The following is a 72,089-nucleotide window of genomic DNA, read 5'->3' on the forward strand; positions in this document are numbered from 1 at the left end:
CTGGCACCTCTTTTGTCATGTGGCCTGTACTGAAAACTCAGGACCAGCTGACTCAATTGGTAGCACTGGATTTCTATTTGTTGGGGAACAGCTTCAGTCCACCCAGATAAAAGGGTCACAAAGCCCAATGTCAACTGGTCATCAAATATGTTACCAGATGTTGGGTGTAACATCACTGTTACACCCAACTCACTGCAGCTGCTGCATCTGGATCTGGACACTCAGGAGCAAGCTAGGTAAGTATCAGCCCTGCTGGGCATGTCTTTGCCGCATCCAGAGATGAACTCTGAAGCCAATTTCCCATGGTCTTCACTGGTTCAGGATCCCCTGAACTGCCAAATTTTAGTGTGAGGAGGTAGGAACTCACATTCTCCTTAAAAGATAGAGAGGATGGAGAAAAGGGTGGGGAAACAAGGGGGTAAAGATGGTGGGAGCCCACGGGACACAACATGTCCACTCCTGAGCTGCGTGGGCCACCAGTTGGACAGCTCTGGGGTAGGGGCTTGGGAGCTCGTGTAGGACTTGTGACCCATGGGTTCAACGCCTTGCTCAGCCAAAATCACAAAATCTGAGAAGATAAGGGCTAGAAGGGACCTCAGGAGGTCACATGTAGTCCAACCCCTTGCCCAAAGCAGGACCAGCCCCAAGACAATCTTGTATAATGTCTTGTACCATCCTGGACATGTCTATAAAGGAGGTGTCATGCCTGTCTCAGAGGATGGCATTAGGATGAGGACATTAAGGCTCTTTAGGTGTTTGGGTACAGTGGTAATGGGGGCAAAAAAAACCTCGTAGGTAAATAGACCTGTGCTAAGATTATAGTTGGGGTCGTTGCAAGACATTGTAAGCCCTCCTGCAGTTGGTAAGGACTGCAGACAGCTGGTAGAGTATATTTTCCCCATTTTGCATGGCCAGCAACAGTACAGATCTGTTCTTCGAGGCCACTGCCCTCAAAATAACCAGTGGCTTCAGATCTGCATTGTGAGGATATCGATGTAAGCAGTATCCTCAGCTCAGGGGGATGTGGCTGCTGCTTCAGTTGTGTTGCATCTTTCTGGGAGGCTTCTCCCACTCCCATAGCTGTGGGCTTCTCAGGAAGTCGAAATCAAATGGCTTTCATTTGCAGTTAATTCCCCGATCAGTCCAACTGGCAGATGATTTGGCACAAAAAACGGAAGTTCCCATAAAAACATACATCTTACCGCAAGCATTAATCTTTGAGCCAGTGGATCGCAACCCTATGGCCCTGTAGAGTGGATAGGGTGTAGGGTCCAACATTTCCTCCTCCCTGCCCTGGGTACAAGGGGGTCCAGCACTGCCCCCTCATGCCCCTATGCACCAGGATTGGGTCCTGGGGGGCTGCCCCCCTCACGTGGGGATTGGGTCCCACGGGTCCCAGCACTGCCCCTTTCAACCTCCTTAGGATTGAGTCCTGGGTCTCCAGTGTGGCCCCTACCCAGCCCTGCATGCTGGGATGAAGCACTAGATCCAGTGCACAGAGCCCAGGGCTCCCCATGGATGCACAGATATAGCGATGGGGAGGGAGGGGGGGTATCAAATTTACAGACCTGTGGGAAGCCCCGCCAGCCAGATGACGCAGTCCCATGGGCTTGGTCTGGACCACGGGCAGGAGATTGAGCACTTCTGCTTTAAACAATCCAGTCTCAGGCTAACACATGTACACAGAGCTAAGTATTATTTCTGTCTCTGGGATTTTAGAACATGGCCATTTTAATCTGTTTTAATCTATAGAAAGGTGTAAAAAATTGGATAGAATCTAGTAGAGGGCAACAAAAATTATTGTGGGGCTGGGACACATGATTTGTGATGACCTGGGAGTAACAGTGGACAATGAGCTGAAGAGGAGCCAGCAGTGTGTCCTCATTGCAGAGAAGGCTAACGGCATCCTGGGTTGCACTGGTAGGAGCGTTACCAGCGGGTCCAGAGAAGCAATTATTCCCCTCAATTCAGCACTGAGGAGGCCACATCTGGAGTCCTGTGTCCAGTTATGGGTCCATCACTACAGAAAGGATGTGGATACATAGGGGAGAGTCCAATGGAGGGCAACAAAAATATTTCACGGGCTGGAAGGAATTACTCAGGCCACAGGGGAGGCGCCAGTGGAGGCACACCCAGGCCAAAGGTCAGGGAGGATCTAGTCAGGGAGTGTCTGGAGGGACGGGATGTATTTAAATCAGCTGGTCCGGACGATCTCCACCCCCGAGCGCTGAGGGAATCGGCTGCGGTCATTGCAGGACCCCTGGCACGGCTGTACGAGCACTCATGGTGCTTTGGTGTGGGGCCAGAGGACTGGAAGATGGCCAATGTTGTTCCCATCTTCAAAAAGGGGAGGAAGGAGGACCCGGGAACTATAGGCCACTTAGTCGTACCTCGATCCTAGGCAAGCTTTTTGAGAGAGTTATCCTGGTGCATGTCCACAGGGGGCCGGGGGGGGAGATTATGCTCAGGGGCAACCAACACGGGTTCATTAGTGGCAGGTCCTGTCAGACCGACCTGGTGGCCTTCTACAACCAGGTCACCAAATCCTTAGCCGCAGGGGTAGCAGTGGACATCGTCTTCCTGGACTTTCGGAAGGCCTTCGACACTGTCTCTCGCCCTGTTCTCATTAAGAAACTGGGGGCTGTGGTATCGACACCCCCACAGTCAGATGTGTCGCCGACTGGTGGGAGGGCCGCACCCAGAGAGCAGTGGTGGACGGGTCATGTTCAACCTGGAGGGACGTGGGCAGGGGGGTCCCCCAGGGCTCGGTCCTCAGGCCTGCACTGTTCAACATCTTCATCAATGACTAGGATGAGGGGGTACTAAGCACCCTGTTCAAATTTGGTGATGACACTAAGATGTGGGGGATGTGGGCACGCTAGGAGGGAGGAATAGGCTACAATCAGACCTGGACAGGTTACAGGGGTGGGCGGACGAGAACAGGATGGGATTCAACACTGACAAGTGCAAGGTGCTGCACCTGGGGAAGAAGAACCAGCAGCATACCTACCGGCTGGGGAGCTCCCTTCTTGTCAGGCCAGAGGCAGAAAAGGATCTGGGGGTAATCACTGACTCCAAGATGAACATGGGCCAGCAGTGTGGGGACGCGGTCAGGAAGGCCAACCGCACCTTGTCCTGCATCCACAGATGCATCTCGAGCAGGTCCAGGGAGGTGATCCTCCCCCTCTACGCGGCACTGGTCAGGCCGCAGCTGGAGTACTGCATCCAGTTCTGGGCACCGCACTTCAGGCGGGATGTGGACAGCATGGAGAGGGTCCAGAGGAGGCCACTTGCATGATCAGGGGACAGCAGGGCAGGCCGTACGAGGAGAGGCGACGGGACCTGAACCTGTTCAGCCTCCACAAGAGAAGGCTGAGGGGGATCCAGTGGCCTGTTACAAACTAGTCAGGGGGGATCAGCAGGCACTGGGGGAGTCACTGTTCCCCTGAGCACTGCCAGGAGTGACGGTCACAAGCTGGCAGAGGGGAGATCCAGACTAGACATCAGGAGGCACGACTTCGCAGTGAAGGCGGCTAGGAGCTGGAACCAACTTCCAAGAGAAGTGGTGCAGGCTCCTACCCTGGGGGTTCTTAAGACGAGGCTAGATGAATGCCTTGCTGGGGTCGTTTGACCCCAGTACTGTTTTCCTGCCATGGCAGGGGGTCAGACTTGATGATCTGCTCAGGTCCCTTCCGACCCGACCAACTATGAAACTATAAAACTTGTGAGGAGAAGCTAAAAGAAATGGGCTAATCAAGTCTGGAAAGGAGAAGACCGAGGGGGATTGAATAGCAGTCTTCACCTCCCTGCAAGGGAGCTGCAAAGAGGATGGAGCTGGACTGGTCTCAGTGGGGGCAGATGACAGGACAAGGAGCAATGGGCTCAAGCTGCAGCAAGAGAAGTTGAGGTTGGATATTAGGAAAAACTCTCTCATGAGGAGGGGGCACGCAAGCCAACTCAAGCACTGGAACAGGTTACCCTGAGAGGTGGTGGAGTCTGCATTCATGGAGGTTTTCAAGAGCTGACTAGACAAAGTCATGTATCTGGGGCTGGTCCTGCTTGGAGCAGGGGGTTGGACTAGATGTGACCTGTTGAGCTCCCTTCACACCCTCACTGTTTATGAGTTCATTCTCTTCATTGCAGAACTATTTTGTCAACTTCTAGCCCCCTCAGCGCTGACTAAGAAGATACTCAATAGAGAGTGGATGCACTAATCCATTCTCAGCTACTTCAGTCTTTTAGGCAATTTCCAGTCCTCCTAGGATGTTCATTACATTCTTGTTACTTTTCAGGGTGAGCCTGACCATTAAACAACCTTTAGTGCTGGTGACCCAGCACTTACGACATCATAGGGATAACGGAGACCTGGTGGGACTCCACCCATGACTGGACCATGGGTATAGATGGCTATACCTTGTACAGGAGAGATCAAGTAGACAAAAGGGGTGGGGGTGCAGCTCTCTATACTAAGGAAAGCTACACGTCCCTGCAAACCAATATTGGCACCCAGGGTGGATGACTGGAGACCCTCTGGATGAAAATCCATGTGGGACACAGCAAAGGGGACGCAATGGTAGGAGTCTACTACAGACCTCCTACCCAAAGTCAATAGAGTGACCAGGAGTTCACCAGGGAATTGGCTGAGGCCACATGCTCCCCATCCATGATTGTCATGGGAGACTTCAACTACCTGGACATCTTGTGGGAAGCGCACTTGGCTAAATCCGAGCGGTCACAAAGCTTCCTCTCATGTGTGGATGACCTCTACTGACTCAAGAAGTCTACGGGCCAACGAGAGGTAAAGCACTGCTCGACCTGGTACTGGCAACTGGGGATGATCTAATCAGCAACCTAACAATCAATGGGAAGCTGAGTGACAGCGACCACGAGCTGATCACCTTCACCATCCACCGTAAAACTGGCAAGTCAGTCAGCAACACGGAAGTCCTTGACTTCAGGAAAACTGACTTTGACAAGCTTAGAAGGCTTGTTGGTGAGGCCCTAAGGGACCACGACCCTAAGGCGAGGGGAGTTCAGGGCAAGTGCTCATCAAGGGAGCAATTCTCGATGCATAAGCTCAGGCTATTCTGTCTCAGAGGAAAGGCAGCAAAAGGGCACAGAAGCCCCCTTGGCTCTCCAGGGAAGTAGCAGACCTCCTGCAACTAAAAAGACAGACCAACAAAGGATGGAAGATGGGATCCACCTCCAAGGAGGAATACTCTGCTCTGGTCCAGACCTGCATAGAGCAAATTAGGAAAGCCAAGGAAGCAATGGAACTCAGGCTAGCTACAAGTATCAAGGACAATAAAAAGTCCTTTTTAAGATATGTGGGGAGCTGGAGGAAAAGCAAGGGCAATGTTGGACCCCTGCTAAACCAGATGGGGCAACTGACAACCAATGCCCAGGAAAAAGCCAGCTTATTAAATGGGTACGTTGCGTCAGTCTTTCATCAGTCCCATGGGACACCCATGCCCGCTACGGGACAGGGAGACCCAGATGACCTCCATCAATGCTGACCTCGTGAAGGAACACCTTCAGAGGCTGGACACCTTTAAGTCAGCCAGCCCTGATGGTTTACACCACAGGATACTCAAGAAGCTGGCGAGCATCATAGCCCAGCCCCTGGCACAGATCTTTGAGAGCTCCTGGCGCTCTGGTGAAGTGCCCAAAGACTGGAAGAAGGCCAATGTGGTGCCAATCTTCAAGAAACGGAGGAGAGTGGATCCAGCTAACTATAGGCCCATCAGCCTGACCTCTATCCTAGGGAAGGTCTTAGAAAAGATTATCAAGGAGGCCATCCTTAACAGACTAGCTGATGGCAATATCCTGATGGATAGCCAGCACGGGTTTGTTGCGGGTAGGTCTTGCTTGACCAATCTCATTTCCTTCTATGACCAGGTAACCTATCACCTGGACAAGGGAGAAGAGATTGATGTCATATATCTTGACTACAAAATAGCCTTTGATCTGGTATCCCATGATCATCTCTTGGTGAAACTGGCCAATTGTGGCCTTGGGTCCACCATGATCCGCTGGCTGGGAAATTGGCTCCGTGGTCGGACCCAGAGAGTGGTGGTTGATGGCAGTCACTCATCATGGTGCCCTGTAACCAGTGGGGTCCCCCAAGGCTCTGTCCTTGGACCCATATTGTTCAACATCTTCATTAATGATGTAGACATTGGAGTCAGGAGTGGACTGGCCAAGTTCGCCGATGACACCAAACTCTGGGGCAAAGCATCCACGCCAGAAGATAGGCGGGTGATCCAGGCTGACCTGGACAGGCTCAGCAAATGGGTGGACGAGAACCTGATGGTGTTTAACACCGAAAAATGCAAGGATCTCCACCTTGGGAGGAAAAACCTGCAGCATCCTTATAGGCTCGGCAGTGCTACGCTGGATAGCACCACGGAAGAAAGAGACTTGGGGGTCATCATTGACCACAAGATGAACATGAGTCTGCAATGCGATGCTGCGGCTACTAAAGTGGCCAAAACACTGGCTTGCATCCATAGATGCTTGAGAGAGTCTAGAGAAGAGCCACGCACATGTGGGCAGTGGGGTCCCGCAGGGCTCGGTCCTCGGGCCCGCACTGTTCAACATCTTCATCAGTGACTTGGACGAGGGGGTAGAAAGCACCCTGTTCAAGTTTGCTGATGACACTAAGATGTGGGGGGATGTGGGTGCACTAGAAGGGTGCAATAGGCTACAAGCTGACCTTGACAGGTTGCAACGGTGGGCGGATGAGAATAGGATGGGGTTTAACACTGATAAGTGCAAGGTGTTGCACATGGGGAGGAAGAACCGGCACCACACTTACAGGTTGGGGAACTCCCCTCTTGCCAGCACGGAGACGGAAAAGGATCTTGGAGTCGTCATTGACTCCACGATGAACATGGGCCGGCAGTGTGGGGAGGCAGTCAAGAAGGCCAATCGTACCCTGTCATGCATCCACAGATGCATCTCGAGCAGGTCCAGGGAGGTGATCCTCCCCCTCTATGCGGCACTGGTCAGGCCGCAGCTGGAGTACTGCGTCCAGTTCTGGGCGCCACACTTCAAGAGGGACGTGGACAATATGGAAAGAGTTCAGAGGAGGCCACTCGTATGATCAGGGGTCAGCAGGGCAGGCCTTATGAGGAGAGGCTACGGGACCTGAACCTGTTTAGCCTCCACAAGAGAAGGTTAAGGGGGGATCTTGTGGCCTGCTACAAACTGGTCAGGGGGGATCAGCAGGTATTGGGGGAGTCCCTGTTCCCCCGTGCGCTGCCAGGAGTGACCAGGAATAACGGTCACAAACTGGCGGAGGGTAGGTTTAGATTAGATATTAGGAGGCGCTACTTCACAGTCAGGGTGGCTAGGGCCTGGAACCGGCTTCCAGGGGAAGTGGTGCAGGCTCCTAGCCTGGGGATTTTTAAAAGGAAGTTAGATGAGCACCTTGCCGGGGTCATCTGACCCCGGTGCTCTTTCCTGCTAAGGCAGGGGGTCGGACTAGATGATCTACCTAGGTCCCTTCCGACTCTAGCTACTATGAAACTATGAAACTATGAAACATGATCGGAGGTCAGGAAAACAGATCTTACGATGACAGGCTGAGAGCCATGGGACTCTTTAGCCTGGAAAAGCGCAGGCTCAGGGGTGATCTGATGGCCACCTATAAGTTTATCAGGGGTGACCACCAGGATCTGGGGGAACGTCTGTTCACCAGAGCGCCCCAAGGGATGACGAGGTCGAACGGTCACCAACTCCTGCAAGACCGTTTCAGGCTGGACATAAGGAAGAATTTCTTTACTGTCCGAGCCCCCAAGGTCTGGAGCAGTCTGCCAGTGGGGGTGGTTCAAGCACCTACACTGAACACCTTCAAGGGTAATTTGTATGCTTATTTTGCTGGGATCCTGTGACCCCATCTGACTTCCTGCCCCTGAGGCAATGGGCTTGACTCTATCTTCCAAGGTCCCTTCCAGCCCTAATGTCTATGAAATCTATGACCCTAATAAATTAACCCTGAGGTTTGGTCTCGGCCAACAGATCGGTTCAAGTCCTGGAGGAGAATCTTAAGATATCAACCAAGACATTACACCATATCCCAGGACCACTCCAGTGTTCCCTATCCCAGTGTCTCCTCCCAACCCTGTCTAGAAACCATTGCCAAATTCCAGTTGTTAAATGAGCACTCACCCCAACCGGATAAGAAGAACCCAAAAAGCAGGCAAAAGATACATACTGTTGAGACCCTGGGTCTTAGACACTACTGTGACGAATGTGTCCTTGATAGGCCTAGAGCAGTCAACCAGGATGCCCTGGCACCCCAGGGTGCCTTGAGATCCTTTCAAGGGTGCCACACAATCTAAGCATGGTAAGGTGTGCATACATGATTCACAAAATAGACACAGAGTTTTCAAATAGGAATCCAGAGTGTTCAAACCATTGTGCTCTGTCTGTGGTGGCCTTTATGAGTACTTTGCAGTAGAAGAATTGCTCTGTTATTTTTCTATAGTCAAAAAAAGAGTGAAAGCTAAGAGCTGGTATTTTCCAAGGGGTGCCTTGAGTCTACTGATGGGTTCCTTCAATCTGTTAAGGGCTGTCTTGAGTCTCAAAAGGTTGAGAGCCCCCGGACTACAGATGCATAGAAAGACAGGTGATAAAACAGCAGAGTCTGAAGACGATTATACTGGATCCATTTCCATTCAGTCCCCAAATCTCCAAAAATAGCTAATTCCAGGGGCTTCAAAGAAAGGTAGAAGAATCCTTGCTGTAGTCAGATTGGCTGTGTGTAGAGGGTAATACTCCCAAAAGATCTCAAACTGATCTCTTATAGTTAAGGATTGGCTTTAGCCTTGAAGCGGGACATTTAAACCTCCCAAAAACTCTTGTCATTAATTACAGTACTTCAAGGTACTGCTGTTTTTTGATATCCCTGAAATTATCGACTCCCCTATTGGATCTTGTCCAGTTCTTGGCCTCAGCACCTTCCTGCAGCTAGGAGCTCCGCAGATTAACCACAGATGGTGTGAAAACCATTTCCTTTGAGCAGTTTTGAATTTGAAGCGATGTAGCCTTCTACTTGCTGCACCCGTGGGAAAATCTGAGGGCTTAGCACAATTTGGAAACACAATTGAAACACAGTTGGGGCCTCAAACCACAATGTCGTCAGCAGGTTTCTGTGCTGTAATGATGGTAATGGATGCGGGCTGGATGCAATCAGGGCGTGTGAGCACTACACCCTTCTTAGCTGAGCATCATTGCTTCTCTGTGCCGCTCTTGATGTATGGAAGCTGTAATTAGGATGAGGTCCAGTAATGAGCCATGTATGTATACCTCGTGAAAGAAAATCGCTGCTGGCCGTAGCTTCTAAGAGTCTGTGTGCTGCCCCATAACCTAAGGGCTAAGTGCAGACAGTCAAAAAGCCCAAGACTGAATTGGCTCAATCTTTGCAGGTTAGTCTGAGTTGCACAAATTGAACCGATAAGCAAGTGAACAGACACTTACTCTCATTTGCAGAAATGCAGCCACGTGTCTGCAGTGGTCCAGACCAGAAGCCAGGGGCTGCTATACCATGCCTCCCTGTTCAGCTAAAGCAGACAGTTTGGGCCAATCCTGGCCCACCCACCTTGTGGGGGCGGGGGGGTGGCAGGGGAGGTGCAAAGCATCCTGGGATGCCGGGGGAGTGTGAGTTAACTTGAACCTGGAGGGAATCTGGGACAGAAGTTCAATAAACCAATTTAACCCAAATCAATTACATCTGATACTACATCCATCAAGGTGTATCTTAAATCTGTTTCAGCCATTTTGGAAGTGTTTTATGTGCACTGAACGTCTCTTGTGTTACAATTTTGAACCAGTTTCTGATCCCTTATACCAGTTTATGTGTAATGTCTGTCCCTAGGCAAGGAGATTCCCCTCGTGGTGCAGCAGATTGAAGAACTCAAGGGTTAGAGTCCAAAAGACAACCAAGCCTTGAGCCATTCCAAAGCCGTGTCCTGTCCACTAGACCACACAACCTCTCTGCAGTAGCAAGCCACTATCTTGTTGCTGTGCCAGGGTGCTCAGAACAGGCCTGTTCTCCACCTCCATAGCTGGAAACCTCCACTAATAAGTTGCATTTCATTTAGGCTTCTGGCACCTTTCCACCCTCTTTCTGCTTGGTCCCCCCACCCGCCCTTGTTCTGGCATTGTTGTCTTTTTTCCATGCTACCTTACTTGACTCATGTAGCTGAGACAGCCTCCAGCCCTCTCTCCCTACATGAGAAGCACATCAAATCATTTCCCCTGTGAGGAAGCTGAGAATTTACAGTCATTCCAGCTGAGGAACAAGCAGTGGGAAATGAGTGGTTTTTTTCTTTCCCTTTTGCTGGTTTGTTTCCTCTCTTCAGCTGGTTAGTCCTGTTGACGCAGAAGAAGCTCATGCTTACACGTTGCATGTTTACACCCAATGGGTGGGTTATTCCTCCCAAAAGCCTCTGGGATCAGCTTGCATCAAACTCTGCTGATGTCACGGCTCTCCTTAGTCCTCCCAGCAACAGGTTTGGTTCTACAACTCGTTTAGTCTGATGCTTGATTGCTGCTACGTTCGCCAGCGGGGCCCATTTTCAGAGAACGAAGCTGCCTCACTGGTAAAGCAGCCACTTGGGAGGAGGTACAATGAAATTGAGGGTACAAAAAAGAAAAGAGAAATGAGCTGAAAACTCATGGTAGAGATGATATCTTTTACTAGACCAACTAGATTTTTTGCAAAAAGAGTCTTTAATTGCAAGTTTTAAAAGCAAGATATCCTCTACTATGAGTTCTGAATCCTTTTGCCTCTAGACCAATATGGCTACAACCTGGATACCTGGCACAAGAAAAATGAGACGTATTTGAACTTCTCTCCTTTCTTGAAAATGGTGTATGTAAATGCAATCTGCGCATTTGGAAGTCATAGTTACATAAGTGCATGCTCCGGTTTGAACACACAAAAAAGCATGCCTGGGCTCCTGTTGGGGAAAGAAGCAGGATTAAGTTTCCTGATGAAGGGTGCTCTTTGCAGATAGCCAAAGCAAAAACAGAGCAAGCTTCCTGCATGCTCCTGCCTCAGGCATCCAAGGAGGACTTCCCTTTGGACTCACAAGGGTGGAGTACTTGTCTTCATGACCTATAGCACTCTCAAAGCTCCCGGAGGTCTCATGTGTTTCTCTGCATTCCCCTGGGCATTGACGAAGAGGCAGAGACCTTGGGTGATTGACCCCTTAGACCTAATAAAATTATTTGGCTGGCTCCTGGCTGAATATTTGCTGCTGTAGGAAAGGAGGGTGGGGTTTAATAACATTTGCGACATGACAGATCAATGACAAGCCAAAGGAGTGCTGCTGCTGTCTTGTAACCCAGCTCTCTTGGCTGGGGCAAAATCTCAGCTGTCTGGATGAATGATGGATGGATGGGAAGCCTGTGCAGAATCTTCTGTTTCCAAAATCCTGCCCTTCTACGGAGTCATCCCTGGCGTTTGGGTGGGGAACGGGGCTCTAAAAGATTTCCCACTCTCCCCTCCTTGGTGAAAACCTTTCGTGATCTGTCCTTTAACAAGTACAACAAGTGCAAGCTGTCACCCAGGACTACACCTCGGTGCAAGCTCAGTGATGCTTCTACACAATGGTCCTGGCCATTCTGGTCACTGTAACTTACCCCTAGGTCTTCTACTTCCAGATTGTCTCCAGCACCCTGGAAAATAAGTTTTCCTCGCATTCTTCTACCTAATATATACTCCCTCTTCATTTAAAACCATGTTTCCCATGTTGTGTTTCAGGGTCTAAAATAGGTCACCATGGCCTAGCGTGAATCCTTTGACAACTTCTCTCACAGTTGCCTTATGGTTCGTGCCTAGACTGTGCCTAAAAAAATTGTACCGTGTGGCCAGCATTGTGCAAAATTTGATACAGGAATGGGAACTTTAGAAGTTCTTGCACAGGTTCACCCACATTTTACCATATATGTATGCAGAGAATCACAATACGTATAAGGCAAGAAGTGAAAAATCCTTGTTTCTAATTGATAAGGGAGGACATTCAGTTCAACAGGAGGTCAAGATTTGGCCAGGGAACTGGAATAACAAACCTGGTGATCCCCAACGGGTCCTAATTACAGTCAAAGACAGCTTACATAGTCATGATAGTAGCAATGAGCCATTTAGAAACCCAATACTTAGAAAACCCAGAGGGTCATGGATGGAGAGTTGTTTTATGCTCAGTGTGAAACCCATTGCCAAATTTGGGGTCAGGGAGGAATTTTTTGTTTAGGTTAGATTGACCTGGACTATGCCTTCCTTTGTAGCATGGGGCATGGTCCTTCTCCTAGGGTCTTCTCAGCATCTATGAACCAAGCACTTCCCTATGGCTGCAGTGGCAGGACACTGGGTTGTGCCCATTGACCTATGGCATGTTGCATAGTCATCTTGGGTCTTCAGGTAGTATGCCTTGTAGCATGAGGGTTTGAAGTGGTGATTTGGGGTATTTGTTAGATTAACACCCGCCTGTAAACACAGGAGGCTGAATTCCAAGGCTCAGGAGGCCTCTGGCAGTCTTGTCTTCCTATTTCAATAAAAAGACCAGTTCTTTGTATATGTCCACATTGGCCGTTAATCTGGAAGCTGTGCCTGGCAGGAAAAAGAGCCCAGCAACATAACAAATCCTATTCTCATCATGCATCTCTCTCCCAGGACTGCATCCACTTGTAATCTGCTTCTAATTCATTCCCACGGATGTATTGTTTGATTCTTGCAGAGCAAAATCCTCCTAAGGTTGTTTGCACAAAGGTGAGTCATGTGACAGTAATCCAGATTTCTGCCGCTTAGTTGCTTACAGAAAATGGGTCATATGCCTACCCTTGCCATGTTAACTGACACATTTCCGAGCCTTTCATTCCTATGGACCTCAAGAGTTTACAACCATTACTCAGACACGGCTCTGAGGATGATATTCCAGGTTTACACTTGTGTAGGTAAAATCCAACTCATTCCCTATAGTAAAGAATGAGTACAAACTAAATCATGGAAGATGAGGGTTGGAAGAAACCTCAGGAGGTCACATCGAATCCAGCTCCCTGCTCAAAGCAGCCCCAACTACATCATCCCAGACAAGGTTTTGTCTACCCAGGTCTTAAATAACTCCATGGATGGAGGTACCTCCACCACCTCTCTGGGTAACCTGCTCCAGTGCTTTACTATGCTCCTAGTGAGAAAGTTTTTCCTAATATCCAACCTCAACTTTCCTTGCTGCAGCTTGAGCCTATTGCTCCTTGTCCTGCCATCTCCCCCCACTGAGAACAGTCCAGCTCCATACTCCCTATCAAAGTATTCGATTCAATTTGAGAAGGAAATTGAATATTTAAACAGAAGTTTAAAACAACCATTTCTCACTGAATTTCACAGGGATCTGGGAACTGAAAACCTATAAGTGTCTATAAAAATCTTATCTTGAATGCAGTGCATGAGCTCTGTAGCTCAGACCTTCCAACTGGAGGTGAGCAAAATGCAAAATGTCCATCCTATTGCAAAGTTTGATATTTCAACACATTTTGTCACCCCATGCTGGAGCGAAAGGTTGAAATTTCAGAATTTTTTACAGAATGGAAGTTTTGGAAAAAATTCTCTCTGGGGGTGGCAAAGCATCTTGCTTCAACAGTTCGAAGTGAAATGAGCCATTTTGACATGACTGAAATCAAAACATTTTGTTTCCATGTGTTGAAATGACCTCAACCATTGCACTTCGATGTTAAGCCACATTTTCCCATTGTGGTGCACTGCCTGGTAGAGAATGTAAATCATGAGGGTTGGGTGGGAGGGACCTTGGGAGGTCACATCTAGTCCAACCCCCTGGTCAAAGCAGGACCGTCTCCAACTACATCATCCCAGCCAAGGCTTTGTATAGCCAGGTCTTAAATACTTCCAAGGATTCAAAGATTCATTGATTGTAAGGCCAGAAAGGACCTTGGAAGATCATCGGGTCCAGCCCCCTGCACCAAGCAGGAAAGATAACTGGGGGGTCAGGTGAGCCCAGCAAGGTGACTGTCCAATCTCCTCTTGAAGATTTCCATGGTAGGTGATTGCACCACGTCTGGAGGGAGCTTATTCCATAGTCTGGACACCCTGACCATCAAGAAGTTCTTCTTAATGTTGAACCTGAATCGATCTTCCAGGAGTTCGTGGCCATTCCTCCTGGTTTTCTCCTCGGGTGTCCCTCAAGGTGTCCTCCAGAAGGCCACAAGTTGTATAAGAGTTTTGCCAGGGGTTGTGCAATGACTTTGGCCAGCTCCTTCAGCACTGTCAGATGCAGATCTTCCCGTCCCGCTGACTTGTACACATCTAATTTTATTGACTGGTCATACACTAATCCTACAGCAATGTAAGGGAGGCAATTATTCCTACCATGCTCATCCTCTACTCTACCTGGCGGGGTTTTCCCCTTGGTCTGGTGAAAGACCGAGGCAAAGTAGTCATTCAGGAGTTCAGCTTCCTCCTGGGTGCCAGTAACCAGCTTTCCTGAGTTGTTGAGCAATAGCCCCACACTTCCATTTCTTTTCCTCCTGTTGGATGGAGATGCTACCACCTTCCTCGGTAACGCGTTCCAGGACTTCACCATACTCCTAGTGAGATCTTTTTCCCTAATATCCAACCTCAACTTCCCTTGCTGCAGCTCGAGCCCATTGCTCCTTGTCCTGTCGTCTGCCCCCACTGAGACCAGCCCAGCTCCATCCTCTTTGCAGCCCCCCTGCAGGGAGGTGAAGGCTGCTATCAAATCCTCCTCAGTCTTCTCTTCTGCAGACTCAATCAGCCCATTTCCCTCAGCCTCCCCTCACCAGTCTGAGGGGTTGAGGGCTCCAGCTGCAGCAAGAGAAGTTGAGGTTGGATATTAGGAAAACAACTCTCACTAGGAGGGTGGTGAAGCACTGGAGCAGGTTACCCAGAGAGGTGGTGGCATCTCCATCTTTGGAGGGGTTGAAGACCCCGGTGGACAAAGCCTTGGCTGGGATGATGTAGTTGGGGCTGGTCCTGCTGGGAGCAAGGGGTTGGACTAGACGTGACCCCCTGACATCCCTTCAACCCTCATTTTCTATGTTTCTACATGTCTTCTCCCCACTATTTCTCTCTCTCTCCCCCTCCCTTGTCTTCTGCATTTTAATTTCTCTCTCCCTCTTTTATCTGCTTTCTGCTCATCCTTTCACAGGGTCTGATGAAGTGAACCTCAGTTGTGCAATATGGGCACATCTTCACATTGCCCTACGGTGATGTAGCGACGTGCTATGTCACCATACGGTGTGCTACGGCGAGATGGTAAGCGTGTGGGTTGACACGTGTTTGGCAGCTACGTTGCGCTGTTACTGTGATGTAATGGTGAAATCTAACCGTGCGTGGTGCACATGGCGTAGTAAGGGTGGTTACTGCACTGTTTTAATACTTCCTTTTGGAAGTACTAAAGCACGGTGCCGTAACAATGTTGCCATACGGCGACCTGTCGATGTGCCCTGTCTATCATAGAGAAGTAGGGCTGGAAGGGACCTCCATCCTGCCTGAGATAAGATCATCCCTCTCCAAACCATCCCCTACAAACCATGATCCAAACTCTACATAAGACTACGTCTTGCTTATTTAGTTAGTCCGCAAAGATTCATAGCTAAGATCCTGCCTCCTGACCGACTTCAGACTAACCCAGCGGGCCGCCCCAGACCTCCCCTTGCACAGCAGAACTGCAGAGCTGGAAGTGGACTTTTCGGGGCTATTTATCCCAATGCCTGTAGTAACATACTGGCTCTGTGAAATCATCCGTACAGATGATTCTCCCTTGGAAAGTCCTGACTAAGCGGTTTGAAAATTCAAGGTTTCATTCTGCTTGCAGCTGACATATAATTCTACAAGATAAATACCAGTGCTCAGAGGAACAGGATTAGCACACACTGGCACAGATGCTGTCTACGATCCTAGGCAACTCTGAGCCTTGTTCCAAATCCTGGCAGAGATTTTGCTGCAGATGGGGACAAAGCTGCCAGGAAGGCGACATGGACATAAGAGGTGATGAATACAAGACACAACCCTTCGTGAGACTGCAGTTACTCTCACAAATATTAATTACCAGGAAGCATTTTGGGTGAGAGATCACGTTTTTCCTCTGGCTCCAGTCCTGAGCCAGGGCAGACAAAGCACAAAACAGCCTGTGTATCTAGTGCAAGCTTACCGTTCGGCGCAGAGGACCTGGGCGTTCGCGCCCCGCTGCAGTGGGATTCACACGTACTCCTCCATCGTGCACCCAGATCAGATACAGCCGTCACCCCCTGACTTGCATTATGGCATAAGTGCGATCTGATTTTCACCGGCCTTCGGCTCGGTCTGCAGGGAAATGAAACCGGAGCCCTGGAAAACACCTCATGAGATCATCCTGTCCATGTCGAAGCAGGCTCAACTCTACTGAAACCATTTCTGGCAGATTTGCCTAACCCGCCTTTCAAAACTAAGAGATGATAGAGATCCCTCAACCTCCCTCGGTGATCGATTCCAGCGCTGACCTGTCCTTGCAATTAGAAGTAATTTTCCAATGTCTACCCTAGCTCACCTATTGCTTCTTGCCTTATCCCCACTGGAGATAGCGAACAATTTATTACCTTCCTCTTTGCAGAAAGCTTTTCCATATTTGAAAACTGTTGTTATGTCTCCCATCAGTCTTCTTTTTCCCTAGACTAAACAAATCCTGCTCTTTCCATCTCTCCTCGTGGTTCAGATTTTCTAGACCTCTGATAATTTTTGTTGCTCTCCTCTGGACTCTATTCAATCAGTCCACATCTTTCTTAAAGTGCGGTGCCAAAAACTGGACGCAGTTTTCCATCTGAGGCCGTACCATCGCTGAGTAGCATTACCTCATGTGTCTTGCATACAATGCTCCTCGGTATACACCCCACCATGAAGCTTGCCTTTTTGGCATGTATATGGTATTCCTGATTCATGCTCCATCAGTTTGTCCCTTTTGCCATGTATATGGTATTCCCGATTCATGTTCTGTTGTTAATATGCTATGAACCCCGATCCTTTGCTTTGGGACGGTTGATTCCTATTTTGACTGTTCCTACCTCAGTGTTGTCCTTTGCATTAGTCCTCACTGAACTGCAACTTGTTTCAGACCCTTTCTTCACTTTTTCAAGAGCAATCTGAATTCAGATCCTGTTCTCCACCATACTTACGCCCCCTCCTTGCTTGCTTTTATCTGCACAAGTAATGAGTGCACTCTTTAGTCTACCTTCCAAATCATTAATGAAACTATTGAAAAATATTGGACCCTGGGCAGAGTACTACAGGACCCCGACTGTTACATTCATATACGTTATAAGTGAGCCATTAAGCACTATTTGAGTATGATTTTCCATCCAGGTGTGCACTCACTTTACAGATGTTTCTATAACTTGTGCATAAAAGGGTCAGGTGCGACGCTGGCAGATGAGGTTCTAGTGTCATAATGTACCACATCTACTATTTCTCCGCTATCAACAAGGCCTGTTATCCTGTCCCAGAAGGAAAGGAGGTTGGTTTGACATAATTTGCTCTTGACAAATCCACGTTGGTCCTTATTTGCTCCCTGATTTGCTACCTTCCAGGCAGATTTGTTACCAGGTTGCCTTCAGTAGAATAGCTGCAATATCCACCATCACTTGCTGATGAACAGATGCCATCACCATCACCTTCCAGGTGCTTTGTTCCAGTAGCTTTTGGGGATTGCTCTGTGATTCCTCAGGTCCTCCTTTTAAAAGGTAGCCACCATGTTTGCCCTCTCTCTGCCCTTTCGAAAATGGATCAAGTTCCCAGAGCTAATAAGGAACAGCTCTGACTGCTTCAGCCAGTTCCCTAAGTACTTGAAGGTAACAGAAGTACGATGAGTCCTGAAAAAGGAACTGGTGTTTCACCAAATTTTCACATGCCAGGGTCACAGGGACCTGGAAAGCCCCGCAGAGGATGGAATTGGCTTGGATGTGCATCTTGAAGGTTTCCAGACCTGTAATCTGTACATAGCTGGATGCAAGAACAAGAGGTACTCTGCAATGGCTGATATCATGCAGCAATGCCTAAAAATGGCCACAGTTGAGAAGTCTCCTGAAACATTTCCCTATCCCAAGACAGTTCATAAAGCAAAGCTCTTTTGCTCCCTATTGCAAACCAGGCCCACACCCAGTTCAACCCTGGGAAGCAGTGTTGAGGAACAATCAGATGCCAGTCCAGATAACACCATTACGCCAGTCCGTCTGACATCCTGTCTTCTTCCTCCAGAGAAATGGGAACAGCCTTCGTAATGTACACAGGGTCCTAGTACGCTCCGAACAGCTCTGACCTCAAGGGAAGTTTTGCCCATAGGTGCACACCCTCAGCTGCTGATTGCAGTAAAGGAGGCAGAGGAGGGAAGTCTTTCATGATGGCAGTGCACTCTGGCCCCCAAGATATGACTGCAGCCATTATAGTCAGCACCAAACCTGCTCCCCAGCTTAGCATCTATTAGTACGGACAGATAGGAAATACATGCATAGGGGATGCACTCATCACTGCATGGCTTTACAGGGCATAGCGGGGAAATGAATCAAGGACAGATGAAACCCTGTTGCAATAAACCCTCAGGTTGTCTTAGCCCCGAGTGATACAGCAGGTGGGCAGAGTTGTAGGAAAAAACAAAAATCATCATTCCTGACCCCACAGTGACACCTCAAACCAGGTTTCTCCTGGAGCCCGAACCTCTTTCTTCAGGTCCACTCACTGTCCACGATATCTCTCCCTCCTGAAAAGTGCAGATCACATATAAGTGATTATAAGTAGTTTTCCTGTGACACAAACCCTATCAAATAATCCCACCATGGTCTTTGACCAAGTGGCTGCCCTGCAGATCAGAGGCGAAAGACCAGGGGATGAAGGAACTACAAGTTGGACTCTTCCCCTATGACCAAGGATCACCTCTAATGGGGCAGCACAGTTACAAACAGACATCACATTCATCCCAGAATAAACCATTTTATCTCAAGACAAAGTGCAGCTCTACAGACATCTGTGCTTGGTGTCCAGGACAACTCCTAAAAATGTCTAGGGGATAGTGCTAATGGTTTATCCTGGGACATCCCAAAGTATGTCTGAATGGTTATTTTGGCTTTGCACCATTGGATCAGTAACAGTGCATTTAGCCACTCAGTAAACCTGGACTAGAAAGGTGATGTGCATACATGCTAATCCTGGGATATTTCTATTCTGGAACAAACACAGGCACAACTGGTCCAAAGATCAATGAACCACCTGTTCCTAGCCCAAGGGAGGAATTCTGGATGAATCAGGTTCTTCCCCCACCTCCATACTCTCAGGCATGTCTACACATGCATTTAAGTAGGCCTAAATTTAATGCGCATTAGCTTAATAAGCATTAAGTGGTTTTAGGCTGGCCTCTACATGTGCAGACATTAAAGCGCAGTAACACTGTGTGTGGACTGACTTGGGAGTAAAGTTAGTCCCATGTCAGTCCGCACACACAGCGTGAATGTGCTTTAATGCATCTACACGTGCATTAATGCACTTTAACGATTCACACCTAAATCTGATACCTGCATTTTCACGTATCAAAGTTAGGCCCAAAAAGCCCCAAATCACCATTCTTTAAAGCACATCAAGGGTTCACATGTGTAGATGTGTGCCCTAATGTCCGTTAAATTTAAGCTAAGGCGCCTTAAAGTGTCTCATATAGTGTCTCATAATGCGTCTCATAAAGCGTCTCACCCTCCCAAATTAAGCCCAGAATGTGCATAATTAAGACCAAAATCCCAAATTTGCATGAAGAAAGTTCCAGCAGAAAGAGCATCCTCCTTTGCCCTTTAGCCACTGGTGGCCTGAAGGCCAGCAAGTCCAAGACAGTGTTCCTCCTGCACGATATGCTGTGAAAACCAACATGTTCCCTGCTGCCTTTGGCTCTGCGGTGAGGCAGTGAGTGTGCGAGCAGCTCTGCAGAGGATGCTAGGGGAGGTAGCTGTCATTTCTGGATTCGGGTGGTTGGAAGCTGACTGATGTTGCGGTCACTTTGGTATCACTGGAGGAATTGTTTTACAGAGGGATGAGTCATGTTATTGGTGGAGCAAAACCTGACCCTAGGGCCTGAAAGCAGTGGGAAGAACAGCCATTGCACCACCCTCTAATAACACACAGACCCAGGCCAGAGCTCCGGCCAGCCAAAATAAATGAATTGCATCATCCAGTGGATATTGTCTTATATCAAAGCCTCCTTCTCCCGTTAATAAAGGCAGTAAAAACTCTTTCCATTAACCGTTTGGACTTCAACCGATTGGCTGTTGTCTTCCACCTGGGAGGCTGCTCAGGGTGAGAACAGATGTGCGGAGGACCCAGGAGATGCAGTGCTAACAGGATGAGTCTTTTGCTCAAGGGAGGCACACTGGTTGTATATTTTCTTGGACACAACTGAGTTTGCCTGAGGCTCTCCAAACTCCTGGTTATTCATTTCTGGTCGGCAGCGGTCTCCAACTGCCCACTGCTGTTCAGAAGAGAAAACCTGTGGGTAATGCATCGGGCAGGGCTTGTGTCAGAGACCTGTGGGACAGAGGCGTAGATGGGCATAGTCCAGCACGTGGGCATGGGGTCAGGGAGCTGAAATTGCAGCAAAGCAAATGTAAATTAAATCTCCGGGGGGAGGAGTGAGGACAATGTCTTCACTCTCCAATGTGTCCACATCCTTTCTGTAGCGGGGGGCCCACAGCTGGACACAGGACTCCAGATGTGGCCTCCCCAGTGCTGAACAGAGGGGAATCATTGCCCTTGATCTGCTGCAACGCTCCTCCCAACGCAGCCCAGGATGCCAGTAGCCTTCTGGGCAACAAGGGCACATTGCTGATTCCTGTGTCAACAGGTTACTGCTGCGTCCCTGCGGCAGCTCATTCAGCCCCTCGGCTTCTTGCTCTCCCACCGCCCCCACCACGGTGCCTTTTCCCTTGCTTCACTCCCTGCTGCCTCCGCTCCATCCGACCTGCATCTGCCACCACTGCCTTCCCTTCCTCCCGCTGCCACCCGCCCTGCCGAGTCCCCTGCTCTGACTTCCTTCCTAATTGAATTCAAACCCGTGATGCCCCTTTAATGTCTGGGACACAGCTCATCCTCACCGACATCTTCACTTATTTCCTACCCTCTCTTTGTGGCCTTTTAAGACTGGTGGGTTCAACTTCCTGACTGATCTAGGGGTTTGGACACTCGTCTTCTATTGCAATCCCTTAGAGCTGGGTGACAAAGTCCCTTAGACCAGGGTTTGCCAACCTCTCTGTGTGGCACCAGGCAGATCACAGAGTGGGGGCGATAGAGCAGGGAACAGAGAGCAAGCAGCAGATTGGGGAGGGGGACAGGGAAGGAAACAGAAAGCAAATCCCCAGATCAGGCTGAGAGCACAGGCCTGGGAGCAGAAAGCAGAGCAGCACATCAGGCAAGGGAAGGGGATCCGAGTGGCACTTAAAATCATAGAAATTGAGGGTTGGAAGGGACCTTAGGAAGTGACAACTAGTCCATTCCCCTGCTTCAAGCAGGACCAGCCCCAACTACATCGTCCCAGCCAGGGCTTTGTCTACCCGGGTCTTCAAAACCTCCAAGGATGGAGAGTGCACCGCCTCTCTGGGTAACTCGTCTCAGTGCTTCACCACCCTCCTCATGAAACAGTTGTTCCTAATATCCAACCTCAACATCCCTTGCTGCAGCTTGAGCCCATTCCTCCTTGAGAAAAGTGGGGGCACACCTGGCTAAAAAGACTGGGCCCCGTTGTAGGCAGCTTTGAAAATCTCAGCCTACCGGGATCCTACTCTCCATTTCCTCTTTGCAAATCTTCATATTAACAATATCTTTTTTCTACTGTGTTGGAAACCACCTTTTCCTTCTCTTCTTCTTCCTCAAAGCCTTTTGACACTGACAACTTCAGAGAAGGCTCAGTACCCAACACCGAGCTCACTCTTATGCCTGATTGTACTCCATAGGCCAGGGGTGTGATGATGACCTCCATTAGTGCAATTGCATTAATGAGTCTCTTCTTGCAGTGGGAGATAACGGTTCCCAAGATCCCGTGAAAAACATCAAGGGCACACATTGGCCTGTACAGATGCATGATACAATGCAATCTAGCTGGGACGACAGAATTTGGGCACGAACACATGCACACACTCAGACACACGTGCACGTTCACACACACAAGCTGCTCTCCAAACTGCCAAAGACCCACTGAAGCCAAACCAAACAAATATCATCATCCCATGGGCTTTATCTCCCATCCAAATGCACCTCTCCCTCTTGGGAAAAAAAGCTGTAAAACATATCTCAATTAAACATGTGAGCTCCTAGGTGACTCTTCTGCTTGATTAATGAAACGGCTGGGAAGTGACCTCCAGGCTCACACCCTCCAGGGTCCTGCCCTTGTACAGATAAAAAGAGTCACCCAAGAGAGCTAAGCATTGTCCTTTGCAACCCACTAAAAAAAAAAGAAGATAAATACAGAGGCTTTCCGCTGACACAGAGGAGGAGGTGGGCCGCATGGAGGATGTGGGAGAGGAGATTTTCAGTCCCACGATCTGGGAGTGACATATTCTTATCACGAGAAGAAAAGGGCATGAGCTATGTACACCCCAACCTAGTTTCCACCCAGGTGCATTGCTCTGGAATGAGAGCAGAGAAATAGCTGCTTTTGTTTTCTCCTAAAACCATTACTATCATTGTTGCTCAATAACCTCATTTTTGTTCCTGGGTGTAGAAGCCTGTCTTGTGAACAGTACGGAGGGAACATTTTGCTCACCGTTTCATTCAAAACCAAGGACTGGATGAGCCAGAGAGGATAAACCCTGTCTAGGTGCATGCCCCGTAGAGTCAGAGCACTTCCCAGTGGTGTAAGATTCTCCCTGGACGAAGGTGGTCGTGCATTCACAGCCACGTAGAGAGACATCTATCGTCTCAAGGGCTAGATCGCTTGCTCTGAGGATAAATGGAGAGATTTTATCTCTGCAGCTGTCAGAACCATGTCTTGTTGTGAGCGGTAATTGTGTTTGAAGGATTAAAATGAATCAACAGCATGCATTCAATGCAACAAACCTACCGGAGTTACCTCCTGCGCAGAACAACCGCGTTGCGGCGTCATCCCCTGACCTGTGGGATGGCCTTTCGTTAGGGCTGGGCTCTCTCCAAACGAGAGAGAAGAGCTGGTAAGACACACGTGCACCTTCACTTCCCAAAGAGGCACATGTTTGCATTGACAGCAATGTCAATTTGTGTTTTTATGGTTAGCCACGACAACCACTGACCCCGCCGTGTGATTTTGAGAGGATGTGCGAGCCGGTATTCCCCTCTCCTGCTCTTTATCTGGCTTGTCTATTTAGACTGAAGCCCTTCCATGTATGTATCCAGCTCCCTGAACAACAGTCCTCTGCAATTAATAGTTAGGAAATCCTTTGGATAGAGTATGAATAGCAAGACCTGCACCCTGGCCAAATTCTGATCAGGTCAAAATTAAAGCCATAGATCATAGAAAATGAGGGTTGAAGGGGCCTCAGGAGGTCACAGCTAGTCCAACCCCCTGCTCCAAGCAAGACCAGCCCCAACTCCATCATCCCAGCCAGGGCTTTCCTGGTTTCACAGTTTCTAGGGACAGAAGGGACCTGAGCAGATCAAGTCCGACCCCCTGCCATGGCAGGAAAGAGTATGGGGGTCAAACGACCCCGGCGAGGTGATTGTCTAGCCTTGTCTTAAAGCCCCCCAGGGTAGGAGCCAGCACCACTTCTCTTGGAAGTCGGTCCCAGACCCTAGCCGCCCTGACCGTGAAGTCGCGCCTCCTGATGTCTAGTCTGAATCTCCCTCTGCCAGCTTGTGACCGTTACTCCTGGTCACTCCTGGCCGTGCTCGGGGGAACCGTGACTTCCCCAGTGCCTGCTGGTCCCCCTGACTAGTCTGTAACAGGCCACTAGACCCCCCTCGGCCTTCTCCTGTGGAGGCTGAACAGGTTCAGGTCCCGTCGCCTCTCCTCGTAGGGCCTTCCCTGCTGCCCCCTGACCATGCGAGTGGCCTCCTCTGGACCCTCTCCATGTTGTCCACATCCCTCCTGAAGTGTGGCGCCCAGAACTGGACGCAGGACTCCAGCTGCGGCCTGACCAGTGCCGCACAGAGGGGGAGGATCACCCCCCTGGCCCTGCTCGAGATGCATCTGTGGGTGCAGGACAAGGTGCGGTCGGCCTTCCTGACCGCGTCCCCACACTGCCGGCCCATGTTCATCTTGGCCTCAATGATGACTCCAAGATCCTTTTCTGCCTCTGCCCTGACGAGAAGGGAGTTCCCCAGCCTGTAGGTATGGAGCCAGTTGTTCCTCCCCAGGTGCAGCACCTTGCACTTGTCTGTGTTGAAACCCATCCTGTTCTCATCCGCCCACCCCTGTAACCTGTCTAGGTCCGATTGCAGCCTATTCCTCCCTCCTAGTGTGCCCACAGCCCCCCACATCTTAGTGTCATCAGCAAATTTGAACAGGTGCTTTTTACCCCCTCGTCCAAATCACTGATGAAGATGTTGAACAGTGCGGGCCCGAGGACCGAGCCCTGGGGGACCCCGCTGCCCACGTCCCTCCAGGCTGAGAAGGACCCATCCACCACCGCCCTCTGGGTGTTCCCTCCAGCCAGTCGGCGACACATCTGACTGTGCGGGTGTCGACACCACAGCCCCCAGTTTCTTAATGAGAACGGGGTGAGAGACAGTGTCAAAAGCCTTCCGGAAGTCGAGGAAGACGACGTCCACTGCTACCCCTGTGTCTAATGATCTGGTGATCTGATCATAAAAGGCCGCCAGGTTGGTCTGACAGGACCTGCCACTGATGAACCCGTGTTGGTTGCCCCTGAGCATAATCTCCCCCCGGTCCCTCATGAACATGTGCCAGGATAACTCTCTCAAAAATCTTCCCCAGGATCAAGGTAAGACTGACTGGCCTATAGTCCCCGGGTCCTCCTTCCTCCCCTTTTTGAAGATGGGAACCACGTTGGCCTCGTCCAGTCCTCCAGCCCCACACCAGAGCCCCACGAGTGCTCGTACAGCCGTGCCGGGGTCCCGCAACGACCGCAGCCGATTCCCTCAGCGCTCGGGGGTGGAGATCATCCGGACCCGCTGATTTAAATACATCCCGGTCCCGCCAGACGTCCCTGACTAGATCGTCCCTGACCCTGGGCCTGGGTGCGCCTCCCGGGGGCCTGAGGGGGGTCTAGTGGGGGGGGGGCTGATCCAGTCCCTGCTCAGGAAAATGGAGGCAGAGAAGTCGTTAAACAGGTTAGCTTTGCTGTCCAGTGTGATGACCAAATTTCCCAGCGTGTCCTGCAGGGGCCCCATGTTACCCGGTACCTTCTTTTTGCCCCCGTGTTTTTAAAACAGGACGTCTTGTTGTCCCGGATCCGGGTTGCTAGTCCCAGTCCCATCTCCGCCTTGGCCTTCCTGACCCCCCCTGCAGCCCCGAGCAGCCACAGTGTAGTCCTCCCTGGGGACGGCCCCTCCCTGCCATCGGGGGTGCGCTGCCCTTTTAGCCAGGTCTTCAAAACCTCCAGTGTTGGAGACTGCACCCCCTCTCTGGGTAACCTGTTCCAGTGCTTCACCCCCCTCCTTGTGCGAAAGTTTTTCTTAATATCCAACCTGAATTTTCCTTGCTGCAAATTGTGCTTTGGCCTTCCGGACTTCACCCCTGCATGCCCAAGCAATATTCTTATACTCCTCCCAAGTTGTTTGTCCAACTTTCCCTTCCTGTAAGCTTCCTTTTTGTGTTTATGCTCCCTTGTCCCTAGACAAGTGTCTGTCCAACCTTGCTCTGAAGCCAGTTCCACCTTTGGTGCAACATAGAGCAGCTTCAGGGCTTGCATCTTCCTGCATTGGACTCCAAGAAGTTGTCCTGTCACCTGACCATCCATGGAGCACCATGGTATTTTGGCCACACCACCTTTGACTCTTACACTCTCGTGCCCCTTATAATAGCTCTATATCACTTGGGAATTCCTCTTCTACCGAGTTGTCGGTTCTCTCAGGTTCGCAGCTGCTTTGGGGACCTAACCCTGAGGTTTGCAAGTGCAAGGGAGAAATTTTGGGCAGGACAAGGACATCTGCGCATGTGCGTTTCTACTTCCTACATGCAATTGTGTGAGTTAATCATCTGATTTTCTCTCTTGATTAATGAGAGCACCAGCAGTGTGGCTGTCCCTGCATCGAACCTCCAGCTTCCAGATCACAGCTGGGTCCTTGAGCCGGTGCTCCTTCCACAGCAGACCGACATGCCGATACCTCACCTAACAGCACCCATCCACCCTCCGGCATCCTTAACGGATTGCCAAACTCTGGAAAAAACAACAGCCAAAAAAAAAAAAAAGAAACAGCTGGATGTTGCCTCCATGGGGTGGTAGTGGAGGGGGTCGGACAGGTAATCTCTGTCAGGCCACAACATCTGCAAACTCAAATTCCCGTCGTCTTCCCATCTTGGAGGAGCGGCTCCTGCCAATTTCTGTCTGCTTTGTGCTTCTGCTTCTTTCCCCCCTTCGCTCTGTGAACGTTCACAGTGAGCTTAAGACAAACTCTCGAGATCAGATTTACAGCTGTGCAGAAAACAAGCTTGCTCCTATTTATAGCTATTCAAAACTTGTTTCATCTGCCTACATGATCAATTAACTTCAAGCTCCAGCTAATTTTGTGATGGTCCCAAGAAAAACTTCTTGGAGTTGGCACGAGGATTTGTTTTTCCCCTTCTTTTCCCTCGAGGGATGAAAAACTGCATTCCCCCCCTGAATCCAGTTCTCCACCTGAGCGCAGTATAAGCCAGACCCACCAAAAGCCTCTGCCTTTTGCCTCTGCTAGTTGCTTCTTCCTGGATGACTCGATCAGAGAACATTTACTTTGCATGTTGGAGGCATTTTCCTTTTTGGTGGAGGTTTGGAATGAATAATCCGCCTTCCTGTTTTTTTTTCCCAATCAGTTAATTGCATATATTGAAAGCTGTGGTTGGGGGGAAAAGCCTTATAAATCATCAACACGAGGAACTGAAAAGGTCACCTGAAATACCAAGTGAATATTTCTTAAAGATGGTCAGTGAATAGACATCTGCATATTCCCAGATAAAAACGATGCTGAACTGGATCTAAGGTGGAGAGCACATCAGGAATTTAAAGGGAAAAATAAACTCAGGACAAGGATGTTGTAACCATTAAAAAGCATTAAAAAGTCAGTGAATTCAGAGTAATGATACAATGGCTGTTTTTTAAAGGGAATATTTAAGATGATTGGTTAAGCTGGCTCTCCATTACTTGGAAATTGCTTCTTTACTGGGGATAGGTGAAAGAGTAATGGTCCAGGGAAGAGCCTGTGACGAGCTGCCCTTTTATCTATTTTATCCTTTTATGCCTGCTATCTTCTACTGTACGCCACAGCAGCAATGCAGTAAAGGCCTTTAGCAAAGACTCTCTCTTTCAAACCAGTCACCGTCTCCTACTGGGAGTGATGAGAGCAAAGCTAAGCTGCTGTCAAGGAAGACGGTGCTCCTCCGTCCTTCTCCCAATCTTCTCTTTGTACATACGTCCATGTTTCTCTTGGACCCGGGACTCAGTCACTTGCTTTGGGCACTCGGGATCTGTATTTCTGAACTCCCAGATCCATAGACTTTCAGGGACCTCTAACGCTAACCCTAATGCTAACCTTAACCATAACCTTAACCCCAACCCTCTGTCCCAGAGGTCCCTGAAAGTCCTTGGATCTGGCCCTGAAGGACTCGCCTCTTTTCTCCCAAATCCCACTTTATCTTCTGCAATATGATCCCACTGCAAAGACGAGAGAGAGGGGGGAAACCTGGCTCACTTGTTGCTGAGACTCGCTACGGCGTGATGGCTCCCGAGGGGCTGCTAAGAAGTAAGTTTGGCAAACTCGCCGGCCATCTCTAGGAGAAAACAAGCGCTCGATAGATCATGCGAGCTGATCTCACCGCTCACTCCTAAGGCAGGAATCTGATGCTGATGGGAGAGAGTGGGGGAGGTTTGCAGTTATGTGCCCTGGTGCATGGTGAAAAAGCTCACAGGCTACAGTTTCAGGGCCCTCCGCCAACATACAGTATGTGGCATTCCTTGGCCTACAGCCTCCGCTGACTTAGCAGGGGACGGTGCCCAGCATTGTACATTCATTTCTGTAAGACCTCGTCCACGCAGGGAGTGGAAGAGGTGCCGCATGAGAGCTCTGGCTCCCCAGATCCCTCGGCTCAGACATGCTATCCCTGTGGTTTGCAGTAATTCTACATGGCACAGACAACTTGTTTAGAGAAGCAAAAATATTGTTTGTCCTTGAGGGATAAACTGTTTACTCGGTTCCTTTGAAAACGTCGCATCTATTTAAAAATGCTGATATATAAATTTTTTTTTGTTATTCCTTCCATTGCAGCAAAAGGAATAGCTGGGTGAGCTGGGGGGGGGGGGTTTAAAAAGCGCGCTGATGAAGGGGAGTCTTTTTCCTTAAAGGGGACCCCTGCCTTGGCCCAGTTTGCTTCTCAACAGTCCTGAGTTTTCGGCGGCAGAGGTCAGAGGCGGTAGCTGGGGGCGGGAGCAGACTCGGCAAGCAGGTGAGGAGCAGAGAAGGGAATCCTAGAAAATTCAGGTGGAAGGGAGCTCAGGGGGTCACCCCCTGTCCAACCCGCCGCTCCGAGCAGGACCAGCCCCAGCTGCATCATCCCAGGCGAGGCTTCGTCGAGCTGGGTCTTCAAAACCTCCCAGGATAGAGATTGCACCACCTCTCTGGGGTACCCATTTCAGTGCTTCACCGCTCTCCTAGTGAGGAAGTTTTCTCCTTATATCCAACTTAAACCTCCCTTGCTGCAGCTTGAGCCTGTTGCTCCTTGTCCTGTCAAAAGCAAAGCAGCAAGAATCTTCCTTCATTTCATCCCCACTTGGGCCCAAAGCAGCCATCACTTCCCTGGCTGCTAAACATCCCCTCTCGTATCCACTGAGCCCCCTTCTTATCCCATTTTCTCTCCTCTACATTTCTCCTTGTGGTGAATGACCTGGTTCTTGAAGTCTGTTCAGTGACTTGGAGCCATTTAGATGCGTGCTTCTGTGTATGTGCTTAATGATGTGGTTGGAGCTACTACTGCTATCTCCCCTTCTCTTCTGGCTCTCGGTAGCCAAGAGAAACACACCTTACTCTCCTAGCTCGGCAAGCTCCCTGCTACAGCCATCAATCACCACAAGCATCCACAGCAGCGCTGCCAAATTCTGTCCTCCCCATTGGTGTTGTAGCTGGCAGCTTAAAATATGGCTAGCACTAAAAGCAACAGTGAGATAAGGCAGTAACGCGAGCAAGAATCCCACAGGACCAAGGCCATGTGCAGGTCTGGCACAAGTAAGGCCTGAGGCCTAGCAGGGTTGGGTAATGACTGGTAAGTAACCTTTAATCGTCGGATTTAGGATACGGGATGAATGGCTGGAGTGAGGAAAGCAGACAGGCGCAGAAGTGGTGTCTTGAACTTTTGGGGATAAAACTGCAGAAGTAAAAGAACTGATGGTAGCAGCAACCAGCGGCCATCTTGGCATGGCCTCCAGCTAATGCGGATATGAATATTCACGACGCTAATGTTAGAAGTAGCCTATAGGATTTGAGGCGATTCTCAAGAAGGGGTGATTCCTGGGAAGGGCGAGGGGAGAAGTATATGGTAAAATGGTAGTAACTCTGCATAAGCCATGCTAAGGATGAGCATAATGAAGTGGGTAGGTGGGTACAAGACGGGGAAGGTAAGGCGACTCTCAAGCGTTGGTCATTTTAACTTCCTCTCCACCCATTTCTTCATATTTAGAAGAATAAATGTCGCATGTGCTGCTGACTCAGGCCTACTTCTCCTTCCTAGGTCAACTTCCTGTTGTCTTATGCCACTTCCTGTTCTTAATAAGGGGGGGGTATGTCCTCATAGAGCCTCCAAAAACCTCCCTTCTCCTAGAGCTGATCCAGAAAAACCTACCCGGGTGACAAGGTCGTGATTCTCATTGGGGTGCCGTGAGATCCCTTTTAAGGGTGCCGCACAATATTAGCACCATTAGAGGTGCAGACGCCTGCATGTGATTCCCAGGCTAAACATGGAGATTTCAGCTAGGAACCCATAGTGCCAAACCCTTCTGCCCTGTTGTCTTTCTAAGGTCTTTGCAACGCAAGACTTCCTCTACTATTTTGCTGCAATCAAAATGCGAGTGAAAATGAAGAGTTGGCATTTTCCAAGGTGTTCCTTGAACCTAAACACGAGTCTAAAAAGGTTGAGAAGCACCAGTCTGGGGTGACTGGGAGCTCTGGTGGGTATCCTCATTGTAAGAAACAAAGGGTAGAACCCAAATAGTGAGCGAGCCTGTTCCTAAACCAGATAACCAAATGATAAATAATCCCTGAATCCTGGAAAAGTTCAGGTTATGCAATCATAGGACATGAGGGAGGTCACGTCTAGTCCACCCCCCTGCTCAAGCAGGACCAGCCCCAGCTACATCCTTTAGGTTATGATAAAGTTCTGTATCTAAACTCGTGTCTTGAACTTACTTCTGACTTTCACACTATCATTTTCTTGCTGTGGGCTGCTATTGGGTCTCTGAGCTCATCACAGCCGGCGTGTGTGGGCAGAGAGGGTGATGATCCTGCTGCCAAGATGTAACGGAGCACGAGGCTAATTTGAGACAGTGGTGGCTTGATGGTGTTAATACAGGAGGACGCTGGGGCAATGGTCAGCAGCCTATTGATTTCTCTCTTAGCATCATTCAGTTAACGAGCTGTTTAGATCACTGCTGCAATAGTCTCGTGCAAGGAGGCCAACCTCTTTGGCAGGCCTCCTGGATCCTCCCCGAGTGCCGTTCTGATCCCCTTCCCTGATCTGCTGCTCAGCTTTCTGTCCCCAGCCCTGTGCTCCCTACCCAATCTCCTGCTCTGCTTTCTGCTTCCTTCCCTATCTGCCATGCTGCTCCCTGCCCAGTCTGCTGCACACCACGAATTGGCCACCCCTGACCCAGCGAGTCATAGTTTCATAGTTTCATAGTAGCTAGAGTCGGAAGGGACCTAGGTAGATCATCTAGTCCGACCCCCTGCACCGCCGTTAGGACTGATACAAATCATTAGGGGATCTGGGAGCGGAGACCGCATCTGACATCAAGACAGCAAGAGCATCTGCTATCTGGTATCTACATGTCACGCCACAAGCCAGCCACAGTCATGTCAGGTGCTGGCAGGAATTGGGCCTGTTTCTCCTCTGCTTCCCCCCTGCATTGCCTTCACGCAAGATGCTTTAAAAATAGTTCTCAATACCTGCTATGCATTTTGCACAGGCATAAGGTGGAAGTCAGTGGTGATGTTAGCTGAGCTACCTGGATGAGTCAGGTCACGGATGGCATGACTCAAGGGTGCTCAGGTGCGGTGGTTGCAAAGACGCTAGCGGTCTTCCAGAGTCAAGCCACCTTTCTGCTCCCACCTAGCACACAGACGAGTGATGCAGCCGCCGTCACGTCCAGCTGACTTGGACTCTCTAGCCTGAATGACCAATATTCATCTGCAGCTGGGCTGAGTGGTGGCAACCTTCAGCAGACGTCTGAATCCAGGCTTGAAGTCAGCCCGCTGAAGCTGTAGCGAGGCCCCCGCACCAGCTACCACAGCCTGGCAGTCTAGCACAGACTCATCCGGGGGTGTCAAACTCATCTGGGGCCGGATCCAGGTCTGTGAGGCCAGTGGCTGAAACAGCAATGGGTGCAGCTGTGGAAGGGGTCCAGGGGAGGGGGAGAAGGTCCGATGGCGGTGGCAGGGGTCTGGTGATGCTGGGGCCAAGGGGCAGCAGGGAGAGCAGGCCTGTATCAGCAAAGCCCTCGCTCACCTCCCTGCCTTTGATGGCCACGTCCAGTGGGGCCCGGGGGCCCTGACTTCTTCAGGGGCCATGCCCCCAACTTCTACCAGCAGCCCCTGGGCCAGATGCAACAGCTCTTCAAGGCTCATGAACCATATATTTGACACCCCTGGCCAGAGCCTTTTATTTGCTCGAGTCAATGGCATTTTGCTCATGCTGTGGCCCACCCAGGAGAGCAAATGACTTCCATTTTCCGTGTTTGCACATTGCCTCGCACGTACCCATAGCGGCGGCTTTGGCTTGTAGGAGTTACCACAATATAAACGCTCCTTAATAGAAATGGGAGTCCTTGAGGCGAAACCCATCGGAGGCCGGTCTAGGATGATGAAAGCTCTCTGTCCTGCTGCATGAGAAGTCCTGTTTTGTTTGCATGCACAATCCTCCTGGAGATTTCCCTTGACTCATCACTGCCTACCCGAGCCTGCGCTAACTCAGTGGAGTCGGTTCACCAAAGACACGACTCGTTAGCCAAGCTCAAGCCACAAGGAGCGTCACTTTTCCTCCACACGCATCACCTGACATCCCCAGCCCTGCCTCTTTCACCTCCTCCCTTCCTCCTAATTAAGGAGTTATTGGAGAAGATGAGACAAGGCATTTTGAAGGAGGGGAAAATGACAATCCCTCTTTCAACCAAGCAGCATTTCATCATGTGTCACAAGCTAAGCAGGACTGGCTGGCATTTGCACTGGAGAACTGCCAGGAAATGAATGATGGTGATTCACTAAATGACCTTTTTTTTATTGTCAGCTGGTGTGGGATTTGGGAGCTGTGCTGCTGGAAGATAAGATGCAAAGCCACAGTATGATATGACAGTGCCAGGTCCCAAAGCACAATTTTTACAAGAGCTGAGGGTTAGCTTTACAACTATGGGGTACCATTCACGTATGCTGTTTCGTAACTAGCTTGTTTAGCAGCTGGCAATTCGGAGAGACTTAGAGAAACTGGAGGTTTGGACTAAAAGAAATCTCCTGAGGTTCAACAAGGACAAGTGAAAAGTCCTGCACTGAGGAGGGAACGATCCCCTGCACCGGGGAAGGCCGGGGGGGGACGGGCTAGGCAGCAGAAAAGGACTTCTGGGGACAGGGGACAACGAACGGAACAGATTACGGTCCTCTCTTCCTCCATGACGGCTGAGCGCACGCATGCCAAACTGGGGCATTTTTAAAAGGCAAGCATGTGCAAAAACCAGATCTGTTGCTGAGACCCCTGCTCACTTGAACCCACCCCATGCCCCTTGATCAGCAAGAGCCAGCGTAGCAACACCCATCTCTGCCGTGACCTTGCCCCCTTGAGAACAAGGTGGCTGCGGGCACCTCTAGTCTTACGTTTCACTTCCCCTCGCTTCAACAGTGACTTCAGACTCCTTGAGACACCTCATAAAAGAAATTTCCACTGAATGGACATCCAAAAAGGAAGCGTGCGCTCAGTCCGGCTGCCCACAGGGGAGGTTACTCATCTCATTCAGTCGCCTGAAGAAGATCTGGGATGGAGCTAGGAGGAAAAACAACAACCCAGTGGCTTCCCTGCTCCGTGTGCGGGGGAGAAAACTTGACTCAGGGGGTCTGCAATCCATCAGGGATTTAATCAGTATTGCTACAGCGGACTGAGCAGGATGAAGGGATAAGGAGGTCAGTTTTCCCAGGAGGGATTTGCAACGTGCTTCTAACATTGCCTTCAAAGACTTCTTTGCTCTACCTGGGGCGGTCTTTGGCCCGGCGTGCCCTAAAATATGTACCAGCCAGGAGCCGGGGGAGAGGTAAGCTGGGATAGAAGCAGAGCTGCCAATTCACAGAGCTGGGCAGCCGGTGTCAGCCCAAATATCAAGGTTTTTCTCTCTCGCACAAGAGGCCTTTTGCCAGCTGGCACTGGCTCCTTTCTCTTGCCTTCAATCATGCATTCCCAGCTCCCCTTCATCCAAGGTATTTCTCTTTTGAAGTCATTTCATTTAGAAATTCTTTCCCTGACAGTATTAATCTTCCCCCTGCCAGGCCATGAATAGACTTCTTTTTGTGTCGGGAGCAGGTTGCCAAAGGAAGGGGAGGGGGTGGCCTAGTAGACATGGCAAAGGGGGTGATGGTTGCCCTCCCCGGTGCAGGCAACAGCTCTGGCAGCTAAGGTGGGGAAAATGCAGGGGAGTCCTGGGTTCACCACCTGCATCCTACAGCCCAAGTCACAATCTTGAGAGAGGTCTCTCTTGGGTCTTGCTAGGACACCCCTTCCATTCGCATCCAGCACCGTTGAGGGGACAGGATTTAGCCCCTGGAAAGACAGGCCTTGCTCTAGGACTTTCATCGAGACAAGCAGAAGGAGGGTAGATTTGTTCCTTGTAGACGAACCGAAGTGTGCATGCACACACGCATACACACGCATAGCGCATGATTTCATGAGATGAAGCTGACTTCATGAGTTCACACACACACACACACACACACACAGAGCACAAGTTTTCATGAGCTGATGCTCATTTCAGGAGCACATGCACACACATGTAGCACACGTTTTCATTTCATGAGATGAAGCTCACTTCATGAGTTCGCACACACACGTATACACACGCACACACACACACATGGCACAAGTTTTCATGAGTTCGCATACACACACACATAGCACATGTAGCACACAGTGTTATTTCATAGATGTATAGATGTTCGGGTCGGAAGGGACCTCAGTAGGTCATTGAGTCCAACCCCCTGCCCGGGCAGAAAAGAGCGCTGGGGTCAGACGACCCCAGCCAGGTGCATGGCCAGTCTCCTCTTGAAGACCCCCGGGGTGGGGGAGAGCACCACCTCCCTTGGGAGCCCATTCCAAATTTTGGCCACCCTTACCATGAAGACGTTCTTCCTGATGTCTGACCTGAATCTGCTGCCCGTCAGTTTGTGGCCGTTGGTCCTGCCCTGGTGAACGCAGCGTCTCCTATTCCTTGCTGTCCCCCCGATGAATTTCTAGGCAACCACAAGACCCCTCAGCCTCCTCCTGCAAAGGCTGAAGAGATCCAGGTCCCCCAATCTCTCCTGGCAAGGCCTTGAAAAAACACACCCCCAGCCCCAATGGATTGGGGTTAAAGCCTGACTGCTGCATTGGGAGGAGGTGGTGATGGCAATGAAGACCTATTAGCCCAGCAGTTAGGACGTGTATCTGGCTGTGAGAAACCAAGGATCAGCCTCCACTTGTGCCCCAGGGGACTTGAACTCATGTCGCCTTCTCCCCAGCGCTCTCCCAACCCCCAGTCTGTAGGGTCTACCAGGGAAGGCCTTTCTCAGTCTTTTCTTCAAAAGTCATTGGGGCAGAGAGGATGTGGATGTCTCAGTGGCCTGGTGGCCAAAGCAATTACCAGGGTTCAGCTCAGGGACTTCAGGCTCGTGGGATGAAGACAAAACGGTGGCTGCCTGTAGCCAACAGCCAACTCCTGGACGTGAGTAACTGTCATGCAAACAGTGCTGCTGGTGACTGAAGGGCAAAGGGCCATTATACTACACCCCATCTGAACAAATAGCTCCAGGAAGCCCACACTCTGGGACTGAAACTACAAAAGAGTTGCCATGACTGGAAAGCACCCTGTAGTACAGAGTACTAGCCATGGTACGCTCACGGCATCTGACCTAAAACACTGAACTAGGCAAAACACTAGAGAAGATATAGCAGGGAATATGAGATTCTGGCTGGAGAAAGGCAGGGCTGAGTGAAGGCAGAAAGGATGTGGACAGGTTGGAGAGAGTCCAACGGAGGGCAATGAAAATGGTTGGGGGCTGGGGGACAGGACTGGTGAGGAGAGGCTGAGGGAAATGGGCTGACTGAGTCTGCAGAAGAGAAGACCGAGGGGGATTGAATAGCAGCCTCCACCTCCCTGCAGGGGGGCTGCAAAGAGGACGGAGCTGGACTGGTCTCAGTGGGGGCAGACGACAGGACAAGGAGCAATGGGCTCGAGCTGCAGCAAGGGAAGTTGAGGTTGGATATTAGGAAAAACTTTCTCTCAAGGAGGGTGGTGAAGCAGTGGGACAGGCTATCCAGAGCTGGTGGAGTCTCCATCCTTGGAGGTTTGTAAGACCCAGGTAGACAAAGCCCTGGCTGGGATGATGCAGTTGGGGCTGGTCCTGCTCGGAGCAGGAGTTGGACTAGATGTGACCTCCCGAGCTCCCTTCCAGCCCTTGTTGTCTGTGATTCTATGTGAGAAAATGTTCGGTTGACTTTAGCATCCATTTTCACTCCTAGTTCAAAGGAACAGTAGCGACTCCTCTCCCAAAGGCACGTCATCCTGGCACGTGCATTTTATCAGTTCACAGCTCAGCAGGAAGAGGGATCTTCTTGAAATGAACTGGAGATTGCACTGAAATCTGGACAACTGGGTGGGACTTGCACAAAAGCCACAGCCTGAAAAGCAAAGCTTGTGTTTAAAAATGAAACAAAACAAACAAATCCCCGCCCCCCAAGTCCTTTGGGGAAATCATGGTCTAGTTTAGCAGGGCATGGAGCGCTCTTGTCTCCCTAGATGGTTTTTCGGTATGTGGGAAGCCGAAAAATAAAATTACATCTAAGAAATGTTTAAGTGCAAAGACTTTTGTATGTGTGTATGCACATGCATGAGTGTGCGTGTGTGTAGTGCTCAGTAGCACCACTAAAGTTAAAGATCTGTCAATATTTTCATTAACACACCCCCAATTTTCAGGGGTTTATTTCTTGGCCATAAAAAAAAATTTGCTTCGTATTTTCAACTTGCCATATGAGTTCTCATTTGCACCTCCTTTCCCCCACCCCCTACCCCAGATCATTGCACCTCAATGTGCGTGAGTCTGATTCTCATCTCACGTCCACTGGTTTTACACCCTCTCAGAACAGCCCCATGTAAAGCAGAGCCGGGATTGAGGCCATTGACCCCAGTGAAATGATTCCCAATTGATACACAATGGAGCTAAACTGGAATTCAGCTCCTTTTAAAATCTTTAACAATTACATAAATTCAGGAGGGTTGGTTTTTAAAAGCTATAGGAATGTAAAATGGACCAGGAGATGTCCTGGGGGGCAGGGGGGAGGGTTGCTTCTTGTCAAGTCATTTGGCTTCACGTCAGGGGCGCGGAGACGAGCGAATGAGACTGATTCTGATATTTTTGTCTATTGCATTATGATCTATAACCTTGTTTTCTTCAAGGTGCTTTGAGCTTTTTCAGCTGCCAGAGATCAGATTTATTCTTCATTAATATTACTTGTGTAATGGGAGCAACTTCAGGCCGCATCAGCGATTGGGGGCCCTGTTGTGCTTAAGAGACCATTCCTACCCTGGAAAGCTCTCAAGCTAAATATATGAAAAGGGAGGGAGATGAAAATCATGCGAGTTACCCAAGGCCACATAATAAGTCAATGGCAAGGGCAAGAATAGCCCTTATGTCCAGGTCACTAGACACTAGGCAATTCTAGACACTGACATTTTAAGAGTAAGGCGATTCCTTGACTTCTAAAATGATGAAAAAGCCAGAATCTAGAAAGTCACAGAAATTAAGTTAATTGCCCTTGTTGGCTTTGAATGCACCATGTCTCAGGTCTCCGGCTGTTATTTCTGAGTCACATGTTGCTCCCACCCAAAGGACCTTGGGTGGCATCAACCTTGGTGATCTCAGTTGACCTAACTGTCTGCACTCTTCCCACCCTTTGCCAAACCCATGTGGGCTGTTTGGGGACCGTGGACATGGTAGTCCATACTGTTGGCAAAAAAATGGGTTGCAGCTCTTTGGAGACTGGCGATGGGGTCCTCGAAGCTGACCGCGTTGCCCATTGAGGGGTAAGTTGTTCTGGTTTAGGATGCATGTCGTTTCTTCTTGGAGGATTTCTTAGGCTGGTATCTTTTATTGGATCAACTGCACTGCTGAAATAGAGTTTGACAATTTTTGCACGCAGGTCTGAGCAGTCGAAACCAGCACTGCATAGTAAAAAAAATAGTTATAAAAGGAGGGAGAAAAATTCCCAAACATTTAGCAGCAGACAGGCAGCTGATTACTGGGAGGTCAAGGCCTATCAAAAAGGAAGAGGGTCATTCTCATCTTTCCTGTGCAGAAGGACTTCAGGAATCAAGTAGGTTATAATTTTTTCTTGGAGACAGTTCCCAAGAAAGTCTATATGGCACATAATAAATGTTTTGCTGACCCCAATAGCGTCAGAACATCTGTCTCAGGAACACGTTCAACAATAGTACTTCTAAAATGATTATGTAGCAGTATTGTTAGATTATGTCCCAGCCACTCCATGTCCAGCACACAGAGCACCGGGCGTTCCCCTGCCCTGTGTTGACAAGTATTTCCTGAGAGATGGATAGGTCAAGAGTTGCCAATCCCAAGCTGGCTGTGGGAAGTTGGGACTGTGAGCAGACAAATACCCCTTGTAAATCCTAAGCCCAGAGCTTTGGGTTGTAACAAGAGCGGTACAAATGCAGCCAGTGGGGAGCCAATGCTGAACGATGACTAGTATCATGACCTACTGCACTAGCTGGAGCTTTCTCATCTTCTCCAGGCTCATTGCCAAAAGTAGTGTGCAGATGGCTAATGGCTAACAGAGATGCTTGGATCGCTGTGGCCAAACCCTCCATCTCGCTGGATGGGCAAGGACTGTTTGAGATTAATCCTGACAGGGACCATAGCAGCCTGAGTGCTGGAAACAGCCACGATCTTGTTCCACACCACCCCCCGCTTGAGAAGACCAACAGGATTTAAACCCTTGCTAATAGCATAGAAAACTTGCTCTGGTTTGCACTCCAGGAGTGACTGTACCTGAGTCCTTGCTTCCTATCGGATAGACTGCTCAGATGCACAGGGTGCGTCTACACAAGACGCTTACTGCACATTGCCCTAATAACACTGTGCAGTAGGGCGTCCTGGCAAAACCCATGTTAATAGCCGACTGCACAGTGTTATTAGGCTAATGCACAGTAAGTGTCACTAAATAACCGTGCACCGGCGCTGCTGTGCAGTAACTTTAGGTACTGCGCATTAAGTTAGTGCTTTATTAAGGAAGTACTAAAGTAAATGCACAGTATCTAAGGTGCATTAATGAATGTGTAGACGCACCCACAGAATCCAGAGCCCAGTCCTCCAGTCCCCAACCATTTTCATTCCCCTCCACTGGACTCTCTCCAACTTATCCACATCCTTTCTGTAGTGGGGCCCACAGCTGGACACAGGACTCCAGATGTGGCCTCCCCAGTGCTTAATAGAGGGGAGGAATCACTGCCCTCGATCTGCTGGCAGCGCTCCTGCCAATGCAGCCCCGGATGCCGGTCGCCTTCTTGGCACCAAGGATGCGCTGCTGGCTCCTGTTCATCTTCTTGACCCCTGTCCCCCCCCCCAGGTCCTTTTCTGCAGAGCTGCTGCCCAGCCCGTCCCCCAGCCTGCACTGGTGCAGGGGATTGCTCCCTCCTAAGTACAGGACTTTGCATTTGTCCTAGTTGGGGGCTACAATATTTGCCTTCTTCTTACAGAAACCACTTTTCCTTTAAGATACACAATTGCCCTCTGCCTCTTCCTTCCATGCATCAAAACCATTTGCTTGCACAGATATCTCCTCTCCCAAAGCAAGGAGCCTAACAAGCAAAACATGTGAGTCTCATAAAGGGAGAAGAGAGTGCAGAGGTAAGTGAGGATATGAGATACACCCAACTGGAACAAGCCAGTGGGAACCCGCGTCTCAGACAATGGCCAATACAAGATGCTCCAGGGAAAGTGCAAACCATTGTGCAACCTGACCCCATTAGGGAAAGTTTTACCCTAAACCAATCAGTTCATGTCTTGAAGCAAAATGGATCATGGGTTGAGGCACATGACTTATGAGATGCTAAGGGAACTCAGTTTATTTAGTCTGAAACAGAGAAGACCGAGGGGGATTGAAGAGCAGCCTTCAGCTCCCTGCAGGGGGGCTGCACAGAGGATGGAGCTGGGCTGTTCCCACGGTGGCAGATGACAGGACAAGGAGCAATGGGCTCCACTTGCAACAGGGGAGGTTTAGGTTAGATATTAGGAAAACTTTCTCACTAGGAGGGTGGTGAAGCACTGGAACAGGTTACCCAGGGAGGTGGTGAAGTCTCCATCCTTGGAGGTGTTTAAGACCCAGGTAGACAAAGCCTTGGCTGGGATGATGGAGTTGGGGCTGGTCCTGCTTGGAGCAGGGGATTAGACAGGGGAGCTCCCTTCCACCCTCATTTTCTATGATTCTATCAAAGGACTAGATGTGACCTCCTTGCGGGGGAGCTCCCTTCCTTCCGACCCTCATTTTCTATGATTCTATGACGGGGTAGAAAGCACCCTGTTCAAGTTTGCAAAGGATGCGTGTCCCTTCAGATTTGGGGAGGCAGTCGAACCTGGTTGGCGAAAGTGTGCACGCAGTTAGTACATAGACATGTCTCTCATGATTTGCTTTCTGAAACTTTGTGTGAAGTTAAACTTAGACCATACTAAGGGCACATTAAACATGAATGTCCTCACACTATAGCTCATTAACTTGCGCTAAGTGCCCTCTGAGTGTCACAAAGTGATGCCACCTCAGGTGAGGGCTAACTATAGGCCATGCTACCTAGCTCATGTTATGGTAACTTCAGCCTGCTCCGCAGAGACAAAATGAGCAATTTGCAATCCTCCAACCTTCCAGGATGCACCACTCCCACCCCTTATCCCCCCCCAGAGCAGGGATAAAGTCCAGGTGTCCTGGGTCCTAGTCACACCCCTGCTCCCCAGCCCTCTAATGGCAAGTCAGGACAGTGTAAAATGGTATTAATCTTTATTAGGTGACTGCTCACAGAAGACTGTAATACCACTTAACCATGCACAGATTTGGTATGGTCTAAGAGTCATGCATAACTTCACCTTTACTAAGAAACATTGCTTCTATATCCATGAACATCCTGCAGGAGTGAGTGGCACAGGTTATCAGTGCATTGCTTTGAAAGTAGGCTCCATCACATCATATCTGCTTTTCCCTTCCCAAAAGCACCCGCGGCAAAGCAGTTTCCATCAGGAGCAGCTGCACTGTGAGAACATTGCATTTGAAATGCCCTAAGAGGCAGTGCCAGATTATGAGGCCCTAGGCTATGTCCATTTTAAGAGGCCCCATATGATAAAAATAATCCACAAAAATGGATTTTCATAGTTTCTTGAAAATTCATGGAATTTTTAAGATGAATTCTTGTTATTAATGCACAAATTTATGAACTCAATATGAGTAATAACTGTGGAGCCATATATAGGGGTTTTTTTTTGTAATATTAGAATGAAAATGTCCAGTTTTTTTTTCCTTATTTAGAGGCCCTCATATTGTGAAGCCCTAAACTGTGGCTTAAGTAGCTAAAGCCTAAATCTGGCACTGATAGGAAGGGTGGTAGGAGAAGCAACAGGCTTAGGGAGAGCAGCCATGGACAGATGTTGGGTGAACTGCTTCATGTGACCACCTCCTCTTGCTCATTTTTGTCATAAACCGAAGAGAACTGGGACTGCTACGCATTAATTCATTCGCGTATGCAAAAGATGCGAATTGAGAGAGAAAACCTATGGTAGATCCTTGTTACTCCTTTCAGAAATATGCCTGAATCTGGGTGTCCAAGAAAAGGAGCTAAATTCTTCTCACGTACCCAACAATTCCCGAATATAGGATTGCATGATGGGTGTGTGTCTGAAACCGAGGTTACCAAGGCACAGAAATCCCTCTTTTGTCACTGCATAATTATCGGTGAGTCCACAGTACGGGCCACGAGATGCTGCAGTAGCTCAGAATAACCCTTGAGCTCGTATCCTGACCCCGCGGGTTGCGGGGTTACCCTTGCTAGCTGGGAAAGTTTCGGCTTGTGCGATCGGGGTCCCGGGCATGCCAACAGGCCCTCATCAGCTTGGTCAAAGCAACCTCTTGCTCTGCTCTCCAAAGAGAGACCGAAATGCAATTAGGCAAATGCCTGGACTCTCGCAGGCTCACACGGGTCACCGTATGGAACAAATCAGCCCGAAGTAATACAGAACACATTGGAGATCTGCAAGTCATTACCCATAATGATTATTCGGAGAGGGAGCTGGCACTAAGTCGACAAAACCTTCTTCGCTCTCCTTCAGCCCGCCCCTTCCCCATTGCCTCCCCGGTGCTTTCAAGTAAAAAAGAGTCACTGGCACTTACTTTGCTTTTATTGTGAGTCATCAGAAATCGGCTCGAGAGCAAGATGGGGAGGTGGAGAATGGCGAAGAGGAGGCAGAGGGGGAGAACGGTCCCCTTGCTCGGGAATCGGACACCTGGGCTGGGAATAATGGCAACCAGAAAGGCTCAGGAAGCCCTGGCCGGAGCAGGCATCGCCTCGTGGCCTTTATCCCTGACCTCATGCACAGGGAAGGGAAATCCTCTGGGAAAACAAGCACTTGTCTATATGCAACGAGCCAGCCGGCAGCATTTCCCTAATGTCCTCAAAGGGCGGGTGGTTACCTTCGGTCTCCGAGCATCACCCCCGCCCCCCGCCACGCCAGGTGGGGAGAAACTGCCTGCCAAAACCCCCGGTTCTTCCCTCCCATTGCAACGGCGAAGAGATTCCTTTTCCACATCGTTAAAGCAGGAATGTGGACGAACGCACTTGGAAACCTTTAATGCCCCTTATTTTATTTTTTCCATGTCACATAAAAGCAAAGATGCACAAAAATCAAAGCAGAGCAAAGCCTTGGGGACATGAGTTTTCTGCTGGCTATTAGCTAGCCTGCAGGCAAGACTGGAGAGAGGTTTGACTCTACTACTAAGACCCTGAAAAACCCCACTCTGGGACTAGTTAGGGCTGTAGCTGTCTAAATTAGAAGAGCAGGGCAAGATTAATATCTTATTAGGGTTTTTCCACAGGGCTGTTACCATTTAGCAAGCAGAAGACATCAGTGATTCATTTTCCCAGTTGCAGGGGCAAGTGAGTTAACAGCTGGAACGAGGGAATTAAAAAACGATGCTCCTCCTCGCGAGAACATGTGTTTCCTGCCCCAGGTATGCTGAAGTTGATGGAGCATGGAGAGGAAAGATGGCTTGGGGAGGAAAGCTCTGGACTGGAGACCAAGGTCCAACACCTGTTCTGGGCACGTGCTATCCATGCTACACATAGATCCCAGTCTACGAGGCTCCAAGATGCAAGACAGTACAAGATAAGCTGCATCTCTCGGCCTGTGTTCATAAGCTGTATTTCAAGAGTCGTCTTTGCTAAGTCATTTCACAGGTTCCCTGGCTCTTTGCTTTGCATTTCTCACGCACCCGTCAGTGTTGCATCTGGGGAGTGACAACAGCCAACAGGATCCAGACCCTTCACCAGTCGTTCCTTCGAGCCGCGGCTACATGCTGAGAGCCCGGACCGAAGCAAAGGCCAAAGCTCACAGATCTTCTAGGGACTCTTTTTGCAGGAAGCACGTCACGGTTGAGTGCTTTAGTCATGAGCCTTGAGAAGGACCCGTCCCAATCTCTCCAGCACCTTTGCAAGCACCTTCCTTCTCATCCGATCTCTCTAAGGCTATTTTGCGGCATCCTTTCTGGCCTAGCTTCTCTTTAATACGGTTTGGAAACCCGACTTGAGCCCCTGAACTCAAAGATGCGGGTCTCCTGCTCTTGGTGATGGGTGTGAGGCTGAAGCCACTTGTAAGGACATGCATGGCTTCGAATGTGCTGGGCATGGTTTAAGGGTGTTGGCTTCATGTCTACGGCGAGCAAATCGGGAACCCCCAACCTGACCTGAGGTCACCCCAGGGGTGCTTACACAGACGCTTTTCCCCTGACTGGGCTGGACCTGTCGGTGCCACCTGTATTTTCATGTCATCACGTCACGTCACGAGGAAGACACCTGCCAAGCTCCATCACTTCATCCAGCCTTGACCTTTCCCCTTGTGTCTTATCTCAACGCCATCATAACTTTGGCCACCCCTCTGCTCCAACAAACACACTGCCGTGCCAATCAGAGCCGTGTTACTCCTCCGGGCCGTGCTTTCTTCGGCGTTTTCCTCATGCTCCCCTTCTTGGAAACTTCCTGAGACCTCTGTGGAGTCTCTCTCTTGGCCCGAACCAAGGTCAGGATTTAAGGATAGACGAGCCAAGAGAAACATTGGCATACACAAGCACTGAGAAGGATTAGAAAGGCAGCCATGCCAGCAGAATTAGACACTTAAAACCCAGGTTTACAGAGCAGCAGAGACAAGATTTGCAAAGAGAAAAATGCTCATGTGGTTTTTCTTGATGTGCCGTGCTGGGCTCCTCTCGCAGTACACAGGAAAAACAGCTAGTATCAGATGAAGCAGGCTGTTGCCTACCAGAGCTCATGCCTGTATGAACCATTTAGTCTCCAAGGTGCCACTCTGCCCTGCCTTCAGCCTGACTTCAGACCAACATAGCTAACCACCCCCCTCTACTCGGTGCACGGGAGAGGAAGGCTTTAGATTCATGTAGGTGTTGGTTAGTACGTGAGGCTAATGAGCATGGAGTGACCCCATGGCTCTTCCTACCTGTTGAGGTCTTCCAGGTAAATGTTCCTCTGGACCAAGCTACGTGTCCAAGAAATGATTGAGGACATGCTGAATGCCCCCTGGGCAAGATGGGAGAAGGAGTTGTGGTTGTTGCTTCACTGTGTTGGATCATTTAGAAAGAAGCATTTCTTGGGATTTGGGGAGTGGGTTGGGGGGTTGGGTTTTCCTTCTTTTATTCAAGGCCATTACTGCTTTTTGCTTCAATGACTCAAATGCTCCCTTCCAGTCTTAGGTCCTCTCTTCCTATCATCAATGCCATTTTCGAGCAAGGCAGAATTGATGCATGGGTAAAACAAGAAGACTGGACACCAGAAGTGTTGGGTATAGGTCCTATCTTGTTATTTATTATGGTATGGTTTGGGGCCAATGAAGAATGGGACCCTAGGGTGCTTGGCACTGTAGAAGTGCTACATTAGGGTGCAGACAGTGGAACTAATTATCCCAAATTAAAAGTGTGGGAGGATTACTGTACAGAAGCTGGTCGGTGGTAATGGTTTCACGTGACTGCTCTTATCCCATGATAAGTCAAAACAAAATGGTCAGACAAGGTGCTTTGGGTTAATCCTATATCTTTTATGAGAACAACTAAATAGTGGGAAAAATTCTTCTTTGCAAGCTTTCGGGTTTAAATACCCTTCTCCAGGCTGAGGAAGCATCTGCAGTTGCTGTGTGCTCTTCATGGTGGCATTTATCCCTGAAAGAAATAGGGCTAAATTACCATAGTTTAGCTTGCATTTATGAAGGGAGAAGAGCTGGCATGCGAAACAGTTACCACAGCGTACCTTTTCATGTATTTTGATGCTTAGAAACCTTTATCATACATAATGTAACCTTGGACAAAACACTTCTCTGTTTTTATGCCTCCATTTCCATATGAAGCAATGCGGGGGAAAAGATGAATCAAGGTTATTGCATGAAAATTGTTTTCAATCAAATAATACTACTACAGCAACAGTTACATCTGTATTTTAAGCAATAGTACTCCAGGGGCTAGTCCCATGGCGTCTGGGTATGTCATGGTGCAACACTTGACGTATGCCCATTTTACAGCTAAGAACGAAGGAAGTGAAGGGTTCGATGCGCAGTAAGGATCTGAGGTGCTTGAAGTGGCCCCTTGGAGGGAGTTCCTATCCAAATCCAACATAGGGATCCTTATCACCCCCAGGCAGCAGTCCTGAAAACACCTCAGAGACCTCTAGGTCCTGGTCTAGATCCCATCCAGGTCTTGACATTGCTGAGAAACTCAGGAATTGACCCAAAACTGAGGCCTGTGGGATTCACAACGAGGCATTTCTCTGCTTCCCTGGCCTGTGGGGCCATAGTAGGCACTTGCAGAGCCCAGCTATTTGTGTCTCCCAGGGCAAGAGGAATAAGAGGTGGGCTCAAGACCCTGAGACAGGAGAGGGATTTCAACCTGGGTACCCCATGAGTGGCTCAGCCATGGAGCTATTAGGGGGAAGGGGCCACCACCTCCTCCTCTGGTTGGGTTTGTGAGAAAGGGCTGGCTTAGACCTGTAACTCCAGGAAGCAGCTCTTGGTTTGAAGACCCACAAGCCACGAGGTGCCTCAGTGATACCATCCTCCTCAGTGTTTCTTGGTGGCCCATTGAGGCAGCTCCCTACTTGCCAGGGGGCTTTTGAGGGCCCACTCCAAGGTATCTTAGCACCCCCATACCCCAACGCGTGAAGCCGAGGCTCCTTCCTTAACCGCGGCTTCTCCAAGGAAGAAAGGTAACCCAGCCCTTGTTGCTGGATCTAGACTGAAGTGATTTGCCCAAGGTCACACAGGAAGTCTGTAGCAGAGCAGGCATTTGAACCTAGGTTTCTCACGCCCACGTCTAGCATCCTAACTGATTTCGTCTCCAGCTGATTATAATGAACGCCACGGTCTACACCAGATGTTCACAAGGACTCCTGGCACTGGAACGCATGCACAGCCCAGCATGACGGCTGGATTCAGTAGCATCCCTCTGAACTTACACAAGGCAAATGAAATTAAAAAATCATTAGTTAATTTGTATTATGAGGAAACTTCCCCTGCCTATTGCAGCATGTTCCTGCATCTCCCTGCAAAGCATCCAGTGACCATCGTCAAGGGTAGGATGCTTGGCTAGATGGATCTCTACTACAAGCATTTAACATGGCAGCTCCTGTTTGTGCCAGGCTGTATACGGCCGGACTGCTAGGAGGATCCATCTCACCAGCTGCAGGGGAAATTGAGGCAGAAGGAGCTAGCAGGAGCCTCTGTGGGCATGGCATACGGCCACAATATAATGACCCATTGGCTTCCGCTGTGCAAAATAATATGCTGAATAGCCAGGGGATTTTTCAAGCTCATCAAAAATTTTCCAGTTAAGGAGGGGTGGAAAAAAAGGCCAGGCATTGGTTCGGGTAATTAGGCACTAGGGAAGTTTCCTCTGCCAAGCCCTCACTCCAAACCATTTGAAATGGCCTCCAAGGCCAGAGTGTAAACTGCTCTGCAGGGAATGGTAGTTTGCTCTGATAATTTGGAAACTCCTTCCATTGTGGCTATGGTCAGAGCAGCCCATAATAATCAAAACCCCAAATATCATCAGTGGCAGCTGGGTGCCTCTTTCTAGGCTTTCCTCAGGCTCCTACCCTGCTCAGCTGGCTTCTCCCAACTGGATCTACTCCTTCTTCCAGCACTGCCTATGCCAAGTGGTCTCCCTGGGCACCGCTCCTTCCAGTCTAGGGTGACCACCCATCCCTATTTGGGGGGGACAGTCCTGGAATGGGAACATCAAGCCCCAATCCCAGGCTGCATGAATCTGGGACAGCATTGCCCAGTGCAGGGATCTGGGTTTCCCCGTGCAGGTGGGCAGCATTGCAGCCTGCAAGGGGCTGGTTGGGGCTGCAGGGAGCGGGATGCAGGGGTGCCAGGTGCATGTGTGTGCCCGTGTACATGCATGTGGTTGGGAATACAGCCAGGCAGCAGGAAGAGCAGCTCCATGCAGGTAAGTCTATGGGGGGGATGGGGAAGATTGAGGCCCCCTATGGTGAGGGAAGGAGTGGGACAGGGGTTGGGGCACAGCCTAGCCTGGGCAGTGCATGGGGCTGAAGTGGGACGGAGTTATGGGTGGCTCATCCCGGGGATGGCTCCCTGCTGTTGTGCACCCCCCAGGGGAGGGCATGGGGGACACATGCCCACCCAGATGTGTACATGAAATGGTGGTCACCCTACTCTAGACATGTGCTCCTGACCAGCCCTAGGTATGGCTTTGCTCAGTGAGCAACCTGTTCTCCTCAACTGCAGCCAGCTGCTCAGATGAGCTGCACCCCTTCTTCTCTTCCTGGAGCTCAGCCCTGTTTACCTACCACCAGACAGAGATCTGGCCTTTCTCCTGCTTGCTTTACTCTAAGGCCCCTGCTACACGTTGCCTCTTTTCATGCAATGAACTGGTAAAGCACATAATATCACTGGTTAATCATTGTACCATTCTTGGTGAGCCACAAGTGCAATGTAAGGATCATGTAATAAAAATGACTATTCTGGTATAAAATGAGCCAACCAGCTATAAAGTTAGTGCTTGAAAATGTGTAGCTGGTTTCTATCCAGTTTTAACATGAAGGTGTACCAGGGCTTTGATGTAGCTGGCCCTAGCTCCGCTGTTCCCAGCAGAATGAAGCTCTACCCCTTTGTTTTCCCCTGTTAAAGTAACAGAGGTCTTGACCCCCGGATACAGGTAGGTCTGGGAGTAATAGTCACTGCTGCCATTGACTCTTCTCTGTCCATAATGGTTCCACCATAGCTACTGCAGCCTGAAAGCAAGACTCCCATGTCACTGAGTGCATTGCCCAAGCTTTCCTTCCCAGAGCAGGTCTCTCAGGAACCTCTAGGTCAAAGTGTCTTCTATATTTGGTCTACAGATCTTTCCCCACTCCATCAGGGCCATAAACTCCCTCAGGGCTCTGCAAATCAAGGTTATAGTGCCAACCATCAATAAATGACCCTTGCATTCAAAGCTTATCTTTCCCTTGTTCTTTCTCCTCTCTCTGTTTTCCCCCTCCCTATTCAGCCTTTAATTGGGGCTGTTTGTATATGTTAGTGGTCCAGCTGGCTGTCCTGCCTTTGCTGCTGCTCTTAATTATTTGCATGACAGAGTGTGTATCTACACACTTATTTAAGCTTGCCTAAATTGAATGTGCATTAAGTGGGCTTAGGCTGGTGTTTACACATGCCAGCATTAAGCACATTAACTCTGTGTGTGGACTGACTTGAGACTAAAGTTAGTTCAAAGTCAGTCCACATGGACAGTGTTAATGAACTTTAATGTGTCTACATGTGCATTAATGTGCTTTAATTATTTGTGCCTAAATTTGATACCTGCATTTGCAGGTATCAAATTTAGGTGTAAAGAGTTTAAATTCACCATTTTAAATGCACATTGAGGGTATGCACATGTAGACCTGTGCCCTTAATGCACATTAACTTAGGCTAATGAACATTAAAGTGTCACGTGTAGGCAAGCCCAGAAACGCTTCAAGATCCTAACTGAGATCAGGCCCTTTTGTGCAAGGTGCTGTACAGATACCGTTAAGAGAGAATCCCTTCCCCTCAGAGGTATTTTGCTGACAAAGTGGGTGAGGCTATGAGGAACGAAAGGGTTGAGAGCTAGAAAAAGAATCAGTATTTACCACAACCACTGACTTCAGTTTGAGTCCGGAGACCTCAACACCCTTGAACACCACCATGTCCTGATTGGCTTACTCCAGATGACAGAGTGAGTTGATTCCTGATCTCTGGAGGCCCGGTGTGTGGTCACCTGATGCAAGAGCACCAGGCTTTGTCTCCTGAATACACACCTCTCTGCTCGTGCAAGGGAGATAACCCCTCTGCTGGTAGCCATAGACACCTCTCTGATACCAATCCCTTCCAGGAAAGCACCTAATAATTAAAAAGAACATACATAGATGCATAATTGTGTATGTTCCCCAGGGACCATGATGGCCTTTTATGTGACCATTTCACTGTGATGAATATTGTTTGACTAGTCAGGCTGGAGATCCAGAGGGACCGGCGAGCCTTCATACTGCCTTATCACAGAGTTTGCCACCACCTCAGTGATGACCCATTTCTGGGTGCGACTCTGGTACTGATGGCCTTTTTAGTAGGCCTCCTTTACTTCCCATCCCCCATCCAGGGAGCTGCATCCTCATTCACAAGTTGAGTGGAATCAACTCTGAGCAAAACGGCTGCAAAGGCGCTGGCAGGATCTGTTTCTAATTAACCTTCCCGACTGGGAACTGACTGAGGCTGCTTGCTCCAGGACCTTGGTTGTCATGGGTGACTTCACTTACCCGGACATCTCGTGGGAGGATCGCTCAGCAAAATCGCAAAGCTTTCTCTCGTGCATGGATGACCTCTACCTGACTCAAGAAGTCTATGGGCCGACGAGAGGCAAAGCGCTGCTCGACCTGGTACTGGCTACGGGGGACGACCTACTCGGCGACCTAGTGATCGATGGGAAGCTGGGTGACAGCGACCACGAGCTGATCACCTTCACCATCCACCGTAAAGCTGGCAAGTCAGTCAGCAACACAGAAGTCCTTGACTTCAGAAAAGCCGACTTTGACAAGCTCAAGAGGCTCGTCGGTCAGGCCCTCAGGGACCATGACCCCAGGGAGATGGGAGTTCAAGAAGAGTGGTTGCTTCTCAAGGAAGCGATCCTCAATGCACAAGGTAAATCTATTCCAACACGGAGGAAAGGCAGCAAGAAGGCACAGCAGCCCCCCTGGCTCTCCAGGGACCTAGCGGACCTCCTGCGGCTAAAAAGGAAAGCCTACCAAGGATGGAGGACGGGATTCACCTCCAAGGAGGATTACTCCGCGCTGGTCCGATCCTGCAGGGAGCAAACCAGGAAAGCCAAGGCTGCAACTGAACTCCAACTAGCTTCAAGCATCAAGGACAACAAAAAGTCCTTTTTCAGATATGTGGGGAGCCGGAGGAAAAGCATGGGCAACGTTGGACCCCTGCTAAACCAGATGGGGCGACTGACAACTGACGCCCAGGAAAAAGCCAACCTATTAAATAGGCACTTTGCGTCGGTCTTTCATCAGTCCCATGGGACGCACATGCCTGCTATGGGACAGGGAAATCTGGGTGAGGGGGATCCCCTTCCCCCCATTAATGCTGACCTCGTGAAGGAACACCTTGAGAAGCCGGATACCTTCAAGTCAGCCGGCCCTGACAACCTGCACCCCAGGGTACTCAAGGAGCTGGCGAGCATCATAGCCCAGCCCCTGGCGCGGGTCTTCGAGAGCTCCTGGCGCTCTGGTGTAGTGCCCCAAGACTGGAAGAAGGCCAATGTGGTGCCGATCTTCAAGAAAGGGAGGAGAGTGGATCCGGCTAACTACAGGCCCGTTAGCCTGACTTCTGTCCTGGGGAAGATCTTAGAAAAGTTTATTAAGGAGGCCTCCTTGAGGGACTGGCCCAGGTTAACATCCTAAGGGAGGGACAGCCAGCACGGGTTTGTTGCGGGTAGGTCTTGTTTGACCAATCTCATTTCCTTCTATGACCAGGTGACCTATCACCTGGACAAGGGAGAAGAGATTGATGTCATATATCTTGACTTCAAAAAAGCTTTTGATCTGGTATCCCATGATCACCTCTTGGCCAAACTGCCCAGTTGCGGCCTTGGCTCCACCACGATCCGCTGGCTGGGAAATTGGCTCCGTGGTCGGACCCAGAGGGTTGTGATTGATGGCAGTCACTCATCGTGGTGCCCTGTGACCAGTGGGGCCCCTCAAGGCTCTGTCCTGGGACCCATCCTGTTCAACATCTTCATTAATGATGTGGACATTGGAGTCAGGAGTGGACTGGCCAAGTTCGCCGATGACAAAAAACTTTGGGGCAAAGCATCCACGCCAGAAGATAGGCGGGTGATCCAGGCTGACCTGGACAAGCTCAGCAAATGGGCAGACGAGAACCTCACGGTGTTTAACACCGAAAAATGCAAGGTTTTCCACCTTGGGAGGAAAAACCTGCAGCATCCTTATAGGCTCGGCAGTGCTACGTTGGATAGCACTACAGAAGAAAGAGACTTGGGGGTCATCATTGACCACAAGATGAACATGAGCCTGCAATGTGATGCTGCGGCTAGTAAAGCGACCAAAACGCTGGCGTGCATCCATAGGTGCTTCTCGAGCAAATCCCGGGACGTCATTCTCCCCTTGTACTCGGCCTTGGTGAGGCCGCAGCTGGAGTCCTGCGTCCAGTTTTGGGCTCCACAATTCAAAAAGGATGTGGAGAAGCTTGAGAGAGTCCAGAGGAGAGCCACGCGCATGATCAGAGGTCAGGAAAACAGATCTTACGATGACAGGCTGAGAGCCATGGGACTCTTTAGCCTGGAAAAGCGCAGGCTCAGGGGTGATCTGATGGCCACCTCTAAGTTTATCAGGGGTGACCACCAGGATCTGGGGGAACGTCTGTTCACCAGAGCGCCCCAAGGGATGACGAGGTCGAACGGTCACAAACTCCTGCAAGACCGTTTCAGGCTGGACATAAGGAAGAATTTCTTTCCTGTCCGAGCCCCCGAGGTCTGGAGCAGTCTGCCAGCGGAGGTGGTTCAAGCACCTACATTGAACACCTTCAAGAGTAAATTGGATGCTTATCTTGCTGGGATCCTATGACCCCAGCTGACTTCCTGCCCTTTGGGGAGGGGGCTGGACTCGATGATCTCCCGAGGTCCCTTCCAGCCCTGATGTCTATGAAATCTATGAAATCACACAGCGTCAACCCACTTAATTTTCTCCCTGTTTTCTCTTATTATGATTATTACAGTGGCACAGCATGGGCGGTAGATGCTTCATCTGAATTTCAGACAGAGACAGGGCAGAAGTGGGAAGAGTCTGGGCTAAAATAGATCATGCTGAAGGAGACATCAGGAGCATACAACACAGCTGTGAATGGAAAGGGAAGCCATCTCTCACAGAAGGCTAACATCAATGAAGAAATCCAACATTGCTTTTTGACTGGCCAGAAATGAAAAAAGGTGGGATTGTTGTTGTTGTTGACTGTCCTGTTTGCACATATAAAACTTTGATGATATTCAGAACATAGCTCAGGCGTTGAATAGCCCAGAGACATGGCTACCGGGGAGTGTGTCTAGACTGGCTCTCATCAGTGCGATTTAACATGCTCTCTGAGCCACATGGCCTCAGTGAGCCCACTTCCAGCCCAGGAGGTAGCACACACGAAGTTGCATGTTGTGTCTGAGGATGCTGCTACTAGTCTGATTGTGGGTTCGGCAGCTCAAACTCAACCTCAAGTCCCCTTATGGCTTTAATTCCTGCTGCTAACCCAAGATGCCTTCTCTTTACTGGTAACTTAACCCAATTTAGTTAACTCGGATTGACCAACTCAATAACATACCCCAATGAGCCCCCAAGGTCTGGAACAGCCTGCCATCGGAGGCGGTTCAAGCGCCTACATTGAACACCTTCAAGAGTAAATTGGATGCTTATCTTGTTGGGATCCTATGACCCCAGCTGACTTGCTGCCCTTTGGGCAGGGGGCTGGACTCGATGATCTCCCGAGGTCCCTTCCAGCCCTGATGTCTATGAAATCTATGAAATCTATGAGGGGGGCACTCTAGGGATTTTTATCTAGGTGTAACAAATGAATAGGCCGACTTACAATGAGTCTTACTTCAGTTCACTACTGGTTGCAGACTCAATGGACAAAGCACTGGAAGAAGGATAGGAGGGACCAAGTTTGCATTGGTCTTGGGATGGGAAGCATATGGTCTAAGAGTCCTCTTGTAGCTCTAGTATCTATGGCTCTGATCCCGAGGGTCTTCTAAGTTCTTTTCATACAGTTTCTAGCTCCTAATTCAGTTACATTTGCACCTGCTTTGCTAGTGGAAATATTGAGTAACAGCAGAGTCAAGTCCTTTAAGGTTAGGGCGTATGACTCTATGTGAGACGCAATACAAAAATAAGCCATGCTGAGTGATGCCACAGGAGCAAAGGAAAGGGAAAACTCCATCACAGGTGCACGCTCCCATCCCCTCTCCCCCCGGTGTTGAAAGCCTGAAGAACCTTTAATCTGTCATAATATTTAGTTTTAATTCTTTTCAAGAAGGGGGATTACTGCTGATCTCTGCTTTGTCTCAGATGTGGATTAAAGAGTGTAATGTTATCCCATTTAATGTGTTAACCGTATGGGCTGCAATTTCATGGGCAATTAGATGACATAGGAAAGGGTCAGTCGGCCAATCAGAGCCCCAAAGACCTTTATTCCCTTATGGTCTAAGCAGAAAGCTTCATTGACCCAGTTGTGTCACATCGCTCTTCTACAGGCCTCCCCTTCAAACCCATCTAACAGCTCCATCGGGGACACGTGGGGGCCCTCATCTAAACCAACAATCTCATTTCCTATTGTTCTTGGAGGAAGAGCAAGAGGATCCGTTTCCAGCAGAGCTTGGAGCCTGAATGGAAACAGTTTGCACAGCCCCTATTGTCCAAACTTCCAGCCCATCCTCAGATGCAGGTGCCAGAAGTGCAGGCTTGCATATGTATCCTGCGGCGCATAACAGCAATGAGTCTATTCAACCCGCTCCCTTCAGCCAGTAGTCCATATTCTTACTGGCTGGTAGGCGGCACATCAGGATGGTCTGCTCCAAATGACTGCCTGCTCAGCAATTGCTTAGTTCCCAAAGCCACACCATCGGTTTCTCTGGTTTGATGGAATATCACAAGCTTCTCTGATGGGTTTTGCAAACAGGGACTCATTCGTCCTTAGTGCCAAGCTCCAGCATTGCTAACCCTAGTGTCTAGGTCTTGTTCCAGCTGGGTAACTCCATGCATCCCTTTCTAATCTTTCAGCTGGAGGTGGTGATCTTCCTTTCCTTTCCTCTCCTACCGTGAAGAGTTGCTCTGGGCTCTTGAACAGCTACTTTGCCCTGTCCTAGATATGAAAGCATTTCATCTCTGGCTAAAAGGATATCTGCATACACCATATATTCTCACATACCATATGGCCCAGAAGATGACGACACCTTGTTTTTGGAAGGCCAAAAGAAGCGGGGGCAGAAAAGGGTGTTACTTTCCTTGAAAATAAGTTGTTTTTTGGTTTTTTTTGGAAGGGGCAGGGAGTGGGGAAGAAGCAAACACCTATGGCTGCATTATTTACCACTTAGCTGAAGAATGTAGTAAAACCTGGTGACTCCTGCAGGATCAGGCCCTCTGCTCCCTGCATTACCTCATTTAAAATACTCCCCCCAATTTCCAGCAGCTGGGAGGAAACGTGCACGTCATATTTGAGAAAATACGGTAAACAGCTTCTCCAGCACTTGGGGATGAAAGGTTTTATAGATAAGCTGTTATAGACAAGCCAAATCTTGGAGCTTCTTATTAAGGCAGACCTCCTGCTCCAGGCAACAGGGATTTGGCCTCTATATGGAATTTAGGATTGGACTCAACAATCAATATGCTTAATTATAACAGCACTACTCGATTCACACAATTCATGCTGCATATAGAGGCCTCTACCACTGCTTAAAGGGAGAACAGAAGATGGCTTGTATAAAAAAATGTTTTTAAAAAAATCCCTTCATATTTAATGGAAAATGAATTGGTATCCACAAGACTCCTGGCTTTACATGTATATAAATAATTGTGAAGTGGAAGATAAGAACCCTTTGATCTATATACCCTGGCACCTGAAGACTCATAAAGCAGCACAGATAAAGTAGCAAGTATGCTGGCTCAGTATTTCAGTTCCTAGCAATTCATAATGATCAAGGCCAAGAAAGGCGAATTGTTCTGGAAAAAAAAATAGAAGCATGATGCAAAGGCAGTGGAAAAAAAATAATTTCAAATTATACCAGGATGGACACTTAATCCCTTTAAATCGGTTGTCTTCTAACAACTCACCAGAGACAGATTGGAGAGAGTCTAGCAGATGGCAGTGAAAATGGTTCAGGGCCTGGGGCACATGACATGTGAGGAGAGGCTGACGGAAATGAGCTGATTTAGTCTGCAGAAGAGAAGACCAAGTGGGGATTTGATAGCAGCCTTCAGCTCCCTGCAGGGGGGCTGAAAAGAGGATGGAGCTGGACTGATCTCGGTGGGGGCAGATGACAAAAGGAGCAATGGGCCCAGCTGCAGCAAGGCAAGTTGAGGTTGGATATTGGGAAAAACTTTCTCACTAGGAAAGTAGTGAAGCACTGGATCAGGTTACCCATGAAGGTGGTGGAGTCTCCATTCCTGGTGGTGTTTAAGACCCAGCTAGACCAAGCCTTGGCTGGGATGATGTAGTTGGGGCTGCTTGGAGCAGGGGGTTGGACTAGATGTGACCTCCTGAGGTCCCTCCCAACCCTCATTTTCTATGAAGTCTATGAAACTCAGGGCTATTCATACATGCGCACATAATATCCTGAACTCCACAAGCATGGAGCCCTGAATCAGAAAACCCAATGGCATGGTTGAGTTTTTGGATAAACAGGGCCAAGCACTTGCAGTTCACAGGAGCAGTTAATTTAGCAAACCTCCTAAAATGTAGTGACAAGTAGTGAATGCCTGGAGCTGTCACCTTGGGAAATGCTTCCCTAGAAATCCAAGGCCGGCATAATTGTTTTCCTAAATTAGCAAAGAAGTGACAAAAAATCTGCTCTTAATGGGAAAAGAGGCTCAGGTAGTCTCAAAATCAATTGCAAGAGAGGTGGGGAATCTCCATCCTTGGAGGTTTTTAAAACCTGGCTAGACAAAGCCTTGGTTGGGATGATGTAGTTGGGGCTGGTCCTGCTTGGAGCAGGGGGTTGGACTTGATGTGACCTCCTGAGGTCCCTTCCGCCCTCACTTTCTATGTTTCTGTCATTTGAACTCAGATGTTAGAGGGAAAGAGAATAATGCAAAAAGACCCCTCCTTGCTTTTAAATGTTAAGCAACAAATATCATAGTATGAAGTTTCTATAATTGAGCTGTATATGTGAGCTAATGATTTCCACATGCTTTGTAAATGTCTAATATATACATCAGTGAACACCATCTAAACATCTGCAAATCATGCTTTGTGTGGCTTTGCACAGGGCGACGTAGAAAAGATAAACTTTGCATTTATTCTAATGTCAATGTTGATACATCCCAATATTAACACCAGTTTATATGACTTTTCTGGCTAACTATACTGCTTTGTACATTAGTTTACCCATGCCTTCTTTATTTGAAAAACTGTTTGAGAACGACATCACAATTCTTTATACGTATATCAAAATGAAGTGCCATTTTCTACGATCGGGACAACCAGAGCAAGTTGACCTCGTTCATTCACAAAAAGGAAGTATGAAATGTAGTGTGATCACAGGACAGATCAATTCATTGCCTGCCCACTGGGACGATCAGTAGGTGTCATTACTGTAAAGTGGTTCTGAAGTCAAGTTCTTCAAGGCAGAGGTTGTGTTTTATTGTGTGTATGGATGGTACCTGGAATAATTTGGGTACTAGTGCATTAATTAACAGTAAGACTAAACGCCCCCTGCTCTTAGGGTGGGAAAAAAACGAGGGCTCTGGGAGTTTGTCCAGTGTTTAAACTAGTTCTGCAAGAGCTTGTTGCATTGCATAATATTGAGCAAAACCTTCAAAAGTCAGGTTTGTCAGGAATGAAGTCCCAACAGGTCAAACTGAGTCTGCTCGCACTTCCAGATACAACTGGGCATAATCTGATTTGCATAGCCCTACCTCCCCAGGTAACTTTTAGCCTACCCTCACAAGTTAGCTTGCAGTTAGGTCACATGCTTGGGAGAGTCAGGCCTTGTGATCTGTTAGGGAGATACCAGTCCAGCCCAAATGCTTTTCATATGCACAAGATGATAGCATTAGAAAACCATAGAGAAGTCAGGCTGGAAGGGACCTTCAGAGGTCATCTAGTCCAACCCCCTACCTGAGGCAGGACCATCCCTATCCAAATCATCCTATACAATCCATTATGTAAAGTCTTTGTAAAACTACCATCAACCCAGACACAGCGCCCGAACCAGCCACAGGAAAAGCAGGGGAACCATGGTGGCCAATGTCCCGCTTCTATAAAAGTTTTTTAATACACGGCCAAGAGATCTCAGGTAGAGGGCCATGCCTCTCATAATAGAGGAAGGCAAAAAACGCCACAGTGACCATGTCTACACAAGACACGGCGCAGTAGCCCATTACTACTGTGCAGCAGAGTTGCCGGGCACGAACCATGATGTGATGCTGCTGCTCAGTAGTAATGAGCTACTGCACAATAGTAATGAGCTACTGCACAGTACGTATCACTGGGCAGCCATGCTGGGATGCTACTGCACAGTAACACCAGTTACTGCACAGTCATTTAGTAGCTGGTTGTACAGGTATTAAATGACAGTAACAACTGCTCAGTGGGCATCTCGTGTAGACATGCCCAGTAGGTACCAATCTGACCAGATGATAACAAAGGGCTCTTTGACCCATCCACAAGAGAAGCCAGTGCTCCCAACCATACGTGCAAACAGCTGTTATCCCCAAAATCTCAATGAGCTGGGAGAGAAGAAGGAGACAATGTTCCTCAAGTGCCCTCCTTTTCCCAACATACCACAACTTCCATCTGTGCTCTGGGTAGTAGAGAGCATTACATTCAGTTTGGGGACCCCTTTACTAGTAACACTCTGACCCTGGAAGGAAATGTGGGAGTTTATGGGTCTGAGGTATGAGGAAGACCAAAGTAATCAGCAGCATCCAGTATGCGAAAGTGTGTCTGACGTGGGACATGGAAGTTTTTAGGGCTTCCAATATCAGCAGGCTGTGTCCTACAACAGTGTTGCGGGAGAGGGTTCATTAAGTGAGCTGGACAAATTTTCTTGTAGGTAAGGAGCGTGAGCACTGAAATTCTTCCTCCATTCCCTGGCAGAAAGGGTCCATTCCTCCATTTCTATCATTCTTTTAATCTCCAAATTTGTGAAACGCCGTGTGTTGGAATTGTTTGACCCACGATAAAGGGAAAGACGGGGCACTGATGTTCCTAAGGATGTACAACAATCAAGATCAGGGATTCTGGCTCCCAAAAGAGGCTGGTTGACTATGAAATCTAGCCATCAATGATCACCCTCATGTTGGATGTGTTGACATCAGCTCCCTTGATGAGCTAAAAAGCACTTCAGATATTCAACTCCCAACATTCAAAGCATCTAATGATCTTGGGAATTGGTTCTACCCAAGGTTTGGGCATGTTTCTGGGGTGTTTCTCCTAGTTTGAGCCTTGGTTAGAAATAGGGCAACAATGGGTATGTTATGATTGGCAGAACCAGAGTAGTTGGGCAGCCAGAAGCAGGTTGGGATCATTGTGTGCCGATCTTCAGTGTTTCAGCTCTTCAAGTGGTTGGATGATAGAGAGGTCTGGTACCAATTAAAGTATTCCCACCTTTCAGTGGTGGCCAAGGTGTTGGTGAAGCAAACAAACTACATATAGGGAAAATACTTCCCAAAGCGTGTCACAGCACTGCCTCACAGAGAGGTTTTCGTATGCTTTCCATAACTGCTCTTGCTATGTCAGTTAATTACCTGGTTGATCTGTGTTTAAACTAGTACTGGGCAAGTCTGACACATGCTTGGGGAATATGTTTGTTTAGACACCTCAATGTTCAGAGGCTTATCCAACGCTTATCTTCGATAAGGCTTCCTCACTTGCACCACGGCCCTCCTAAACGGGACTCAAAGTCTTCTCTCCATTAAATCAGTTCTCTGCTATTAACTTCATTGTGGCCCAGATCTGGCTTACAATACCAGTTATCTTTTTTCTTCAGCAGTTTTTATATGGTGTTTTTACTAGAGAGGGCTTTCCACTCTGGGACCCAAATCTGGATCCAAACTGTGAGAAAGTTTGGAGCTTGGATTTCAGTTTGGCCCATGATAGAGATGAGCCTAAGCAGCAAAGTTCAACTCTAGACATAAACTTTCCCAGAGTTCATGATTGTTCCCATTTGAATTCCTGGCTCCATCTCCTCCACCAACTACTGAACCACACAAACGACTTTTTTTCCCCTCCCCATCTCCTTGGATAACTGATAAAGTCATCAAAATAATGCTTTGCCAAACTTCCTTCATCCTTCAGGTGAGACAGGTCACCTCTTCGTGGACTGCCACCAGTGACCCTAAGAGCAACACCGTCAGGAGTCTTGTACTCCTGGTAGGGTCACCCATGGCAGTAAGGTCAAAGGTGAGGTATCAGATGAAGAGAACTCTAACATAACATGAAGACCTCAATGGTGGAGCAGGCGTACTTCTCAGTGGGTGTGAAGGTGGATGAAGGCCGCAGTTTCGTGTCATCTTGGATCTCTTTGCCACTGGACACAGGTCTGTCCTCCATCAAGATCCGGGCAGTCGCTGATGCGCAGTGGCCTCCTCATGTAAAAACAAGTCACAAGTGGGCTTCTCCCACTGGCTCCAACATCTACCCCAATAACCAATACAACCTGTTACTTGACCCATGGGAGTGATCGTCCTCAACCATGAGGGATTGTCGCCGACAAAAAAAGTCAAGGCATTTCATCTTCAGGAGGCAACTCTTTTTGGAAAGCCATAAATGCTTTGAAAGAGAAATGCAGTTTCATTAGGCTAACTGGGAAGGGATCCAGTAAACTCAAGTGGAAGCAAAAGATAGTGGTGGGAAAGTAGGGGCATATCAACATTGGCTTCTTGGCCTTTATCCCTTCCATCTCAGGGGTGGCATCTGTTCCTAAAACCAGGGGGGCTGGAATAGAAGCAGCAGCATTGCTATGAAGATTCATTACCCTTTGCTTCAGATGTCTCCCGGTTCCAAATTGTTACTGGCTCCAGTTCGCTGTGATATTATCCTATATAGATTAGTGTGAATCCATAAATACATCATAACTTTGGCGGCCTCCCCTGAGGCACTGAAAAAGAAAAAGAAATACAGAAGTATTCAAAAGGAAGCATAAGTACTGGTAGACTTCTTTTTTTTTTTTAACTTTTGGAGTTATTTGACTTGCTGTTAAATTTGGTCTTAAGCTTTTAAGGTCTCCTTCCTGATATGCCTGAGACTGAAAACTGATTTCTCCTTGGAAAATGGGCTGCTGCTTTTTCGCCATCTCTCTAACGATCAGTGGTTTAGAGCTGTTTGTTTTTCAAATACCTTAATTGTATGGTCTACCCAGAAGTGATCAGGACTGAAAATTATATCTCAGGAATAAATGCAACCAGATGGAGGGAAAACAGCAAGCCATTTTTGAAGTGTTGGGGTTTGTTTTTTTTTAAATTAAAAAGAAAAAAGGAAAAAAATAACAATAAAAAAACCCCTTATAAATTCCCCATGTGGTTTGGTTGATCACTGGTTAATTTCATAATGATTTCTCTTGCAGATGGGTGAAATTCATCTGGCGTTATATTTATATATCAGAAGAAAGAGCCAGGTTTTCTCAGACATATCAATATCAGGCGAGCCGTGGATTTGGTGAAAATGTGGCTACTCCTGGCTTTGAGGAAATATAAAACCCTTTTCAGAGGCAAAGTTTTTCTTTGTTACACACTTACAGTGGGCACTTGGTTTTCATTAGCAGTTACTTTTCCTGTTGTAAGACAGTGGTTCTGTAGCTTATAGACACTCTCAGATGGATTAAATTGCCTGTATTATAATTCAGAAAGCAATGGAAGAATGTTAGGGGTGTATCCACATGAGGCACGTTAATGTGCATTCGCCTAATTTATAGATTTCATAGACATTCGGGCTGGAAGGGACCTCGGGAGATCATCGAGTCCAGCCCCAGCTTGAAGGGCAGGAAGTCAGCTGGGGTCACAGGATCCCAGCAAGATAAGTATCCAAATTACTCTTGAAGGTGTTCAATGTAGGTGCTTGAACCACCTCCGCTGGCAGACTGCTCCAGACCTTGGGGGCTCGGACAGTAAAGAAATTCTTCCTTATGTCCAGCCTGAAACGGTCTTGCAGGAGTTTGTGACCATTTAATTAAATGCAATTACAGGCATGTGTTTACACATGCATGCCCTTAATGCGCATTAAAATGGTTTAATTGGGCTAATCATGTCTAAATTTGATACTTGCAAATGCAGGTCTTAAATTTAGGCACTGTTAGTTAAAGCACATTAAAACATGTGTAGATATGACCCAGCACTAATTTTAGTGCCAGGTCTGCCCAGCCACTAGGGGCACATAGCAGGGCTGCAGGGACTTGACATTAACGTTAGTGCCAAATCTCTGCACGTGTAGACACCTGCCAAAAATAGCTAAATATGCATTAAGTTTTGTTGTGCTTAAATGCATGTGTAGACATGGCCTAGGTGCCATAAGAAACATAATTTATGTGGGAGAGGGACATACTGTGTTCCTATGGACTGTATAATGAAACATATACACTTGCCAGAGAACTGGTTTTATCCTCTGGAATCCTTTTGTTGGACGGCATGATTCTGCTCTTTCCTGTTGGAGAAATTCTTGTGGGTCATTATGGGGCAACTGAATCATCGTTTGGGGCATGGTTCTGCATTTATACTTTTTGGCTTGCTTGGGAGGTGACAGAGAGACAGTCTGGGATGCAATGTCACCGCTGGCTGACTTCCGTGTTGTTCTCCACCTCCAATGTGGTCAAAAGCTTGACTGAGGTTGGAACATGAACCAGAACACTCCAGGCCCATCTACAGTAGATAAAAGCAACTGGAGGAGCTGAGGAAAGTTAATAGCCTCTGCTCATGTTATTTAGGAGTGTTAGTCCATCCTTTTCTCTAAGTGGTTTCAGTTTGGGGTTTTTCTGGGGACTTAGATGGAGGCCAAGGCCGGGTGATAACATCTGGCATTCACCCACAGTCATCTGGGCCCACTGGGCTTCCAGATAGTTGGGCTCTGAACTTGGAGTTATTATGAAGACCACTCAGAAACCTCCACTGGTGCAGACTGCCTGGGTTGTACTTTTTTTGGCTACCAGGAGCCTCTCCCATCAGGTCTCTTTTGTTCCCTTCCAGGTGCATTTCAGGGGGGCGAGTTTGACTTATGTAGCTTTGATCTAAATTAACTGAGACCTCTTCTCTCTTGATGTACCCTGGGATCAAATGAGACCAGCAGGATATCCTAAAGTCACCAGATCACAGGGTTACTGATTGTAGGGTTAAGCTTTGGGGTAGGGGAGAAAACCCTGCTATATCTGTATGGATTTTCTGGGGTAGGGGCCAGGGAAGGACTTTTTCTTCACATGGAAATGCACAGGGCCTGTAATCTAAGCTTGTTCGCTCCACAAATCTCGTGGTTGAGACCAGTGAGGTGTGACCCAGACTCCTGGTTTGCCTTCCATTTTGTACGTGCGCTCTGAGATACAACAGGCCCCTTGCACTTCATAAAGCCAGAAATAAACCAGTCAAGGACACAGAAGTTGCCTCAAGCCAGAGCCCTCCTCCAGGTTCATATTTAGCTTTACACATTGGTAAATACAACCATAAAAAACCACCCAGGCTTCAGAGGCAGCACCCCGAGGACTCACGAACAGACAATTTTCCTTGACAGTCTTAGATCCAAGTGGGCAAACTTTGCCACTCTTACTTCAGAAGGGTTCATGGTTCGAGGAGTGGCTGGGTAGTGACTGCTGAGAATGAAGTGGCCTGCAACACTTTGAAGGAGAAGTTGACAGGGAGAGTTTTGGCAGGGGGATTAATTGAGTTCTTGTTAAAGACAACCTGTCAAAGAAAATTAAAATATGTCTATGTGCATGTTTACTCCTTTGGCATGGACAAAGACAACCTGACAGAAATTCAGGTGTTGGCTAGATCCTCTCTCCTCCGCCCCCTGCCCCCCACCCACCTTCCCTCCAGACCCTTGGAAAGCTCTATGGGGATTGAAGAAATAACAAAATTATGGTATTGCAGGTACCAGCAATGTAAAAGCTGAGCAACCGTGGAGGAAAGGACTTTTTATTAGCCTGGGTACATATATTTTTACAGAATAAACAGCAGTAAAAACAGCTCTACCCCCCAGCATATTTCTCCCTGCTGATTGGATCTCTCTGTAAAAAATAATAAATAATTTCATTTGGGGGAGAGTTTCAATAGGTTGATCTATGTTGTTCTGACTCTGCAGTTTTGATATTTTCTGCAAAATGGAACGCGTGGCTACTCAGAGGCTGTGCCAGAATTAATAATAAGAACAGGCTTAAAGTCATCTTCAAGCCCATATTCACTGACCAGCTACACTGCAAGCCCCAGAACTCAAACTGGGTGCAGAGGGGTAGGCAATCCAGTCTGAATTCAGTAGGTCTGCTGAACTCTTAGGGATGAGTTTGACTATACTTCTCTTCACTTGCTAGCCCATCTTCCCGTAGACGGTATTCAAAATTCACCCTCAAACCTAGGAGGCCTGCTAACAGCAATCCCACAATTCCCTCTTCCTGGCTTCTGGTCATTCTATACCTTTGTTGCTGTCGCTATTGGCTAAAAGTAGAGAGAAGCCAAAAAGGAGAGACAAGTAGTCCTCCGACTGACTCCTAGAAGGGTTCTGCTTCATGCAGTAAAGGATGTCACAGTTACCCAGAGAACATTGTCTGATCATGCAATGCAAGAAATTCTGGGATACATCTTAGTGCTCAAGAAAGGAGAAGCACAGTGTAGACATCGCTGATATGGGCGGCAGGGTAAGGCGGAGACAGGGAAGGGTGGCTGGCTGGACTAGGCTGGTTGGACACACCCGCATGGTTGACCTTACTATCAATGTAGACGTTCAGAGAGAGTCTCCCTGGCACCGTGGAACCTGGACGCTTGAACTTCAGAGTTGGGTGGTTCCAGCTGATAGGAAAATTGGTCATTTCTGGAGGAATTTCTCCAAGGAACTTTTGGATTTTGGAGAATCAGGAAATTCTGCTGAATAAGTGTTGTATTTGGATTTTTTTTGGCTCTACCACTGCTCTATGTAGATCCTAGCTGAGATGAATGATACCCAGGGAAACGAAAGGTGCTCCAGTCTCTTAAATTTCTTGTCTTAGGGTGCCACTTTTAGTGGTGGGTCCATATCCACTGGGAATTTGTCTCAAACATAACAAACTCTTTTTTGCATGGGTCAACCAACAGCCATAGCATGACTCCTGTATGGGCTAGATTCAAACCCAGTCTTGAGTGAAAGTGGTCTGTAACCCAGTTCCACTCCCCTCATTTGAACAACCATCTTTCCCCTTTAAAGTTTTACTGCTCTGAAACTGGTTAAAGTCTGAACCCTGGGAAATAATAAGCAAGTCGGGAAGAGTTGAGATTTCGCCCTTCTCCCCAGCTCTGCAACTCTGATTGTTGTCTTCTTCATGATCTACTGCTCTGTCAGCCTTTATATCATCTGCAATTTTTATCAGCAATGATTTTATATTTCTTTCCAGATCATGGATGAACAGATCATCATCAGGCCTCATACAGATCCCTGCTGAACCCCACTAGAAACCCCGACCCCATTCATTGATGCGTCCCTAATGACACCAAGTTTTTGAGATCTGTCAGTTCTTAGCCCATTTAACTTGGGCAGTAACGATATTACAGAGTGTTACTGTTTTAATCGGAAGGCCAAGCGGTTCAACATCCAAGGCTGTATGAACATCTACACAGTCACCGTTGTGAGCCAAACTTGCACTGTCAACAACGAAGTAAGCATTGATTGTTTGATGAAACCTATTTCCCATCAGGCTGAGTTGATTGACATTAATTATATTCCTGCCCTTTAAGTCCGTCTCATTTGAATCCCATATCAGCTTTTCCGTTATTTTTGTTTGGGACTGGTGACAAGCTCACTAACTTCTAATTACCTAGGTCATCTCATTTGTCTTTTGTGCATATTGGCACAACATGAGCACTCTTCCAGCCTCTGGAATTTCCCCGATATGCCAAGATTTATTCAAGATTAATTAAAAACGAACATCAGTGGGCCAGCAATCTCCTCAGCCAAACTGTTTTGGACTCTGGGGTATAAGTTATCCAGGCCTACTGATCTCAAAATGTTTATCCCAAGTAGTTATTGTTTGACATCCTCCTTAGTTACTAATGGGCTAGGAAGTAGTTCATCTTCTTCATGGCACAGGGGCCAAATCTTCTGCTTCTTACCAAATATAGAAGCAGTGTATTTACCAAGCCCTTTTACCATTGCAAAATAGTATGATGGTTTATACTATTATATAGGTGAGATGCCACATTACCCTGCAGTGTTAATGCACAGGTGAAGAGAAGCCTGTCTCTGGTCCCATGGCTCATCTATGGCCAAGAAACACATGTTTTCTTGCTCTCTAAATGTGAGAGCTGTAGCCCAGAGGTCATACTCCAAACCAGGCATGCTCACCTCCAGGCCTGTGGGCTATGGGCCTGCATACTAGATTGGGTATGCAGGGTAGTGTGGGTCCCAATCCTGGCATGCAAGGTCTGGGCAGAGGCAGTGTGGGGTTTTGGGGCTCCAATCCTGGTGTGCAGAGCCTGAGAAGAAGTAGCAGGGGGCCTCAGGGCCCTGACCCCAGAATGCAGAGCCTGGGCAGAGGTGGTGTGGGGCCTCAGGGCCCAATCCTTGCACATGGGGTCACATCCATCCTGTGGACCAGCCCTGCACCTTTCATCTGGCCCACCGGGCCAAGAGGTTGAACACCACTCTCAATGCATTAATGAGATGAAGACAAATAACAGTAGTACACTTTGTTAGGGGTCTCTTGCTCTGGCTGATGTCAATGGATGTTGGCTTTGGCTCCTATTGTGGAGCTCTTCCCCTCCACGATGCATCTATATGAGCTGACCTCATCAGTCTGGTGGCTTTGTTGGCCAAAAAGCTAGTCTGATATTTCACACCTGAGTCTGAGTAGGCAGAGCCCGTGCTCCACCAGTGTCCAATATCAACGACCTAAAAGGGCACAAAGCATTTCAATGTGTGTGTTATATCATGGTCTGCACCCGGGAGGTATGATAATAGCCTAGACCAGAGTGATTTGCATATGAAAAGCCATGAATAGGCTATGATATCATTGACTGTTTGGCCTCAGCCACAGACTGACTTTGAAGAAGACAGCTTTAAACTGAATGACTAATTAACACTTTGGAGAAAGGACATTCATGGGAAAAATTTAATATCCCCTACATATCCCTGCATCCCTGCTATGGCTTGGATTCAGAGTGACCTAGACAAATTGGAGGATTGGAACAAAAGATATCTCATGAGGTTCAGCAAGGACAAGTGCACAGTCCTGCACCGAGGGAGCGATCCCCTGCACTGATGCAGGCTGGGGGTGACGGGCTGGGCAGCAGCTCTGCAAAAAAGTACCTGGGGGGACAGGGGACAGGGGGATGGATATAAGCCAGCAGTGTGCCCTTGTTGCCAAGAAGGTGAATGGCATCCTGGGCTGCATCGGTAGGAGCATTGCCAGCAGATCAAGAGAAGTAATAATTCCCCTCTATTCTACATCTGAAGTCCTGTGTCCTGTTTTGGGCCCCCCACAACAGAAAGGATGTGGATAAGTTGGAGAGAGTCCAGTGGAGGGCAATGGAAATGGTTTGGGGGTTGGGGGACAGGACTGGTGAGGAGAGGCTGAGGGAACTGGGCTGAGTTAATTTGCAGAAGAGAAGACAGAGGGGGATTGAATAGCAGCCTTCACCTCCCTGCCGGGGGGCTGCAAAGAGGATGGAGCTGGGCTGGTCTCAGTGGGGGCAGATGACAGGACAAGGAGCAATGGGCTCAAGCTGCAGGAAGGGAAGTTGAGGTTGGATATTAGGAAAAACTCTCTTACTGAGGGCAGTAAAGCACTGGAACAGTTTACCCAGAGAGGTGATAAAATCTCCATCCTCAGAGGTTTTTAAGACCTAGCTAGAGAAAGGCTTGTCTGGGACGATCTAGTTGGGGCTGGTCCTGGTTTGAGCAGGGGTTTGGATTAGATGTGACCTCCTAAGGTCCTTTCCAACCCTCGTTTTCTATGGCTCTATAATTATATATTCAATTGAAGTATGACAAGTCACTTCAAATGTGGCCTGAGTTTCCCACCTGTGACTCAGAAGGCCAGGTTTGAATCCCTAGTTTACCATGCCTCTCTTACAATGCCTGGATCGTCATAGGTACAACATCATGCCTATACTACCATTTCACCACAGAGTTTTGTGATCTGTCAGTGCCTCAGTGGCCTGAAACAGGGGTAGGAGCCCTTCCTTGCATCAGAGAGAAGATAGCCAATAAACATGAGGTGCTTGGGTACTCTGTGAGCAGGAAAATGATTTTTTAAAAGCAATTGATTCTCATTGGAATGGAGGCTCCTAAATACCTTTAAAAAATCTAGGCCATCGTTTCTGTAATTCTGTCTCCCTCTAGTGGCTGATTCCAGTCAGTTTTGCATACAGAAAAGGTTTCTCCCTTAACTCGTTTAACTCTGTTTTCTCCTTGATTTATCTCATATAGCTATACGCTGAGGGCCCTGAGAGAAGGAGGAGCTCAGATAACAGGTGTCCATATTGCAAGATAAATCATCAGGACTGGTTGATCTTCTGGGCAGCCTAAAGATGACCCAGAAAAAGGATTTTTTCAATGAAGTAGGAATTATATATATTTTTTGCTTCTTTCTGATGATGAGAACTGACCCCAAAAGAAGTATTTTCCCTGCATTGTCTTTCCTTTAATGTTATAAACACCTAGGAATGGTAATTTTGAACTTCTTTGGCTTTGTCACACCTCTGGCAGCTTTTGCAGTGAACTCTCCTGAATCAAAAGTGTTGGGCTATGAAATCTTTCACCCCAGTGTCTTTACTCCAAACTGGGATCATCTACACGTGCCTCATTTTAGCCAAAAATCTCCATTTTTAAGGTGCATTAACGGTATGTGTCTACATATGTGCTCCTTTAATGTGCCTTAGAAATGGTGATTTAAGGCTATGTGAGCCTACATTTTATACTTGTATAACGTAGGTATTGAATTTAGGCGCCATGGGCACTAAGTCGCAGTAGTACACATGTAAATGCGCTAAAGCATATTAAAGCAGCGTGCATGTTAATGCACTAATGAGCATTAATGCTAACGTGCTAATGCACATTAACTTAGCTATTTGCACCTAAATTTAATGTGCCTTAATGAGCATTAGCACATCCATGTGTAGATGCATGCCTAAATCACCTTAATGTGCCTTAAGCAAAGGTGCATTAAGTTTAGACACACGTAAATGCACATGTAGACATACGCTTTATGAGCTAGTCTTTCCATTTAAATCAGGACACCTGTCACACTCCTTCCTAATAAGCTCTCCAGATCAAGCTTTTTGTGTTTCCCCATGCAGAGCATTTTCCCAAGCCACACATCTTTGATGTGGTTCTCCTTTACCCCCCATCCAGTTTTTCAACCATACAAGGAATCCTTCACAGCCTGCACACATTCAAACTTCCGGTCACCAAATCCTGATTTCCCATGTCCCTGCACCTTCCCCCATGGTGAACCACAGTCATGAAGATCAAGTAACTGAGGTTTTTATGAGCAAAACCCAGCAGCGTGTCATTTTTCCACTCAGGCGGAGGGAAAAAAGCAGCCACCAAGGGCTGGGGTAATGGAGCATGATTCTGGCACTTCTGCTGTCCAAGATGGTTGCTCGGGACATTAAGCTGTGTAACAGGACTGAGTCCAAGTGAACTGCCCAGCTGCAATTCCACCCTGTTTCCTTGTTCCTCATAGAGGTTTCCATTTCAACATTCACATCTTCCTATCCACTATACTATTTCGTCGCAATGTGGCTGCGTGATAAGGGGGAACTATCTAACAGCAAAGCGGGGAAAACTTCTCATAGAGCCCCATGTGACACTTTGAAGGCCCTGGAGAAGGGGACGTGCTCTGCATCTTCCATATATTTCCCCCCCCATCTCTTCTCGATTGGGAAGAGCAAACAAAATCCTGCATTAGAGCCGGATTCCTTCCTGCCCCGAATCCTGGAGGTTTTACAGCATGAAAGCAGATGGGATATGAGTAAGGGAAAAAAAGTCACCATGATGAGGCTATTTCGCGGGACTGTGTTTTCTTAATCTGTTTATGGTTTACAAATGCAGCCCTTAGAGACGCTGCTAGCTAACCCACGGCCCCTCATCTAACTTTGGATTCTGCAAACATATTGAATTTCCTGTCTTTGTTCCAAGGGGGACTATTACGGAATGGCCTTTTTTACTCCTCTTAAATTTGCCAATTATCACTTGCCAATTAGTGCTGTCACACAGTCCACAGAACACGGCTGGAAAAATCCACTTCTCCGGCCTGTTGAAAGACCACCCCCCCTCAAGTCTCCATCTTAGAGATGTCCTTACAATGGATTTTTACAAGTTTCACTATGCAAAAGGTCAAGATATGGCCTGGATTTTTTGTTTTTAAGCCTTTTTCTTTGGTGTGACCAGAGGCTCCCAGAGTTCTGATCTAAAATAGATTTATAGCACAAGGGGCAAAGGGCCATGTGGGAATGCAAAGCCACATGAGAATGCATAATGACATGCATAATGACTATCAAGACCCGTAAGAATTGCTGTCATGAAGCTGAGCTCAGTGGGGTTGTGTGGGACAAACCTTGCTCTATGTTTCACGAAAAGCAAACCTCCAGGTGTGTGCAAAGCAGCAGAGATTAGTAGAAGGGCCATCCCTGTGACCTGACCCCCATGGTGCAGTGCATCATGGGATCAAAGACAGAGGGCAGGTGTAATGGACCCGCAGATCAGGGAACGGTACATGATGCTCATCTAGTAGATGAGTAGCAGCACTAAGGCATGGATCCAGCAGCTTCACTACAGCCTCCCAATGGATGCAGCGAGGGAGAGTGGGCCACGGCAGCAGCCTTAGATTAGTCCTATTGCAGCTTCCCAGCTCGGAGGGGATGTTCTTTCTCAGGATCACAGAGTTTCCCCAGCTTTGCACCAAATTCACTTAACTGGCTGTGACCCAGAGAGGAAGGCTTTTGCTCACAAAGAAACCAGAAAACCTTACAGCAGCATGTATGGACTCAGTGAGTGTGTACACACATACTAAATCAACTTAGAATAAAGTGACTTAACTAAGTCCACTTAAGTTAAGCCACATAGGAGCATACACACATACAGCTCCTTGACATGGTGGCAGCCATCTTTTGAGCTCCATTGACTTAACTGTTACTCAAGATAATATACGTCAGAAGTGTATTATCTTGCACTGTCGACTCTGCTCCACATACATGTGTACGCTCTGATAGTTAAATAGACTTCAAAAAGCTAAACTGGCTTAACTGTCAGAAAGGTATGCTCCCTATGGGATGGTTTCAGTGACTTCCTCTCACTTTTTCAATGGCACGATGGTCACTATAGGATCATTATCAAACCCTCAGCAGTCTCATAATGAAAACAGGCAGAGAAGCAAGCTGAAACCAGCTGTAGCAGGCCTCCTCTTGCTAAGCCAGAATTGAACAGTGGCATTCTCATTCACTGCCAGCACAGCCCAAGAGGAGATTGAGTGATCACAAAAAAATGAGTCAGGCTACAGAACTTGGATCTAGATCTAGAACTGATTCTAAACTTCTCCAGCAGGCCAAAGAGTTTGGACGCAGTGTCCTAGGTCAGACCATGCCTAAAACAGGCCCGGAATGAGGAATGTACAACTTAGGCCGATCTCCAGACACAACCTTTCTCCACCAGGTGACCAGATCAGCGCCACAGCTCCCTTTGTCATTACCAAGCATTGACCAACCCAGACCTTGCTGGCAAAACCCCGCATTGGGTCCCTACATCCGCTGTGGGGCGTGGCCATGTGAGTCATCGTGCTGGCCTGGTCTCGGGGTGACAGGGTTAGAGGCGCCAGACTCTATATTAAACAGGGGAGGGGCTTTCCCACTGGAAGCAAAGGGAAGCAGAGAGAAAGCACATTAACATTTAAAAAATGTACTTGGCAGGTCTTCCAAGCCCTCCACTGTAACTGCTGTGCTTTGCATACACAGGCGAGTGGTCTCTCCCCTGTGAGCCTGGTGTACCTTCCTGCTGGAGTGTGCAGCAAAATTACAGCTCGGGATGGGCCCACACCAAAGCCCAGTACTGAGGCTCTATTCCCCGGTTTTGGTTCCGGCATCTCTAGCAATGACCCCGACCTCATGACCCTAACTCTGATAGTTTGGGGACTTATATTGGCTAAACAGCAGCTCTGCAGAAAAGGACCTGGAGGTTACACGGGAAAATAAGCTAAATATGAGCCAGAAGTGTGTCCTTGTTGCCAAGAAGGCTAACAGCATCCTGGGCTGCATTGGTAGGAGCGTTGCCAGCAGATCGAGGGAAGTGTTTCTTCCCCTCTATTCAGCACTGGGGAGGCCACATCTGGAGCCCTGTGTCCAGCTGTGGGCCCCCCTCTACAGAAGGGATGTGGACAAGTTGGAGAGAGCCCAGTGGAGGGCAACAAAAAGGGTTGGGGGGCTGACTTGTGAGGGGAGACTGAGGGAAGTGGGGAAACTGGGATGATTTAGTCTGCAGAAGAGAAGACTGAGGGGGATTAAATAGTAGTCATCAACTCCCTGCAGGGGGGCTGCAAAGAGGATGGAGCTGGACTGTCCTCAGTGGGGGCAGACGACAGGACAAGGAGCAATGGGCTCAAGTTGCAGCAAGGGAGGTTTAGGTTGGATATTAGGAAAATCTTTCTTATGAAGAGGGTAGTGAAGCATTGGAACAGGTTACCCAGGGAGGTGGTGGACTCTCCATCCTTGGAGGTTTTGAAGATCCGGTTAGACAAAGCCTTGGCTGGGATGAT

Source organism: Crocodylus siamensis, chromosome 4 (assembly GCF_052110815.1).
Source record: "Crocodylus siamensis isolate JL-2025a chromosome 4, ASM5211081v1, whole genome shotgun sequence".
Lineage (NCBI taxonomy): Eukaryota > Metazoa > Chordata > Crocodylia > Crocodylidae > Crocodylus > Crocodylus siamensis.